This window comes from Moschus berezovskii, chromosome 14 (assembly GCF_049115385.1).
Source record: "Moschus berezovskii isolate FMDL1 chromosome 14, NW_MosBer_1.0, whole genome shotgun sequence".
Taxonomy (NCBI): domain Eukaryota; kingdom Metazoa; phylum Chordata; class Mammalia; order Artiodactyla; family Moschidae; genus Moschus; species Moschus berezovskii.
Window position 1 is genome coordinate 22,769,525 of NC_142473.1, and position 72,089 is coordinate 22,841,613.

Below are 72,089 nucleotides of genomic sequence, written 5' to 3' on the forward strand. Positions count from 1 at the left end.
GCCTTGAGAAATGAAGTGTAACTCAGATTTTATTTCATAAACTGGCAGTCTATTCTCCCCTACTAGACTTAGGTACAGCACATGTAATTTGACTGATTTTAAAATATGGAGAGGGAGGTGGGAGGGGGGTTCAAGATTGGGAACACATGTACACCCAGGACGGATTCATGTCAATGTATGGCAAAACCAATACAATATTGTAAAGTAATTAGCCTCCAATTAAAATTTAAAATAAAATAAAAAAATATAGGAATTCTCTAAGTGTTTAAAGATGATATTATATAAAAAGTCAGATTCCACTTTGTTTCCTGTGATAAAGACTAAAATGTTAGGGGTTTGGAAGTATGCTACGTTTAAAGTTTACTATTGCTTTCTACAAGAAGTACCTTGTCTTAGGCTCTTGTGTAACTTGGTTTGACAGAAGGAATCCATAAGGTTGTCTGATTGTTTGTTTTTTGTGTAGCTTCTGTCGCAAATTTCTCTTCTAAGGTAGAGATTTTTTTGCACTCTTAAAGAGAATTTCGGAGAAGGCAATGGCAAGCCACTCCAGTACTCTTGCCTAGAAAATCCCATGGATGGAGGAGCCTGGTAGGCTGCAGTCTGTGGGGTTGCTACTAGTCGGACACAACTGAGCGACTTTACTTTCACTTTTCCCTTTCACACATTGGAGAAGGAAATGGCATCCCACTCCAGTGTTCTTGCCTGGAGAATCCCAGGGACGGGGGAGCCTGGTGGGCTGCCGTCTATGGGGTCACACAGAGTTGGACACGACTGAAGTGACTTAGCAAAGAGAATTTACTCTTTCCCATTATTTACATAATTTTCAATCTGTCCTATATGAAATGTACAAACACTGAACTTTGTCTATATGTATCCAACATAAAGACTATACTGCAACATAAATATATATAGTAATTATTACTCTTTCTCAAGACATTTCCTGTTTTTTTTTTTTTTTAATAATAAGAGTCAAGGTAGCTTAAGGAAACATTATATCAGTTCAGCTGATCAGTTGTGTCCAACTCTTTGAGACCTCACGTACTGCAGCATGCCAGGTGTCCCTGTTCATCAACAACTCCCGGAACTTGCTCAAAATCACGCCCATCGACATGGTGATGCCATCTAACCATCTCATCCTCTGTCATCCCCTTCTCTTCCTGCCTTCAATCTTGCCCAGGATCAGGGTCTTTGCCAATGAGTCAACTCTTCGCATGAGGTGGCCAAAGTATTGGAGTTTCAGCTTTAGCATCAGTCCTTCCAATGAACATCCAGGATTGATCTCCTTTAGAATGGACTGGTTGGATCTCCTTGCAGTCCCAGGGCCTTTCAAGAGTCTTTTCCAACACCACAGTTCAAAAGCATCAATTCTTAGGCATTCAGCTTTCTTCACAGTACAACTCTCACATCCATACATGACCGTTGGAAAAACCATAACCTTGACCAGAAGGACCTTTGTAGGCAAAGTAATGTCTTTGCTTTTTAATATGCTATCTAGGTTGTCTCACACACTAGTAAAATGATGCTTAAAATTCTCCAAGCCAGGCTTCAGCAATACGTGAACCGTGAATTTCCAGATGTTCAAGCTGGTTTTAGAAGAGGCAGAGGAACCAGAGATAAAATTGCCAACATCTGCTGGATCATCAAAAAAGCAAGAAAGTTCCAGAAAAACATCTATTTCTGCTCTATTGACTACGCCAAAGCCTTTGACTGTGTGGATCACAATAAACTGTGGAAAATTCTGAAAGAGATGGGAATACCAGAGCACCTGACCTGCCTCTTGAGAAACCTATATGGAGGTCAGGAAGCAACAGTTAGAAATGGACATGGAACAACAGACTGGTTCCAAATCGGAAAAGGAGTACGTCAAGGCTATATATTGTCACCCTGCTTATTTAACTTATATGCAGAGTACATCATGAGGAATGCTGGGCTGGAGGAAGCACAAGCTGGAATCAAGATTGCTGGGAGAAATATCAATAACCTCAGATATGCAGATGACACCACCCTTATGGCAGAAAGTGAAGAGGAACTCAAAAGCCTCTTGATGAAAGTGAAAGAGGAGAGTGAAAAAGTTGGCTTAAAGCTCAACATTCAGAAAACTAAGGTCATGACATCCAGTCCCAACACTTCATGGGAAATAGATGGGGAAACAGTGGAAACAGTGTTAGAGTTAATTTTTTTGGGTTCCCAAATCACTGCAGATGGTGATTGCAGCCATGAAATTACAAGACGCCTACTCCTTGAAAGGAAAGTTATGAACAACCTAGACAGCATATTAAAAAATGCTGGACTATAAAGAAAGCTGATTGCCGAAGAATTGATACTTTTGAACTGTGGTGTTGGAGAAGACTTTTGAGAGTCCCTTGGACTGCAAGGAGATCAAACCAGTCCACCCTAAAGGAAATCAGTCCTGGGTGTTCATTGGTAAGACTGATGTTGAAGCTGAAACTCCAGTATTTTGGCCACCTGATGCGAAGAGCTGACTCATTAGAAAAGACCCTGATGCTGGGAAAGATTGAGGACAGGAGGAGAAGGGGACGACAGAGGATGAGATGGTTGGATGGTATCACCGACTTAATGGACATGGGTTTGGGTGGACCCCGGGAGTTGGTGATATACAGGGAGGCCTTGTGTGCTGCGGTTCATGGGGTCACAAAGAGTTGGACATGACCGAGCGACTGAACTGACTGAACTGAACTGATTGGATTATAACTCAACGAAGAAAATATTCATAAGTACATTCTGATATACATAATTGAGTAAAAAATAAAAGGACAATTTTCCTCACAAGGAAACTCCAATTAATATGTTTAGAAAGAATGAGGGATGTAGAAAATCATCAGAAGAGTACCACAGTAATAATTTATGCAGACAAGAGCCACAGATGAATATTAAAATCAGGGTAGAAGAAATATTTTTGAATTAATACTTACTCAGTAGAAAGGAAAAACATTTACTAGTTACAAATAAACTTTCTACAAAACTAGAAAATCTGGGCACATTCCATGTTAACAAAATTATCAAAATTAATATCACCAGTAACAACACATATAGGCAACATGTACTGTATTTTAGGATAAGAAAGACCCATTCTGTCTCTGGTCTTCTTCCCAAACTTGAATAATCTTAGTCTAAACAGGAGAAGCCGTCAGTTCAGTTCAGTTCAGTCACTCAGTTGTGTCCGACTCCCTGCGACCCCATGGACAGCTGCACGCCAGGCCTCCCTTCCATCACCAACTCCAGGACTTAAACTCATGTCCATTGAGTCAGTGATGCCTTCCAACCGTCTCATCCTCTGTCATCCCCTTCTCCTCCCGCCTTCAATCTTGTCCAGCATCAGGGTCTTTTCAAATGAGTCAGTTCTTTGCATCAGGTGGCCAAAGTGTTGGAGTTTCAGCTTCAGCATCAGTCCTTCCAATGAATATTCAGGACTGCTTTCCTTTAGGGTGAACTGGTTGGATCTCCTTGCAGTCCAAGGGACTCTCAAAAGTCTTCTCCAACACCACAGTTCAAAAGCATCAATTCTTCGGCACTCAGCTTTTTTTATAGTCCATATAGTCAACCATAGCTTTGACTAGACGGACTTTCAGACAACTCCAAACTGAAAGACAAACACCTGACCCATCCTAATACTCTCCAGGAGTGTCCAGATCATGACACAGAAATGGAAAACAAACTTACGGATATCAAAAAGGAAATAGGACTAAGGATATATTAGGAACTTGAGATTAACACATACACACCACCACTGTATGTATAAAATAGGTAACCAACAATATCCTGCTGTGTAGCAGAGGGAACTATATTCAATATTTTATAATAACATAAGGGTAAAGAATCTGAAAAGGATGTATATATATATATATATATATATTATAATGTATAAATACATAGACATATAGGTCAATGCGTTTTACACCTGAAACTAATAAGACATTGTAAATCAATTATACATCAATAGTAATAATTAAAGAATGTCAAGGTCATGAAAGACTGAAGAGCAGGCATAGGATTGCAAAGACTAAGGAGACATGATATTGTTCAGTCACTTTATTGTGTCCAACTCTTTGTGACCTCATGGACTGCAGCACGACAGGCTTCCCTGTCCTTCACCATCTCCCAGAACTTGCTCAAACTCATGTACATTGAGTTGGTGATTCCATCCAAGTATCTAATCCTCAGTTATCCCTTTATCTTCTTGCCTTCAATCTTTCCTGGCATCAGGGTTTTTTTTTCCAATGAGTCAGCTCTTCACATCTGGTGGCCAAAGTATCGGAGCTTCAGCTTCAGCATCAGTCCTCCCAGTGAATACTCAGGACTGATTTCCTTTAGAATTGACTGGTTTGATCTCTTTGCAGTCCAAGGGACTCTTAAGAATCTTCTCCAACACCACAGTTCAAAAGCATCAGTTTTTCAGCACTCAGCCTTCCTTATGATCTAGTTCTCACATTAGTATATGTCTACAGGAAAAACCAGAGCTCTGAATATATGGACCTTTGTTGGCAAAGTAATGTCTCTGGAATATGGGGTCTAGAATTGGACAAGAAAAGAAAAATGGCATTAGTGAGAAATTGGTAAAATCTGAATAAAGCCTTGGGTTTTAGTTAATATTGATAGTATTGTATCAAAGTTATTTTCTTAGTTTTGATGATTATGCTATGGTTATATGAAATTAATATGTCAACAAGTTGAAGGGTACATTGGACTTCTCTATTATTTTTGCAACTCTTCTGTAGTCTAAAGCTGTTAAAAAGTAAAAAATTAAAAAACTGGACCTTTTTGGGTACCACTCTACATACTGCCTTTATAGAATTGCTTTTTTGCCAATTGAAACAAGAACAAGGCTGACATGGATACTAGCAAGTGGATAACTTGAAGGAAACATAAATGCCTCAGATGTTTTGAGCTTCAGACCTCAGTAATGAAGCAGCTCTTTCAGATATGGTGTCAAGGAGTAGGCTCTTTGAGTTGTTGGGTAGCCACTCAGGAAAAGAGCAGCAGTTCAATACCTTCAGCAATTTAAACACTTAAAAAATTTTTCCTATAGAAGAATTGATAAATGCTTTAGCACAGACCAGAACTGGTTTCTATTGGTGTTTTACTCCCATATAATATTTTATGGGAGGGGGGAATCTCAGAGATAAGGAGATAAGAGATTATAAGAGAATATTTTGATATTAAACTGTGAAGGAACAGAGTGTGAAAGAACAAAACCATCAACATGGAAAATTTTATAGACCCTTAGTAGAAAGGATAAGGCTTCATAATAAAAATATAGAAATTATTAATTTTTATCAAATTAGTAAGTTTTTATTGAGCTGTTACTAAATGCCAGGTACTTTTCATGTTATATCTTATTTAAACATAAGCAAAATACTTGAAGTAGATAAAATTATTCCCACTTAACAACTGAGAAAACGAAGATTCAGAGAAATAGGTTGCCCAAAGATGCAAACTTGGCAGTCTTGCTTGCAGATGGAGGAGCATCCTGAGAACATCAAGTTCACTCACTAAATTAGTTGAAGGGAACATTTGGAACTGTGCCAGTGTGTACAATACAGACAGCTTGACGTGTGCAGATTCAGAATGTTCAACTTAACTGATAAAGTATTAATCTCTAAAATATACAAATAGCTCCTGCAGCTCAATTCCAGAAAAATAAATGACCCAATCAAAAAATGGGCCAAAGAACTAAAAAGACATTTCTCCAAAGAAGACATAAAGATGGCTTACAAACACATGAAAAAATGCTCAACATCCCTCATAATCAGAGAAATGCAAATCAAAACCACAATGAGATACCATTTCACACCAGTCAGAATGGCTGCTATCCAAAAGTCTACATGCAATAAATGCTGGATAGGGTGTGGAGAAAAGGGAACCCTCCTACACTGTTGGTGGGAATGCAGACTAGTACAGCCACTATGGAGAACAGTGTGGAGATTCCTTAAAAAACTGGAAATAGAGCTGCCATATGATCCAGCAATCGCACTCCTGGGCATACACACCGAGGAAACCAGAATTGAAAGAGACACATGTACTCCAATGTTCATTGCAGCACTGTTTATAATAGCCAGGACATGGAAGCAACCTAGATGTCCATCTTCAGACGAATGGATAAGAAAGCTGTGGTAAATATACACAATGGAGTATTACTCAGCCATTAAAAAGAATGCATTTGAATCAGTTCTAATGAGGTGGATGAAACTGGAGCCTATTATACAGAGTGAAGTAAGCCAGAAAGAAAAACACAAATACAGTATACTAACGCGTATATATGGAATTTAGAAAGATGGAAATGATAACCCTGTATACAAGACAGCAAAAAAGACACAGATGTATAGAACAGTCTTTGGGACTCTGTGGGAGAGGGTGAGGGTGGGATGATTTGGGAGAATGTCATTGAAACACGTATGTTGTCATATGTGAAATGAATCACCAGTTCTGGGTCGATACATGTTACAGGATGCTCGGGGCTGGTGTGCGGGGATGACCCAGAGGGAGGATAAAGGGAGGAGGGAGGTGGGAGGGGGGTTCAGGAAGGGGAACTCATGTATGAGTTCATGTTAATGTATGGGAAAACCAACCAATATAATATTGTAAAATAATTAGCCTCCAATAAAAAAAAAAGAAAAAAAAAAAGTAAAAAAAATAAATTATATAATCAGAAAAAAAATAAATAAAGTGGGCAGCTAGAATAATAACCCAGACTCATCCAAATCAGAACCTAGTGATGTTTGTATGATATCAGATGAATTTTGTGAGGGTTCAGATGAAGAGATGAAATTCACTAGACCTGGACAAGTAGGTAGAATTTGGATGGCCAAAGAAGAGGCAGAGATGTAGTCATAAAGGAAGCTGACTAAATATCTTAATGGTCCCTTGATTATTTGAAGACTTTTCAGTCCTCTTCTACTATTTTTTGTTGTTGATTATGGATATCTCTTCAAAGAAATTCATATGATGACCACCTTCAAGTTCAACTGATTAAAAATAGCTCCTCTTTGCTGGTAACTTTTCCCTAAATTGTTAGGAATTTGTCTCCTCCATTAAGAAATGACTTGGAATAGTACTGATGTGCTTGAAAAATGCGAAATATATACTCTCTTATACCCTCTACCAGATAGCCCTGGCCTAAGTCCCTCTTTCTTCTAAAATATTTTGGATTCTGGAAGAGGATGGGATTCCCTATAGGGTCCTCCATTAAGGGTTCCTCTTTTGAGTCTCAGCTTTGCTAGGACTTAGGTATATTTTCATAAAGAGGATCCATGGGCAGATCAAAGCTAGATCCCTGTCAACCTTCTTGCTTATCACATCTCCAGCTCCTCTCCTTCATTACAGAGAACTGTTTAGAACTCAGGGGCACCAAGAAGAGCCCAGAACACTTACTGTTGAACAACCAATTTTATTTTAAAAATTTTAAAAATATAAAAAATTACTTTATTCTCATAAACTGGGCAATTTATGTGTGGAGCAGAGTGCCCTGAATTCCAATTTGGATGAAAAATTAGGGCAGATTAACAGAATACTTAAAGTTGTCTTTTATGCAATAGACATTAAATAGAAATTAAAAAATTTTATTTAATTCTTTCCAATGTAATTCTATAGTTCTTTCATCTCTTCCATAAGTTTCTAGGCAAGAGATTGATTTAATCAACAAGCACTTGTTAAGCAACTGCAACACCTCTTTCAAGCATTGTGTTAGGGGATAGAACTACAAAAAAAGAGTATTATACCTACTCTCAGAAATCTCATAATCCAGTGAAAGAAGCTAGCTATAAGTACTTACAATATAATTTCATAATGCTAGGATGAATGCATAATAAAGATTTGGGGAGCAAAAAGGGGAATGAGCACCTTTGGGGGTGAGAGGTGGTTGACCAAATGTCAAGTGGATTCATGGTAAACAATAGCCTAGAGGTTGGACTATGTATGACTTTCTGGGAGCTCAAGGTTTGTTTTAGTCTGTTTGGGTGCAAAGTAACAAACTACTGTAGACTAGTCAGTTTATAAACAACAGAAATTTATTTCTCACACTTCTGGAGCCTGGGAATTCCAAGATCAAGACACCAGCAGATTCAGTGTCTAGTGTGGGCCTGCTTGCTGGTTCATCTTCTGTCTTCTCAAATTTTGGAAGGAGTGAGGGAGCTTTCTTTTATAAAGTCACTAATCTCATACATAAGGGCTTTACCATCAAGACCTAATCACTCACCAAAGATCTTACATTCAAATATATTATGTTGGGGGCTAGAATTTTAGTACATGCACTTCGAGATGGCACAAACATTCAGACCATAGCAAGATTCTAGTAGGAGTGTTTTCTAAAGTCATTATTGACTAAGTAAAATAACTCTGGATGAAAGCAATTGCAAAAAAAATTATTTTAAGCTAGCCCTATGAATTTTCCACAATCCACAGTTTGTTGTGATACACACAGTCAAAGGCTTTAGCATGGTCAATGAAGCAAAGCAAATATTTTTCTGGAACTACCTTGCTTTCTCCATCAAATGTTGGCAATTTGATCTCTGAATCCTCTGCTCCTTCAAAACAAAGCCAACTGTGGAAAATTCTAAAATAGAAGAGAACATCAGACCAACTTATCTGCCTCCGGAGAGAACTGTATGCAGGTCAGGAAGCAACAGTTAGAACTGGACATGAAACAACTGACTAGTTCAAAACTGGGAAAGAAGTATAACAAGGCTGTTTATTGTCACCCTGATTATTTAACGTCCATGCAGAGTACATCATACGAAATGCTGGGTTGGATGAATCATAAGCTGGAATCAAGATTGAAGGGAGAAATATCAACAACCTCAGATACGCAAATGATACCACTCTAATGGCAGAAAGTGAAGAGGAACTAAAGAGCCTCTTGATGAGAATGAAAAAAGAGAGTGAAAAAGCTGGCTTGACATTCAACATTCAAGAAACTAAGATCATGGCATCTAGACCCTTTACTTCATGGCAAATAGAAAGGGAAAATGTGGAATTAGTGGGAATTTCTTGGGCTCCAAAATCACTGCTGATGATGACTGCAGCGTGAAATTTAAAGACACTTACACCACTAGTCAGTAGTGACACTAGAGGTAAATAACCTGCTTGCCAATACAGGAGACGTAAGAGACAGGGGTTCAGTCCCTGGGTTGGGAAGATCCCCTGAAGAAGGAAATGGAAACCCATTCCAGTATTCTTGCTTGGAGAATCCCATGGATAGAGTAGCTTGACAAGCTACAGTCCATGGGATCCTACAGAGTCGAACATGACCTAAGCAACTTAGCACATGCATGCATTCCTTGGAATGATAAATGTCCTCTTCCAGTCCTGTGGCCACTGCTGAGTTTTCCAAATTTGTTAGCATATTGTTGCAGCACTTTAACAGCATTATCTTTTAAGATTTGAAATAGCTCAGCTGAAATTCTATCACCTCCACTAGCCTTGTTCATAGTAATACTTCCTAAAGCCCACTTGACTTCACACTCCAGGATGTCTGGCTCTAGGTGAGTGATCACACCATCATGTTTGTCTGTGTCATTAAGACATTTTTTGTACAGATTTTTTGTGTATTCTTTCCAACTCTTCATAATCTCTTCTGCTTCTGTTAGTTCCTTGCCATTTATGTCATTTATTGTGCATATTTTTGCATGAAATGTTCCCTTGCTATCTCCAATTTTCTTGAAGAGATCTCTAGTCTTTTCCATTCTATTGCTTTCCTCTATTCTATGCATTGTTCACTTAAGAAGGCTTTCTTATCTTTCCTTGCTGTTCTCTAGAACTCTGCATTCACTTGAGCATATCTTTCCGTTTCTCCTTTGCCTTTCATTCTCTTTTCTCACCTATTTGTAATGTCTCTTCATACAACAACTTTGCCTTCTTGCATTTCTTTCTTTGGGATGGTTTTGTTCACTGCCTCCTGTACAATGTTACAAACCTCCATCTATAGTTCTTCAAGCACTCTGTCTACAAGATCTAATCCCTTGAATCTATTCATCACCTCCACTGTATAATCAAAGGGGATTTGATTTAGGTTATATAGGTCATACCTGAATGGATTGGAAAAGGTCAGTTTTCATTCCAGTCCCAAAGAAAGGCAATGACAGAGAATGTTCAAATTACTGGACAATTGCACTAATTTCACATGCTAGCAAGATTAGTCTCAAAATCCTTCAAATTTGGCTTTAGCAGTATGTGAAGGGAGAAATTCCAGATATACAAGCTGGATTTAGAAAAAGCAGAGGAACCAGAGATCAAATTACCAACATCTGCTGGGTCATAGAAAAAGCAAGGGGATTAAAAAAAAAAACAACATCCACTTCACTGAGTACACTAAAGCCTTTGACTGTGTGGATCATAAGCTCGGGGCTGGTGAACTGGGATGAACCAGAGGGATGGGATGGGGAGGGAGTTGGGAGGGGGGTTCAAGATGAGGAACACATGTACACCCGGGGCAGATTCATGTCAATGTATGGCTAAACCGATACAATAATGTAAAGTAACTAGCCTCCAATTAAAATAAATAAATTAATAAAAAATAAACTGTGGAAAATTCTTAAAGATATGGGAATATCAGACCATATTACCTGTCTCCTGAGAAACTTGTATGCAGGTCAAGAAGCAACAGCTAGACCCAGACATGAAACAACGACTGGTTCAAAATTGGGAAAAGAGTACGTCAAGGCTGTATATTGTCACCCTGATTATTTAACTTATATGCAGAGTACATCATGCAAAATGCTGGGCTGGATGACTGGAATCAAGATTGCCAGGAGAAATATCAACAGCCTCAGATATACAGATCATACTACTTTAATGGCAGAAAGGGAAGAGGAACTAAAGAGCCCCTTGATGAAGGTGAAAGAAGAGAGTGAAAACGCTGGCTTAAAACTCAGCATTCAAAAAACTAAGACCAGGGCATCCAGTCCCATCACTTCATGGCAAAAGTATAGGGTAAAATGGAAGTAGAGACAGACATCTTTTTTTCTGGGCTCCAAAATCACTGCAGATGGTGACTGCCATGAAATTTAAAGATGCTTGCTCCTTGGAAGAAAAATTATCACAAACGTAGACAGCATATTAAAAAGCAGAGACATTGCTTTGCCAACAAAGATCTGTATAGTCTAAGTTATGGTTTTTCTAGTAGTCATAAATGAATGTGAGAGTTGGACCACAAAAAGGCTGAGCACCAAGGAAATGATGGTTTTGAACTGTGGGGTTGGAGAAGATTCTTGAGAGTCTCTTGGACTGCAAGGATATCAAACCAGTTAATTCTACAGGAAACCAACCTTGACCATTCATTGGAAGGACTGACGCTAAGGCTGAAGCTCCAATACTTTGACCCACTTAATGGGAAGAGCAGACTCTTTGGAAAAGAATCTGATGCTGGGAAAGGTCAAAGGCAAAAGGGAAATGGGGTTGTAGGGGATGAGGTGGCTAGATAGCACCACTGATTCAGTGGATACTCTCTTCCTGGGGACAGTGGAGGACGGAGGAAAATGGCATGCTACAGTCCTTGGGCTGTAAAAAGTCAGACATGATTTAGCAACTGGACAACAACAAAATCTATTAAGACAAGAATGAATCCTAAAGCAACTCTGAAAAATTCTAGGGCAATTAGGATGCTACTCGGTTTTGTTTAGATAGAGAAAATTTTGATACATTGATTAGATGTGGGTAATGGGTGAATCTAACTGATGCTGGCTTAATCACTTCTATTTTCAGTATCCTCTTGAGACCTTCTGGGTGACACATCTTTAAATGTGAAATCTCAAAGGACAGAGATATATTCTTCCTGAGCTTGCTTCAAAAGGTACCTTTTAAGTATATTTTAATTATAAGAATACTAAACAGCATGAATAATAACTTACTCCTAAGGGCAGGTAGTGGCAAATTATTGCTAATAAACTGATTGCTTTTGTTGCTCATTCTCATACATCTGCTCTATGCTCTCCATGGTGTACAAGCAGGTTGTATTACACTGAATTAAATTCATTAAACATTTATTAAGAACTTATTGTGCACCAGACATATGGTCTATGGATACAAAAAAGATCTGGAAAACTTGACTGCAAGAAGAAATACTGTTGGTTTTATTCAAACTTTCTGTTACCACAAAATCAAGGGATTTTGATAATTCACCTACTCAGACGACAGAGAAAAATGTAGATTTCTGACTATTACGTGTAACTAGTTGAAACAAATTATTATCTTAAAACTGCTACCAGAATTTTTCTTTTAGAGATATACCTTGATAAACTGAACAAAAGGTGAGACACTGAAGTGGTAGTTTAGTAGGAGGTAAATCAACACAATAAGTAAAAAGTTATCATTAGATATGAAGAGAATGTTGGAATGAGGACGCCCAGAAGGTAGAAGCAACATGATAGATATAGTGCCCCAAGATGGTTTATAACAGGAATGTGTAGCATTGAATTTTAAGTTTTTGTGTTGTGGTGAAGTTAACTGTCTTTATGTGCCTCTCACAAACCCTCAGTGAACTCCGTTACATACACACACACACACAAAGGCTCTGTGTGTGTGTGTGTGTGTGTTTGGAAGAAAGAGATAGAGACAGGGAGAGAAAGACAGGGAGAGAGAGAGAGATGATGATGATTGAAATGTTGATTGAGAAGATTCTTAGTAGCTGGAGATAGCAAGACACCCTCCACAAGGATAAGATCCACAAAGGAATGGAATAGTTAACCCTTTTACCATTTTGATCTGGCTCATTTGAGAATTCCCATGATTGCAGCCATGAAATTAAAAGATGCTTACTCCTTGGACAAAAAGTTATGACCAACGTAGACAGGAGAGTCGGACACGACTGAGTGACTGAACTGAACTGAATGTAGACAGCATATTAAAAAGCAAAGACATTACTTTGTCAACAAAGGTCCGTCTAGTCAAGGCTATGGTTTTTCCAGTGGTCATGTATGGATGTGAGTTGGACTGTAAAGAAAGCTGAGCACCGAAGAATTGATGCTTTTGAACTGTGGTGTTGGAGAAGACTCTTGAGAGTCCCTTGGGCTTCAAGGAGATCCAACCAATCCATTCTAAAGGAGATCAGTCCTGGGTGTTCATTGGAAGGACTGGTGTTGAAGCTGAAACTCCGATACTTTGGCCACCTGGTGCGAAGAGCTGACTCATTTGAAAAGGCCCTGATGCTGGGAAAGATTGAAGGCAGGAGGAGAAGGGGATGACAGAGGATGAGATGGTTGGATGGCATCACCGACTCAATGGACATGGGTTTGGGTGGACTCCGGGAGTTGGTATTGGACAGGGAGGCCTGGCATGCTGCAGTTCATGGGGTCAAAAAAGTCAGACACGACTGAGCGACTGAACTGAACTGATGGATATTTTCCTCCTACTATTGAAGATTCTTATTTCTGGATGAAGTTTGACCTCCCCAGTTTTTGACACTAGGACAGTGTTGAACCTAGCTTTTTACTGATTCCTCAGCATTATTTGTTGTTTCAAATCTCCTTGGGGATAAGATTTTCAGATAAAATATAGGATGCTGATTTAGATTTGAATTTCAGATAAACAATGAATAATTGTTTAGTGTAAATATGTCCCATGCAATATTTGGTATATATTTGCACTGTGCTGTGCTTAGTTGCTCAGCTGTGTCCGAGTGTTTGTGACCCCATGGACTGTAGCCCACCAGGCGCCTCTATCCTTGGGGATTCTCCAGGCAAATATACTGGAGTGGGTTGCCGTGCCCTCCTCCAGGGGATCTTCCCAATCTAGCAGGCAGATTCTTTACCATCTGAGCCACCAGGGAAGCCCATATACTTCCACTAAGTTTGTGTAAAATCTTAATTTAACTGGGCATCCTGTGTTTTTATTTGCTACTTAGAGAGAAAAGTCACTTGGGACTGAGATGCTAAAATTCACTTTATAGGACATCTGCAGGATACATGGAAATATAAGCCTGTCTCATGCTGGGAAGAGAGCATGAAGCCGTTGCAGTATATCACCCTGGCAAGAATTAAACTCCTTTTCTAGCACTTTTCTTTTCAAAACACGTGCCAAAGTAATTTTCTAGATTGAAGTAATGAATTCCAGATCTTTTAATACCATGTACTGTAATTAGCTGGATAATAGCCTGTAATTATTTAGGGAAAGTGAGCCCATGTATAAATTATTAGAGCTGTAAAATATGCTCTTTCAGTGGAGGAACTTTTGGCCTTTTCTAATCAGCTGTGGCATTCAGAATCCTCTGGTGAGGATTTGGCCCTCTGGGTTGGGCCGTCAGTTTCCCGTTTCAGCTATCCTCCTAGACCTCTCTCACTTCCTTTAGAGAGATTGTGCAGAGATGCTGGATGTGCTGTGTCGGTAGATGGCACAGAGTTCAGACTAGATATAGAGAAAGCTGTAAGTTCTATGAAGCAGAAGGCCAGGGAGGCATTTCCACAGTAGTTAGGGGTGCAGATACCCATGGATATATAGCCTGAACACTGGGAACCAGTCAGGTGAAAAGTGGAAGATAATGTGTATGACATGTTCTTTGGCACAAATCACCTCCCGTGGATATCACCGATGGGACACACTTTCTTCACAAAGTACCTCCATCCAAGTACAGTGCTCCTCAGAACTGTGAAATTAGTAAAAGTTTATCATTAGAATTCATTAGCACTTTTCCTCCCTCAGGACCTTTTCATTCCTATGATGCCCTCTATCTGCTTAATCACTAACAGCTTACTTATCACTCTCTAAAGAACTTGAAATTTGAAAAAAGAAATCTGGTGAGGACACTTTTTTGAGCTTTTATCCAAGAAGCAAGTCTCTAATAGTGAAACTTCAAATACTGCAGAGACTTTTGGAATATATTCTAGGAAGTAGAAAGTTTCTGGTGGTCTTTGGTTTTTAATCACATGAAAAATTGATATAAGGCAAGCCATGTCCCGATCTTGGTGGGTGTTGGATATCTTGGAAAAAATATGAGGAGGCCCAGTGTAGTGACAAATTGTCCTAGCACTTCAGCCTCTGAGTAGCCATCAAGGTGGATTCTCAGTCCTCTGACTGACGGTCAAACATCCAGGAATTTGAGAAGTTTTCAAATCTTGGAGCTAACATATTTTTGTATGCTTACTATAAGAGGATTATTATAAAAGGAATTAATTTCAATAATGCTTCTATTTACAGAATACCAAGTATGTTCTGGGTAACTTACATGTCTTTTCATTCCTGCGGCATTACAAGAATATCACTGGGCTCATTTTGCATTTGCAGAGTGACACTCACTGAGGTTGATGATTTGCCTCAATCAGTGAGTGGTACAGTCAGAATTAACCCAGGCTTGTCTCCATCCACTTTATTTGTGTACTCTCATCAGTCATACATTGTTTTGTTAAGGGTGACCCTGGAGTGGTACATGACAAAAATCTGCTGCTGCTTAAATTTTAGAGCTTGAAGGGATCTTAGAGATTATCTAGTACAAATTCTTCCATTTTGGAAGTTAAGAATCTGGGCTGGGGCTTCTAAGTGACTTGTATAACATCCCTCAATTGAGTAGAGGCAAAGTTGAAATCAGAACCCATGTTTTCTATCAGTACTGCTTCTATTTAACCATCTCGTGACTCTGTACACATGTTTCAGTCACAAGACAGATTTTGGTCAAGATTCAGCTACTGGTGTATTCTGTAAGGAGTGTTTCCACCAGTGGGCCTGTTTTTGAGATGTTTCAAGGTGTCAGGAATCAGGTATGCCTTATTTTCCCTTTTTATCTTTCAACCCTTTACCAGGAATGATGAGGAACTTGATGATGATGATATCATTTAGGAACTTTTGATTGAATACAAATAAATGAATCTTCCAGTCAATAAATATATAACCAGAGATTAAAACATAAACAATAAAAAAGAACCTTCTCTTTCTTCTATATATCAGTGCCTAGTAATTGAAGGGTCAGTTGTTTAGGTAGAAATACAAACTAACCTTGAAGGCCCCATAGATGTTATTTACTAGTAATTTTTCTTGCTTGCAACTTGATTTCCTTCAGGCTCTGAGTTTTTGTGGATATGTGTTGACTGGTGATATTTTTCACGAATATCATTTTAACTAGGCCACACAACTTTTAGAATAAATAAAGAACAGTTTTATTTCTGCTTTTAAGGCTCTATCAGTACTGTTACTCATAACTCAGTCAAAACTAAGTCCAGCATTTAAAAACTCTAGCAGGAATGCTGAAATAGAAAGTGTTCTCATTCATTCACATCAATATTTAGTTACTGTCTTCCTGCTAAAGTTTGTGCACTGATTAGGAGGCCAGGGAAATGTAAAGTGCAGTTCTTTTCTGCAATGTATTTATAATTGGAAAACATGTCTGAAAATCTACAAAATAAAATGAAACCAAATGACAAATGAGCTGTGTGCTAGGTAAGATCAGAGTAGCAGGTCACTTTGAGCTGATTCAGGCAGCAGAGGCTTCATAAACTAGGCAGAACACAAGCTGGATCTGAAGTTCATTTAGAATATTAAGATGACACTGACATCATCAGTGTGCTTGCCACACTCTGAAGAAAAATTGTATGGTTCAAAATGGCCTTGATGAGTTAGAGAAAAGTCTAGAAACTGAAAATGTCAAGTCCAAGAAGGTAGTGCTGGACTTCCTTGGTGCTCCAGTGGTTTAAGAATCCACCTGCCGATGCAGATCTCACATGGTACAGGGCAACTAAACCCGTGCACCACAATTACTGAAGCCCAGTGGAAGCCCACGCTCTAGAGCCCATGCTCCACAAAAGAAGGCACCGCAATGAGAAGCCCACACACCACAGCTAGAGAGTAGACCCTGCTTGCTGCAGTTAGAGAAAGTCTATTTGCAGCAGCAAAGACAGAGCACAGCCAAAAATAAAAAATCATAAAATGCTAAAAATTTAGAAAATAAGGCAGCACCTATTTCTTTATACAGGGTAGATAGATTGGGAGGGAGTGATTCATTTAGTCTTTCAACAAGTTTTGTTAAGCACCCTCTAGGAGCAGAGAGTGTGGTGGTGAGCAGAAGCAGATACATCCTGATGTAGGTATTGAGAGAAGCAGGTGCTTTTAGGGTTCTGCACATATCTAAGTCTGTTGTTTACATTCTAGGCAATGAAATATTGAAAGGTTGAATTCTAGAGACAGAAAGGTGGGAAGAGAGTGGTTGGTGCTTTTAGACAAAGAAAAGGCACGGGATCATAGTGAGTGGAGGTTAGCTGGCAGTGAGTCAGTAATATGGCATTGTGTTATTATTACTACTGTTGTTATTGTTATTATTATTATTGTTTTAAGAGCAAGCCTAACTTTGGCCTTGAATCCTTGGTGGCTTAGATGGTAAAGAAAGTGCCTGCAATGAAGGAGACTTCAGTTTGAACCCAGAGTGAGGAAGAGCCCCTGGAGAAGGAAACGGCAACCCACTCCAGTATTCTTGCCTGGAGAATTCCACGGACAGAGGAGCCTGGCAGGCTATAGTCCATGGACTCACAAAGAATCAAACACAACTGAGCTACTAATGCTTTCACTTTCATTTTTCAAAGACAAGTCTCATTGAGTAAGCAAGTGGTCACATTATATGAAGGTAAATTATTTTGGTCATGTTCAGCATCCAGAATTTTTCTTTCTCCTATGGATTAAGACCACAGAAAGAAAAGAAAACACAAGGGTCCACTCCTTTCTATCCCAGTCTTTATCTCACTTCCCTTCCACGTTCAGCCCCTCCTTATCCATTTCTTCTCTAAAAAATAATTTAAAATATAGAGACCTCCAAGATGCCCTCTATTAAAAGACCCATAGTCATTCTCCATGCTTTATTCTGTTGTCATTTCAAGCCGTCAGTCCACCCCCCCCGAATTTGGCCAGTACAATACCTTCCATATTAGTGCTTTCCTGAATTCCAGCCTGAGAGCTGGTCTATTCTCAGAGTAACTGCCATCAGTTCAGTTCAGTTCAGTTCAGTCGCTCAGTCGTGTCCGACTCTTTGCGACCCCATGAATCACAGCACGCCAGGCCTCCCTGTCCATCACCAACTCCCGGAGTTCACTCAAACTCATGTCCACAGAGTCCGTGATGCCATCCAGCCATCTCATTCTCCGTCGTCCCCTTCTCCTCCCGCCCCCAACCTTTCCCAGCATCAGAGTCTTTTCCAGTGAGTCAACTCGTCGCATGAGGTGGCCAAAGTATTGCAGTTTCAGCTTTAGCATCAGTCCCTCCAATGAACATCCAGGATTGATCTCCTCCAGAATGGACTGGTTGGATCTTCTTGCAGTATAAGGGACTCTCAAGAGTCTTCTCCAACACCACAGTTCAAAAGCATCGATTCTTCGGCGATCAGCCTTCTTCACAGTCCAACTCTCACATCCATACATGACCACGGGAAAAACCATTGCCTTGACTAGACGGACCTTGGTTGGCAAAGTAATGTCTCTGCTTTTTAATATACTATCAAGGTTGGTCATAACTTTCCTTCCAAGGAGCAAGCGTCTTTTAATTTCATGGCTGCAATCAGCATCTGCAGTGATTTTGGAGCCCAAAAAAATAAAGTCTGACACTGTTTCCACTGTTTTTCCATCTATTTCCCATGAAGTGATGGGACCAGATGCCATGATCTTTGTTTTCTGAATGTTGAGCTTCAAGCCAACCTTTTCACTCTCCTCTTTCACTTTCATCAAGAGGCTTTTGAGTTCCTCTTCACTTTCTGCCATAAGGGTAGTGTCATCTGCATATCTGAGGTTATTGATATTTCTCCCAGCAATCTTGATTCCAGCTTGTGCTTCTTCCAGCCCAGCGTTCCTCATGATGTACTCTGCATATAAGTTAAATAAGCAAGGTGACAATATACAACCTTGACGTACACCTTTTCCTATTTGGAACCAGTCTGTTGTTCCATGTCCAGTTCTAACTGTTGCTTCCTGACCTGCATACAGGTTTCTCAAGAGGCAGGTCAGGTGGTCTGGGATTCCCATCTCTTTCAGAATGTTCCACAGTTTATTGTGATCCACACAGTCAAAGGCTTTGGCATAGTCAATAAAGCAGAAATAGATGTTTTTCTGAAACTCTCTTGCTTTTTCCATGATCCAGAGGATGTTGGCAATTTGATCTCTGGTGCCTCTGCCTTTTCTAAAACCTGCTTGAACATCTGGGAGTTCACGGTTTATATACTGCTGAAGCCTGGCTTGGAGAATTTTGAGCATGACTTTACTAGCGTGTGAGATGAGTGCAATTGTGCGGTAGTTTGAGCATTCTTTGGCATTGCCTTTCTTTGGGATTGGAATGAAGACTGACCTCTTCCAGTCCTGTGGCCACTGCTGAGTTTTCCAAATCTGCTGGCATATTGAGTGCAGCACTTTCACAGCATCATCTTTCAAGACTTGAAATAGCTCAACTGGAATTCCATCACCTCCACTAGCTTTGTTCGTAGTGATGCTTTCTAAGGCCCACTTGACTTCACATTCCAAGATGTCTGGCTCTAGGTCAGTGATCACGTTATCGTGACTATCTTGGTCGTGAAGATCTTTTTTGTACAGTTCTTCTGTGTATTCCTGCCACCTCTTTTTAATATCTTCTGCTTCTGTTAGGTCCATACCATTTCTGTCCTTTATCCAGCCCATCTTTGCATGAAATGTTCCCTTGGAATCTCTAATTTTCTTGAAGAGGTCTCTTGTTTTTCCTATTCTGTTGTTTTCCTCTATTTCTTTGCATTGATCACTGAGGAAGGCTTTCTTATCTCTCCTTGCTATTCTTTGGAACTCTGCATTCAGATGCTTATATCTCTCCTTTTCTCCTTTGCTTTTCGCCTCTCTTCTTTTCACAGCTATTTGTAAGGCCTCCTCAGACAGCCATTTCGCTCTTTTGCATTTCTTTTCCATGGGGATGGTCTTGGTCCCTGTCTCCTGTACAATGTCACGAACCTCCATCCAGAGTTCATCAGGCACTCTATCAATCAGATCTAGTCCCTTAAATCTATTTCTCACTTCCACTGTATAATCATAAGGAATTTGATTGAGGTCATATCTGAATGGTCTAGTGGTTTTCCCTACTTTCTTCAATTTAAGTCTGAACTTCGCAATAAGGAGTTCATGATCTGAGCCACAGTCAGCTCCTGGTCTTGTTTTCACTAACTGTATACAGCTTCTCCATCTTTGGTTGCAAAGAATATAATCAATCTGATTTTGGTGTTGACCATCTGGTGATGTCCATGTGTAGAGTCTTCTCTTGTGTTGTTGGAAGAGGGTGTTTGCTATGACCAGTGCATTCTCTTGACAAAACTCTATTAGCCTTTGCCCTGCTTCATTCCGTGCTCCAAGGCCAAATTTGCCAGTTACTCCAGGTGTTTCTTGACTTCCTACTTTTGCATTCCAGTCCCCTATAATGAAAAGGACATCTTTTTTGGGTGTTAGTTCTAAAAGTTAAAGTTGGAACCTTTTGTCTATGCAGACAGAGGAATTCACAGAACAATTACTGTGGGAAGTGACTGTTCACAATTTTCTGGGAAACAGCTTTGCTGACTTGTGTGCACTGCAAGATAATTTAGCTCTGAAGAACAGGGAATAATAACCAACTCCTTTCTTGAGGACCCCTGTAATAAGGGAAAGCACAGCCACAGCAGCTGACTACACGAGTTCAGAAAATGCCACCCCTACGGGCAGTTTTTAATCATTGAGAAGCTGATGTATAAGCCTTGCCAGTGTGCTGATTTCCACTCTTTTCCTTTTCACTGTAGGCACACAGAGCTCATCCTTCCCTTTACCTGTGCAGTTGAGAGTTTGGGAGGGATTCTGTCAGACATTCAGCCCACTTCCCTCCCACTTTTATGGCTAATGCATTTTAGGTGCAGGCTCATACCTTTGAGCTAATTCATAATAATGGATGAAAATTAGTTACTAGAAGGCTGAAAAAAGGAATTTCTCCAGAGTAAGTTTTTTTCCCTGTGATAAATAGCAACATTTTTTACGAGTTATACTTAAATTTTAAAAATAATAAAATATTTTGATCTTTGAAAAATCTGTTACCTTTATCCAGAGAGTTGATGCCCTGTAGATAGGGAATTGAAGTACATCACTTAGAAGGCCAGCTTTGTCTCTAATGACCTCTGTGACCTCAAGTAAGTCTTCCTAATGATGAGTAGGGGTTAGTTTCCTCATCTCTATGTAGCTGCTGGGGTGGCCCTTGGCTCAGCTTAAGCATAGATTGGGCTGGGTGTCCTAGTAGCCCAAGCTCATCTTTCACTGAGCATATTCTCATGAAATAACAGTCACAAGAGCTTCTCTCCCTTCTTCATCAGAAGAGAAAAGGACATTTCTGTGAAGGTACAAGGGCAACACAAGAAAAAAATAAGATAGTGAAAGGGCAGACAATTTGGGTTCATTCTGAGCCCCCAGAGCAAGAGAAGTTATAAGCAGAAGCTGAAGATATTTTGGGGAAGGTCATGATGAGATTCTAAGCATAGGTGAAGCTCTTTTGAGGCTCAGTTGGTGCAATACAACCCAAAAGTAGACAGAGGGTCATTCTCTTCCATCAGCCAACAGCTCAGAAGTGAGGAGAATTCCAGTTAAAGCCTTTCCAGGTTTGGTAAAATTGATTTTCCTATAAGAGAGGTAGTAGGGAAAGTGGGACTGAGAAGAGATCTTTAGCCCTATACATCCGGAACTGAGTATTTCAAAAGATGCTACTTTCCAAGGAAAAACTTAGACTATATCAACCCTGGCTAGACTCCCTGGCTACAGTGTAACTCATACAGTCTCAAGGTTTGGCATGCCACCAGAGAAATAAACTTTTGTAGTGGGAAAAATGGTGAGGAAATTGACAGCCTCTTGTATTAATAAAAAGAATGAAGTCAGAAAATGGACAGTTTCCTTGGAGGGTTCTTTTTCAGCCTTATTAAAAACCTTTGAACTTTGACTGAAACATGCCTTCTGAGAGGTAGGCTCTAGAAAGAAATAAAATAAGGATGTTGATAGTTTTCATAGCTCTTTGCTGGAGTTCGTCCAACTGCTCTGGCAGAATGCTGTGATGGAGAACTTGGTTATTTTTAACAATTATTCAAATATGGGAAGTTGTAGGACAGTGCAAGTTTCTTAAGCCTGACAAACTGGAATAGAATGAACAAATGAACACTTTACTTATTTGTGTTACTATTCTTACAGAAAGTCATTGCTCATTCATTTTCAAAATATGTTGCACAGATCCCTGCATTTTCCTCAGTGTCTACTTAGAGGACCCCCGCTGCAGTGGAATGAGAAAGTGCAAAAATGTGATGGGTGGGGAGGGAGGCCAAGGGTTGGGATTCCTAGTCTCCTACCTACACTTCAACTATAGTGGCTTGGCTCTGAATATTGGGCCACTGCTCATGACTTTGTTTAAACAAAGCACTCTTTGGCTGAACCATGGCCATTGTAATAGAGGCTGTGGCTAGAAGGAAGTAGTTAGTTCAAAACTCATTGCCAGAGAAGTCTTAATGCAGGATTTGGTGCAGGTTCAGGCTACAGTGGCAACCTGAAAAGTTTTTATGGTTCTCTGGGCTTCTCATGGGCTTCAAGAGAAGAGGAGGAACTCTTACCCAATTGAAATAGTTACTAAGACCCTTGCCAGGGTCAAGGAGACAGTGCAATCAATGATTTCATATTTTAGAATATTGCCCAAATAGACTGCAAAGGCCACTAAGACTGTAGGGAGCATATTTCCACTCTGGAGTGTGACTGTTTTCTGAAACAAGAGCCAGGGACTTCGAAGCAGAAATCCTATTATTGTTGAACAGAGGATGGCCATTTCCTGGAAGATTTCAAGTTTAGAGGTACCTTAATTAGTGATCCAGAAACAAAATGTGGTTGAAAGCACAGGAACTGTATGCTATGATTTTTCTTCCTACCCCATCATCCCCCAGTTCCCAGTGCATATTCTTGAACTGTTTCATATAGTTGAGGACTGATTAATCTCTTGAAGAAAAGAGATTGAACCCTTTTCCAAACTCTTCAAACTTTGAGCTTGAACTCAAAGTTGCTCAGGCTCCAAACCTGGAATTCCTTGACTCTCACATCTCACATTTAATCTATCAGCTAGTTTTGTTGGGGTTCATCCTCAGTATCGATTCAGAATTCCATTTCTCACCACTTCCCTAACTACCACCTTGGTGTCAGTCTTCTTTTCCTGTTATCTGGATTCCTGTGGTAGTTTCCTAATGTTCATCTCCTCTCCCACCATCTATTCTCAGTGGAGAAGTCAGAGTTATTCTATTAAGATGTGAGGAATGTAGGTCATTGTACTTCCTGTTTAAAATTGCATCTCACTCATAGTAAAAGTCAGTGTCTTCATAAAGGCCTACAGGGCCCCTCTACTTAATATATGTGCTTGCGTTCTAAATTGCTTCAGTTGTTACTGACTCTGTGCAATCCTATAGACTGTTGCCTGCCAGGTTCCTCTTTCTATAAGATTCTCCAGGCAAGAATACTGGAGTGGGTTGCCATTTCCCACTCCAGGGGATCTTCCTGACCCAGGTATTGAACCTGTGTCTCCCATATCTCCTAAATTGCAAGTGTATCCTTTACTACTGAGCCACTGGGGAAGCCCCTTACTTAATATGATCCTCCATTATTTCTGTGAACTCATATCCCATTCACTCCAGACATACTGGCCTTCTTGCTGTTTCTTTTAAAAAATTATTTATTTATTTATTTATGGCTGCACTGGGTCTTCATTGCTGTACAGGCTCTTCTCTGTGGTGAGCATGGGTTGCTTTCTAGGTGTGGTGCATGGGCTTCTCATTGTGGTGGTTTCTCTTGTTGCAGAGCACAGGCTCTAGGGCATGCAGGCTTTGGTAGTTGCAGCACAGGGGCTCAGTAATTGTGGCTCGTGGGCTTCGGAGCACAGGCTCAATAGCATACAGGCTTAGTTACTCTGAGGCATGTGGGATCTTCCTGGATCAAGGATCAAACCCGTGTCTCCTGCATTGGCAAGTGGATTCTTTACCAATGAGTCACCAGGGAAGCCCTGGTACAGATATCTCTTCAAGATCCTGAGTTCATTCCCTCTGGATATAGTTCCAGAATTGAAATTACTGGATTATAAAGTAGTTTTACTTTTAACTTTTTGAGGACCCTGCATACTGTTTTCCATGATGATTATAACAATTTATATTCCTACCAACAATGTACAAAGGTTCCCTTTTCTCCATATCTTCACCAATACATTTATCCATTTTCTTTCTGATGTCAACTTAAAAAAATTGCACAACATGAAATGTGCAAGTCAAGTTTTGTTTGGGGCAAAATGAGAACTGCAGCTCTGGAGACAGCACCTCAGAGAGCTCTGAGAAACTGGTCCAAAGATGCAAGGAGAAAAGTCAGTATATATGTGATTTTGGTGAAGGGGGAAGATCTGCAATCAAGCACATAGTTTTTTTAGAAAGTTTCTACTACTCTCATGAAGCTTTCTGCTAGTTGAGAGGTCACAGTTGTCACCATGAAGGATATTAGTGCTTTTCTAAATATGAGGAGATACAAGAATTGGGTTCATAAAACTGGCTCCTGACACTATCTAACCATCTCAAGACCTATCTTTCCAGTTTTTTCCTCTGAGCACAAAGTGCTTCATTTCTTCTCTCCACCCTGAATTCCTTTCAGGGGGTCTTGAAGGTCAGTAGCTACAGGAACATATGATTTAATCCTTGCAGATGTAAATGGTAAATGACAATTTGTAGTTGACACTGATAATAGCATTTTAAGAGGTATGAGATGATATAATATTGTGGCTTTGATTTGTATTTCCCGAAAACAAAGATCATGACATCTGGTCCCATCACTTCATGGGAAATAGATGGAAAAACAGTGGAAACAGTGTCAGACTTTATTTTTTTGGGCTCCAAAATCACTGCAGATGCTGATTGCAGCCATGAAATTAAAAGACGCTTGCTCCTTGGAAAGAAAGTTATGACCAACCTTGATAGTATATTAAAAAGCAGAGACATTACTTTGCCAACCAAGGTCCATCTAGTCAAGGCAATGGTTTTTCCCGTGGTCATGTATGGATGTGAGAGTTGGACTGTGAAGAAGGCTGATCGCCGAAGAATCGATTCTTTTGAACTGTGGTGTTGGAGAAGACTGTTGAGAGTCAAGACTCTTGAGAGTCCCTTATACTGCAAGGAGATCCAACCAGTCCATTCTGGAGGAGATCAATCCTGGATGTTCATTGGAGGGACTGATGCTAAAGCTGAAACTGCAATACTTTGGCCACCTCATGCGACGAGTTGACTCACTGGAAAAGACTCTGATGCTGGGAAAGGTTGGGGGCGGGAGGAGAAGGGGACGACGGAGAATGAGATGGCTGGATGGCATCACCGACTCTGTGGACATGAGTTTAAGTGAACTTCGGGAGTTGGTGATGGATAGGGAGGCCTGGTGTGCTGTGATTCATGGGGTCGCGGAGAGTCGGACACGACTGAGCGACTGATCTGATCTGATCTGAGTGGAGCACCGGAGAAGGCAATGGCAAGCCACTCCAGTACTCTTGCCTAGAAAATCGCATGGACAGAGGAGCCTGGTGGGCTGCAGTCCATGGGGTTGCTACTAGTCGGACACGACTGAGCGACTTCACTTTCACACATTGGAGAAGGAAATGGCAACCCATTCCAGTGTTCTTGCCTGGAGAATCCCAGGGATGGCGGAGCCTGGTGGGCTGCCGTCTATGGGGTCGCACAGAGTCGGACAAGACTGAAGCGACTTAGCAGCAGCAGCAGCAGCAGTGGAGCACCTTTTCATATACATATTGACCATTAGTACATCTTCTTTTGAGAAATGTCTATTCAGATCCTTTGCCTATTTTTTAAAAATTTATTTATTTTAATTGGAGGTTAATTACTTTACATTATTGTATTGGTTTTGCCTATTTTTAAAATTTGGGTTATTAGCTTTTTGCTATTAAGTTGTATGCGTCCCTTATATATTTTGAATATTAACCGATTATCAGATATATAGTTTGAAAAAATTTTCTCCCATCCCAAAGGTCGCATTTTTGCTCTGTTGGTTGTTTCCTCTGCTGTACAGAGATTTTAATTTGATGCAGTTCTACCTATTTTTCTTCTTGCTATCTATGCTTGTGTTATTGTATCTAAAAATCATCAACATGAGCTAGTCTTTATTTTCTGGAAAGCAAAATAAACTGAGTTTCAAACTATCAGAATTCTCCTTTGAAATCCTATGTCACTCAACAAATATAAAGAGAAACAGTTTGTGGGGAATTAGTGGAGCAGAGGCAGTGCCTACATTCCAGAAGTCAAAACCAGAAGACAGGCACCTAGAGCATTTCTGGGCACAGTTCATGGTCAGGTCCTGCAGTGTTGATTACTATTTCTTCTCGCCTTTCTGATTGAAGCGAGGACACAAACCTTCCTAAAGCATACACTAGTCATCCTCCAAGTCCTAGACAGTTTCTCTGTTCAGTATATACTCTGCTTAGCGACTTCATCAACCCAGCTCTTCCCTAGATCCTTTGTGAAAATGGTTTTTTTATCTGAGCATTGGGTTAGGGATTACAATGACCAAGTTTGTTGTAATGTCATGTGCACGACTATATTGTGTATTGTTACACTGCATTAGAGTATAGTGATGACTCTATTTGAGCCAAGGGACATTTCCTGGAATCTCTGCTGTGATATTTGAGAATATTACTATGCTGTATATGGACTTGCCTCAAGTACTGCACTTAAAAAAGGAAAACAACACAAAACTTCCAATAAATGTAATAATTCCAAAGTGGAACGATGCAATTCTGAATCTTCCTTTCTTTTACTTCTAAACATGTGCCCATAATAATTACTCAGAAGCACTGAAAATATAAATTGTGAGAAAAACCAAGTTTAATTGAATGCAATCTCTTTTGGTGGATATGGGTCAAACCAATCCTCTTAATCTCGTTTCATCAGATTGCAAAGAGGCTCCACTTCTTACTGTATATTTCAGTTCTGATGGTTATGTGGATAAAATACACAAACTGAGATTATGACATGGAAGCAACCTAGATGTCCATCTGCAGACGAATGGATAAGAAAGCTTTGGTACATATACACAATGGAGTATTATTCAGCCATTAAAAAGAATACATTTGAATCAGTTCTAATGAGGTGGATGAAACTGGAGCCTATTATACAGAGTGAAGTAAGCCAGAAAGAAAAACACCAATACAGTATACTAACACATATATATGGAATTTAGAAAGATGCAAATGATAACCCTGTATACGAGACAGCAAAAGAGACACAGGTGTATAGAACAGTCTTTGGGACTCTATGGGAGAGGGTGAGGGTGGGATGATTTGGGAGAATGACATTGAAACACGTATGTTGTCATATGTGAAACGAATCACTAGTTCAGGGTCAATGCATGTTATAGGATGCTCGGGGCTGGCATGCGGGGATGACCCATAGGGAGGATAAAGGGAGGAGGGAGGTGGGAGGGGGGTTCGGGAGGGGGAACTTATGTAAACCCGGGGCAAATTCATATCAATGTATGGCAAAACCAACCAATATAATATTGTAAAATAAAAAAAAAAAAAGAATTTAAGAAGCTCCCAGCATAGTGGCAGAGGCAGTAATGATGTAAAATCCCTGCTGAATGGTTAGCAATACTCATTCTGTGTTACATCTTCTCATATAGGCTTTCTCTTTTGGGCCAGCTGCAGAGGAATGGCTTGGCAGCTGGGTTTTTGGCTGAAGAATTTAGGTTATATGTTTATATTATTTATTGGTGACCTCTGGACCTCAGTAATCAACATCTTCACAACTTTTGCCAGAGAGATTATGCCCCTAAAGGCTCTCAGTAAATGGTGGTGGTTATTCTTCTTTCCTTCGGTATCTCCCTTGCAGGCTGGGCTAGTTTATGTGGCATGGGTGAAAGCACAAATGGGGAACTTTGGGAGAAATAAAAAGCAAGGGGATTTTCAGTGCATTAGGTAAATAACACACAAAGGTGTGCACATGTTCTAAGTGAGCTCTGGCTTTGAGGTCTGAAGACAAACAATGATTGCTTGGTCCTGGAACATGTGACTCAGGGTTGTAGTCCCCATGGTCCATTCTGAACTGAGGGCATAAGGAGTGTCTCGCAGTTTTTGGTTGAGGTATTTCTATTCATTCCTCTGGTCTTCGTCTCCTGGTTTCTGAAGCTAAAGCTTCTGTGGACAGTAAGGTCCTTTGGGTCTTTGCTAGGTGAAGTTGAAGAATCAGATGAGTTCTACCCAGAAAGAAATGAGATTATTTGGGCAAATTTAGTGTCTTTAGGTATGTAGCTTGTGCCTAGATACATGTCAATAAGAGAGGAAAAAAGCATTAATACTGGTGTTTGAGGAAGAAAGGTGGAATTTATATCCTTATATATTGAAACTAGTACCCTGCTGACTCAGATGGTAAAGAATCTTCCTGAAATGTGGGAGACCTGGGTTCGATCCCTGGGTTAGGAAGATCCCCTGGAGAAGGGAATGACTACCCACTCCACTATTATTGCCTGGATAATTCCATGGACAGAAGAGCCTGGCTGGCTACAGTCCATGGAGTTGCAAAAAGTCAGATATGACTATTTTTTTTTTTTTATAATAAAGCTGCTGTTGCTGCTGTCATTTCAGTCACATCTGACTCTGTGCGACTCCATAGATGGCAGCCCACCAGGCTCCCCCGTCCCTGGGATCCTCCAGGCAAGACCACTGGAGTGGGTTGCCATATCCTTCTCCAATGATGAAAGTGAAAAGTGAAAGTGAAGTCGCTCAGTCGTGTCCGACTCTTAGCGACCCCATGGACTGCAGCCTACCAGGCTCCCCCATCCATGGGATTTTCCAGGCGAGAGTACTGGAGTGGGTTGCCATTGCCTTCTCCTGTAATAAAGCTAGTAAGTGGAAATTGTCATCTTGGTCTATTATTCCTGCTTCAGATAGTCTCACTGTCACTTGGATTGATCTAGACCAGAGCAGAATTCCAAACCCGTATCTTGAGGTGGTACGATTCCTTCATTCATTCCCTTGCTCACTCAGTCATCCATCCATCCATTGCATCTATCTTATTATCCATCTATTTATTCAAGAAATAGTCATTCAATACTTATGTGTTGAGCTAGACACTTTTGATACAGAGAAAAGAGTCAGTTTCCTCTTCTCATTGTAACAGGAGAGACACAGACAGATCAGTGATTATAGCATAGCGTGGGTTACTCTATAGGCAAGCACGGTGATGCTGGAGAGGGGTGTCTCATGCTAGCTAAGAAATTAGGCCTTAGCTGAGTTTTAACAGATGAGAAGGGGTTAACTTGTTGAAGAGGGAGGAGAGGGCCTTCTGGGCAGTGGGACAGTGTTCTGCCATCTGGTTGAAGACTCTTTTTCAAAACATTCTTACTCTATCTAACTGGAAGAGACCTAATACTGTCTGGTATCAAGATTCTTGTGTGGTCACTGAATTCACCTGACGACTCTGAACCTTTTTTGCTCTAGCAATTTTTTAATTCTAAGGAAAGTACATGGAAGGCACTGCTCAATTGATTTCAGGGAAGACTGAGATATTGTGGCTTCCAGAGATTCTGCTTTTCTTTTTAAGGAACTCACAATAGCTTCATAATGAAATTGTTCTAATTAAAATAATCTCTGAAAGTGAAAGTTAGTTCCTTAGTTATGTCTGACTCTTTGTTATCCCATGGACTGTAGCCTGCCGGGCTCCTCTGTCCATGGAATTCTCTAGACAAGAGTACTGGAGTGGGTAGCCATTCCCTTCTCCTTTCAACCCAGGGATCAAACTGGGGTCTCCTGCATTGCAGGTGGATTCTTTACCAACTGAGCCACCAGGGAAGCCCAAGAATACTGGAGTGGGTAGCCTCTCCCTCCTCCAGGGGATCTTCCTCACTCGGGAATTGAACCGGAGTCTCCTGCATTGCAGGTAGATTCTTTACCAGTTGAGCTACCACTAACTGATAAAAGCTTGAATAGTCTTTGAGATTTCCTGCTAAGATTTGTAATAAATGGTGAAACCCAAAGTCAAGAGATGACACTTTACAAAGGTGGCTGAAAAAAAAAAGTTAAAGAAATGTTTGACAAAGTGAGTCAAATAATGGCCTGGCACTATTCTTTGAAGTGAAGGCCCAACTTTGATCTTTTCCCACTGAACTGACAGTGATTCACAATATAGAGTGTCTTATCATTTATCCTCCTCTCAAGTATTTATCCATTCCTCCTTTTGTTCAGCTGCAAGCTTTTGTTTTCATTTCTGGCTTTCTCATGATGACTGAGAGGGCTAGAGGTATTATTTAAATACAACATATGCTCTTTCTGACTGTTGGAGAAATTGCCAAAGGTAAAGGGACCTTTTCTAATGTCACATAAAAGTATCTGGGTAACTTTTCCTCTCTTTTTTGACATGAGGAAAAATGGAGGCCTGAGGTTTGAGCACTGCCAAATCCAATCAATCTAGGATCTCAGTGATGGGCAAGTACATGCCTCCTACACCTGAGCCATATGTCTCTTTGAGGTTTGGTGGTAAACACTGAATGACAAGAGGTGGGTGACTTGTGTCCTAATTGATGCCTACTTTAAAAGTTTAGAGGTCCTGATTTTAAACAAAGATATCTGACTTATGACAAGGCTGGAAGAAGCAGTCTTGATCAGAGAAAACTTTTTAACCCTGAGTGAGTCAGAGGTAGCGGATGATATGCATTGTTGTGGCTGGAGAAGGGAATTGAGTCAATAGAGGAGAGAGTTCCAAGCTTACATGGACGTTGAATCCATGACCTTGATTCCATTTCTATGAAACTAAGGCAACTGAAGTTCTCAAGGAGTTTCAAGTGGAAATGGTAAAATAAGGACATTCCATGAAGTATGCGCATGGGTGTCAGATGGATCTGTATTTCAGATCTGGGTCTCCCACTCATAAGCTGCATGGTTCTAGACAAGTTACTTAAACTCTCTGTCCATGTCCTTTTATATAAAGTGGAGAGAATTATTTCAGAATGAATAGCAAAGACTAATTAATATTAAGACAAAAAGAATTGTATAAACATGACTAAAGTGACTGGCACCCAATAAAGGATACCTACAAATAGTAGGAAAAATTAGCCAGAAAGTGAACTACAAGGGTAAGATAGGCCTGAAGCACGCAGACAATGGGAAGCCTCTGTAAGTCAACTGATCACACACTTGACCTCCACACTTCAAAGTCAGTAATAACAGCAATGAAACATAATAACAATGACAATTTGGGTTATAGTAGAATTCTGATATTATGAAATGATGTGATTCTGATTCAGCCATGCTTCAATGCTGCCTGGCATCCATTTCGGGTCTGAGTTTGATGCCTAATTGGTTCTGCCTTCCTTACAAGTCTTGGGATCTGAAACCCTCTTATTAACAATACAAAGGAAGTGAATAAAAAGTGAAAGAGCTAGCTAGTTGGTCTTCAGAACAGGTCTTGGACTCAGTTCACCATCCAACTGTTTATCTGTGGGGGAGCAGAAAAGCTCATGAGAAGACTGCAGGACCATCTCTCTGGGCAGTATATTCACCTAGAAAGGTCTGCCTAGGAAGAGCGGTCACAGAGCACAGAGGGCCCCCCATCCATTAGGAAGACATGAACCAGTGTAGACCCTACAGCTCGTTCATCCCTGGAGGCAAGGAGACGGTAGCTAACATTTACCAAGTGTCCTTAGGCAGTCCTTCCTCATTAAAATATCATGTTCTCAAGTTCCCTGCTGCTGCCACTAAGTCACTTCAGTCGTGTCTGACTCTGTGTGACCCCATAGATGGAAGCCCACCAGGCTCCCCCGTACTTGGGATTCTCCAGGCAAGAACACTGGAGTGGGTTGCCATTTCCTTCTCCAATGTGTGAAAGTGAAAAGTGAAAGTGAAGTTGCTCAGTCGTGTCAGACCCTTAGCGACCCCACGGACTGCAGCCTACCAGGCTCCTCCATCCATGGGATTTTCTAGGCAATAGTACTGGAGTGGCTTGCCATTGCCTTCTCAAGTTCCCTGCTGCTGCTGCTGCTAAGTCACTTCAGTCGTGTCCGACTCTGTGTGACCCCATAGACGGAAGCCCACCAGGCTCCCCCGTCCCTGGGATTCTCCAGGCAAGAACACTGGAGTGCTAGGAAGTACCAAAAAGGAAGAAGTGGCTACTCTTCCCACATAAAATACAAGAGCATGAGGCCATCTTTGTGAAAAGTATCCTAGTTGTTGCAAATTCTGATGTTTTCTTTTTACCTTACCTGTTAAACTTGCATAATGTCTTTAATTGTAATATAACTTGACTCTGTGTTCTCTTTTTGACTCTTAACTTTTTAAACTGCCCAGTTTGGTAGATATTACTTTATTTTTTTGTGTTAGAAATCCATACTAAAGAATTTTCAGTAGTTATATAACTATGTGAATCTTTTTTGAAAAGCTATGAGTTACATTGTCAGGTGAGCATTCGTTTCCCTGTAGAGAAAATAAATTTTATTTACTTGTTAGTAGAGTGAGTTCTGGGTGCCGATATAAGATCTTATTAATGCAAACATAGGCTTGTGAAGCTATGCTAGAATGCACTAGGGTTCAGAGTTAAAACAAGAGAGATCCAGCTGTATCATTTACACTCACAATTCTAGAAAACTCCATCCATGTCTTTTCTAAGGATATAGGATGAAAAAGGCAACTCTTGTCACAACAGAAATACCCATTTTGGATTGGAGTCTCTGATTCTTTTCTGTGCTTTCAAAAGAAGTCTGATGACTAGATGGAAGGGTTTGTAAATAGGAAAGCCCCGTTTTAATATCATTTGTTTCTACTTCTACTATTAGTTCAGTAATTTGGTTCTATTCAGAGAATATTTATTAAGTGATTTCTAAGTCAGGGCTACGGTTTTTCCAGTGGTCATGTGTAGATGTGAGAGTTGGACTATAAAGAAAGCTGAGCACAGAAGAATTGATGTTTTTGAACTGTGGTGTTGGAGAAGACTGTTGAGAGTCCCTTGGACTGCAAGGAGATCCAACCAGTCCATCCTAAAGGAGATCGGTCCTGGGTGTTTATTGGAAGGACTGATATTGAAGCTGAAACACCAATATTTTGGCCATCTGATGCAAAGAGCTGACTCATTTGAAAAGACCCTGATGCTGGGAAAGATTGAGGGCAGGAGGAGAAGGGGATGACAGAGAATGAGGTGGTTAGGTGGCATCACCGACTCAATGGACATGAGTTTGGGTGAACTCCAGGAGTTGGTGATGGACAGGGAGGCCTGGCGTGCTGCGGTTCATGGGGTCACAAAGAGTCGAACTTGACTGAGTGACTGAACTGAACTGAATATGCTTGGAATATTCTGAATGCTTTGGAGAGTGTTTTTTTTTTTTTTTTAAATCACAGGACTTAATTTTTCCTCTCAAGGAGATTATAATTTACTGGGAATATCTGCCATAAACATCTTGTATTCATGAACAAAACAGAGAAATTAAGTACTTAACCACAGAAGAAATTAAAAAATCATTTTGAAGAATATGCATATTAGGAATTCAGTTTTTAGCTATAGTATTTATTATTACACACATTGTCACAGTTGGTTGTGAGATTTATTGCAGGTAATTTATCAGTAATAATAACTGAAGACCTAAAATTTGTGAGTTATTTATTTAGTATATAATTAAGGTGGATTAAATGTAATTTCTTTTTTTTTTGCTTTAAAAAATTTTTTAATTATGAAAATATGATAAATTTTAGAAGACTTGGAAAATGCAGTTACGTATAGTTCCCTGTATATTGCATTTTTTTAGATAGATAAGATTTTTAGTTAGAATTTCAATATCAAACTCTCAGAAATTAATAGAATGCACCTATGGAGAAGTAGAAGAATATAGTAGACCTGAAAAGCATAATGAATCAATTAAACATATTAAGATTTATGCAATTTTTACACAACAGTAGGATACAAATTCTACTCAAGTTCCCATCGACTGTAAACTAGGAGACACTGGAACATATCCAGACATAAGTGACTTAAATTCCATTTCCCAAAGCACCGGTAACCTTTGTCCCTTTTTATATGTCATTGGCCATTTCACTTCTGTGACTTTCTTATTCATCTTCATCTATTTTCATATTGGACTGTTTGACTTTTTGTTGGAGATTTGGAGTAATTCTCACTATACAATAATGACAAACACTTTTTTTGTTACAAGTGTTTGCAGGATAGATTTGTGGAAAATTGTTTAGAACTATATGTGTGATTTAATAATACTATCTACTATGATACCATAAACATGGCAATTATGTTGAGAGGCAGTATAGAAAATTCTATGGTACATTTTTCCTATTGTTCCCCAAGCATCAATTTATTTTTAAATATTTTGAATAAATTATGCCTTAGACTGATGAATGTTTGTTATATGACTTAGACGGTGATCCTTTTGGTCAATAAGACCCATTTCCTCACCTGGGCCACCTTGATTATAAACTGCTTTCCTGATGTGCTGTTTTCAAAAGTGACTTCAGATTGCTTTCATTTGATTTACCAATTTTCCATAAACTTTATGTAATTTTTTTATTCTGCCCATCGTTATCTGATTATGTCAGTCAGAGGAGGTCTAGGTTTATCATTCTACTGTCTGTGTACACCATGTGAAACACTGTTATTACATATTCAATAATTTTTTAGTAAAACTTCTGATTTAAAGTAATAAATTTCAATATTTACCCATTTACTTTTATATAATTTTCATCAGCTTTCATCTTGGCATGACATTTTCTAAATCTTAAACAGTTAAAAAATTCCTTGTACACAAATTTTGAAAGGAGATGCTGAACAGTGAAAAGCCATTTTGTCACAGGAAGATAGGAGCCTTTTCATAACTCCTTCCTGTTGAAATAAGCTGGAAGAATTCCACCTATGGGGCATTCCTGGTTTGGGACCCAAATACAGCTATTCCGTTTTCCTCTTCTTCCCTGTTATAGCAAACTTTCGGCAGCAAAACAGAAAACATTTTGTAATGACAAATACAGCAGTTGCCACACAGGCCAGCAGGAACCCGATCACATCCAGAGAGTGGTACTGGAATCAGGTGAGGTTGTGGGTGGCAGGTCGCAGGTACTTGGCTCCTTTGTGGCATATGACAAATTCGATCCAGAAGACTGCTCGGTCAAGGGGCTTTATAGGCTGATCATGTTGAATGGTTGATAACCACATAGCATTCCATTTATACGAAGGATTGTTAATGACTTACTTCAGTGCATTGAGAAAATCTGTTTTTGACATTGTTTCCAAGTCCAATCTGACAGCTGCTTCCTTGGCCTTCACTCGGTTGATGTTATCAGGTTTATCAGCAAACAAAGGAAGGCCCACCATAGGGACCCCGTGGTAGATGGCCTCATAAATGCCGTTGGTTCCGCCATGAGTTATAAAGGGCTTGGTTTTTGGATGACCAAGAAGGTCATTCTTGGGGACCCACTTATACAGCTGAGTATTGGGTCCTAAGGTATCTGGTTTCTTGCCATCATGTCTCCATATAACCTTTTGTGGAATCTGGGCAAGAGCTGATGCAATCATATTGGCTCTTTCTTCTGTCATGTTAGCGACCATTGACCCCAAAGTAAACACCACAATACCATTTTCTCCAGAGCTCTGCACAAACTCTTCCATTTCCTTAGGCAGACGTTTGGCAGGTTTGCAGTGGAGGCCTCCAATAAATTCAACATTTGGTAGTAGTGGGCAAGGATATTAAAAATCCCAGTAGGATCGAAAGAGCCAAAATTCAGCTTTCTCCATTGTCTCTAATAATGTAGTCGGTCTTCTAGTACTTCACTGTAAAACTGGTCCCACTTCTTCTCATTAAACATCTTGGACAAGGGGTATCTCCTCAAGGCCGCCCCTCCTGACCTTGAACGTGGAGTAGCTCCTCTTGGCCCTCCTGCGCCCGTGCAGCCACCGCCTCTTGGAAGTGGGATAGCTCCTCACGGCCGCCAGCCCTGACCTCAGGCGTGGGGTAGCTCTTCTCAACCACACTTCTGTGCGTGGTCGGTTAAACATCACTTGTTTGGATGCTGAAATATTTTCTTGAAGAGAAAATCAGAGAAGTTGAAGCTTACAAGCTGTAATTATAATAGTGTTTTTTGTTTAGGAGTTCTGGCCTTGCAAGCACTCAAATTCCAATTCCCTCACTTTGACCTAACATCATTCAGACTCCTTGGTTTGCCATGAGGATTCATGGAGAGAATTCCTGAGCAGTGTGCTCACCTTACCAGGAGGCAACCACCAGATAAATGTCAGCTAGTGGCATTATTAAATATGTATAGTGCTGAGTATGCAGCTATTACTCTAAGAGACCAGAAAAGAGAGCCACAGTGCTGGCTTCAGTAAAGAAGGAAGGCCTAAGAACAGGATGCCTGCAAGAATGGTGCAGGTTAAGAAGACGCATTCATTGTACTTTCACTGCTCTAGTGCCAGTCCACATGCTCTGCCTCATTTCCTATTTTGTCCATTACTGACCAGCCAATCCTGAATTTTCTATTTGATGTCCTTGGAGTTTGACTGATCCTTACATGATTAGATTTTTTGGCTCTGGGAAGGTGTGTCATCCCTTGATTCTTTTCTTCTTTTTCTTATACAAACAAGTTCCTATATATCAATTATATTCCTCCATCAGTGCAGACTGGCCCTTCCCAAGCCAGGATCCTCACCCTACGTTGGACCTTTGTCCTATTCCTCAAGCTATTTCTTTGTTCTTAGTCAACCCAACTGCATTTCTATCTGTAATTTTTCAAATCATCACTTCCTTTAAGACAACTACTTAGACTCATTTAAAAATTTTTTATAAGTATCTTAAAAGCAAAAAGTGAAGAGTAATAAGAAGCTCCACAGATACATTAATTTTCAATAATTTTGAAGATTCTGCCCTATTTGTTTACTGGTGGCTTAGACAGTAAAAAATGCCTACAATGCAGGAGACTCAGGTTCACTCCCTGGGCCAGGAAGAGACTGTAAAGAATCTGCCTGCAATGCAGGAGACCCAGGTTCAACCCAGGAGACCAGGTTCCTGGTTTGAGAAGATCCCTTGAAGAAGGGAATGGCAACCACTCCAATATTCTTGCCTGGATAATTCCATGGACAGAGGAACCTGGTGGGCTGCAGTCCACAGGGTCACAAAGAGTCAGACATGACTGAGCGATTAACACTTTTACTTTCAGATGGTAAATAGTCTGCCTGCAATGCAGGAGACACAGGCTTGATCCCTGGGCCAGAAAGATTCCCTGCAGAAGTGAATGGCAACCCATTTCAGTAATCTTGCATGGAGAACTCCATGGACAGAGGAGTGTGGTTGGTTACGGTCCATGGGGCCTCAAAGAGTTGGAAACACGACTGAGAAACCAACACATTTACTTTTCATCCTTTTTTGATTTTTCTGTGTTGAATTATTTTTACTATTTTAAAACTTGAAATATAAGAGTATGACTGGGAAGCTGGACAACAGAGCCAATTCTAAGACCATGATTGTCTGAAAAGAAAAACTTTAGCCACAAACCCACCATACCCCTCTCTGACTTGAGTGAGTATCCATCCTAACACCTAGACACAGCTCCACCCAACTTCCTGCAGGCTTCTGTGCTAGAAAACTCATGACAAACAGTGAAACAGGACCACAGCTCTGCCCATCGGCAGACAGGATGCCTAAAATATTACTAAGATCACAGATACCCCAAAACACACCCTCTGATATGGCCCTATCGGTTAGAGGGAAAAGACTCAGCTCCACCCATCAGAGCAGAGGCACCATCAGGAAACCTACACAAACCTCTGAACCTACTCACTCACCAGGGGTCAGACAACAGAAGCAAGAGGAACTATGACCCTGCAACCTACAGAAAGGAGACCATAAATATAGTAAGTTAGAGAAAATAAGATTACAGAGAAATATGTGCAGACGAAGGAGCAAGGTAAAAAATGAGGTCAAATAAATGAATAGGAAGTAGGCAATCTACCTGAAAGAGCATTCAGAATAATGATAGTAAAGATGATCCAAAATCTTGGAAACAGAGTGAACGCACTGATGGGGAAAATACAAGAAATGTTAAAAAAGACTTAGAAGAACTAAAGAACAAGCCAAGAGTGATGAACAATACAATAAATGAAGTGAAAAATATGCTGGAAAGAATCAATAGCAGAATAACTGAGTCAGAAGAACAGATAAGTGAGTTAGAAGACAGAATGGTGGAAATAACTGCTGAAGAGCAGAATAAAGAAAAAAGAATCAAAAGAAATGAGGAAAATTTCAGAGACCTCTGGGATGACATTAAATGCAACAACACTTGAATTATAGGGTCATAGAAGAAGATAAGGGCCTGAGAAAATATTTCAAAAGATTATAAATAAAAATCTCCCTAACATGGGAAAGGAAATAGCCACCCAAATCCGGGAACCAGAGAGAGTCTCATATAGGATAAACTTAAGGAGAAACACAATGAGACACATGTTTGTCAAACTAACAAAAACTGAATACAAAGGAAAAATATTAAAAGCAGCAAGGGAAAAGGAATAAATAGATGGTAGTCACCATCTGCAATGATTTTGGAGCCTAAGAAAATAAAATCTGCCACTGTTCACACTTTTCCCCCATCTGTTTGCCAAGAAGTGATGGGACCTGATGCCATTAACTTAATTTTTTGAATGTTGAGTTTTAAACCAGCTTTTTCACTCTCCTCTTTCACCTTCATCAAGAGGTTCCTTAGTTCTTCTTCCATTTCTGTCAGTAGAGTGTTATCATCTGCATATCTGAGGTTGTTGATGTTTCTCTCAGGAATCTTAATTCCAGCTTGTGATTCATCCAGCCCAGCGTTTTGAATGGTGTACTCTGCACATAAGTTAAATAAACAAGGTAACAATAAACAGCCTTGACGTACTCCTTTCCCAACTTGGAACCAGTCCACTCTTCCATGTCTCGTTCTAACTGTTGCTTCTTGACCTGCATACAAGTTTCTCAGGAGACAGGTAAGGAAGTCTGATACTCCCACCTCTTGAATTTTCACAGTTGTGATCTACACAGTCAAAGGCTTTAGTGTAGTTGATCTCTGGTTCCACTGCCTCTTCAGACCCCAGCTTGTACATGTTGAAGTTCTCAGTTCACATATTGCTGAAGCCTAGCTTGAAGGATTTTGAACATACTCTTGCTAGCATGTGAAATGAGCACATTTGTATGGTAGTTGGAACATTCTTGGATAGTTCCTTCTTTGGGATTGGAATGAAAATTGACTTTTACCAGTCCTGTGGCCATTGCTGAGTTTTCCAAATTTGCTGACATATTGAATGCATCACTTTAACAGCATTATCTTTTAGGATTTGAAATAACTTAGCTGGAATTCCATCACCTCCACTAACTTTATTGCTGGGAATACTTCCTGAGGCCCACTTGACTTTACAATCCAGTTTATCCAGTTCTGGGTCAGTGACTGCACCATAATGGTTATATGGGTCTTAAGACCTTTCTTTTGTATAGTTCTTATGAGTGTTCTTGTCACTTATTCTTAATCTCTTCTAATTCTGTTAGGTCCTAGTCATTTCTGTCCTTTATCATGCCCATTCTTACATGAAACATTCCGATATCTCACATTTTCTTGAAGAGATGTCTAATTTTCCCCATTCTATTGTTTTTCTCTATTTTTTCTCTTATTCATTTAACAAAGCCTTATTACCTCTCCTTGCTATTCTCTGGAACTCTGCATTCACTTGGGTATATATTTCTCTCTTTATCATTTGCCTTTTGCTTCTCTTCTTTCCTCAGCTATTTGTAAATCCTCCTCAGACAAGCATTTTGCTTTCTTGAATATTTCTTTTTCTTTGGGATGGTTTTGGTCACTGCCTTCTGTAAAATGTTATGAATCTTTTCCGATAGTTCTTCAGGCACTCAGTCTATCAAATCTAACCCCTTGAACCAATCTGTTACTCCACTGTATAATCATGAGGGATTTGATTTCTTTCATAACTGAATGGCCTAATCATTTCCCCTACTTTCTTCAACTTAAGCCTGAATTTTGCAATAGGGAGTTCTTTTTTTTTTTTTTGTAGTTAATTTATTTTTTATTGGAGGCAAATTATTTTACAATATTATATTGGTTGGTTTTGCCATACATTGATATGAATTTGCCCCGGGTTTACATAAGTTCCCCCTCCCGAACCCCCCTCCCACCTCCCTCCTCCCTTTATCCTCCCTCTGGGTCATCCCCGCATGCCAGCCCCGAGCATCCTATAACATGCATCGACCCTGAACTGGTGATTCGTTTCACATATGACAACATACGTGTTTCAATGACGTTCTCCCAAATCATCCCACCCTCACCCTCTCCCATAGAGTCCCAAAGACTGTTCTATACATCTGTGTTTCTTTTGCTGTCTCGTATACAGGGTTATCATTTGCATCTTTCTAAATTCCATATATATGTGTTAGTATACTGTATTGGTGTTTTTCTTTCTGGCTTACTTCACTCTGTATAATAGGCTCCAGTTTCATCCACCTCATTAGAACTGATTCAAATGTATTCTTTTTAATGGCTGAATAATACTCCATTGTGTATATGTACCAAAGCTTTCTTATCCATTCGTCTGCAGATGGACATCTAGGTTGCTTCCATGTCCTGGCTATTATAAACAGTGCTGCAATGAACATTGGAGTACACGTGTCTCTTTCAATTCTGGTTTCCTCGCTGTGTATGCCCAGGAGTGCGATTGCTGGATCATATGGCAGCTCTATTTCCAGTTTTTTAAGGAATCTCCACACTGTTCTCCATAGTGGCTGTACTAGTTTGCATTCCCACCAACAGTGTAAGAGGGTTCCTTTCTCTCCACATCCTCTCCAGCATTTATTGCATGTAGACTTTTGGATAGCAGCCATTCTGACTGGTGTGAAATGATATCTCATTGTGGTTTTGATTTGCATCTCTCTGATTATGAGGGATGTTGAGCATTTTTTCATGTGTTTGTTAGCCATCTTTATGTCTTCTTTGGAGAAATTTCTGTTTAGTTCTTTGGCCCATTTTTTGATTGGGTCATTTATTTTTCTGGAATTGAGCTGCAGGAGCTGCTTGTATATTTTGGAGATTAATCCTTTATCAGTTGCTTCATTTGCTATTATTTTCTCCCATTCTGAAGGCTGTCTTTTCACCTTACTTATAGTTTTCTTTGCTGTGCAGAAGCTTTTGATTTTAATTAGGTCCCATTTGTTTATTTTTGCTTTTATTTCCAATATTCTGGGAGGTGGGTCATGGAGGATCCTGCTGTGATTTATGTCGGAGAGTGTTTTGCCTACGTTCTCCTCTAGGAGTTTTATAGTTTCTGGTCTTACATTCAGCTCTCTAATCCATTTTGAGTTTATTTTGGTGTATGGTGTTAGGAAGTGTTCTAGTTTCATTCTTTTACAAATGGCTGACCAGTTTTCCCAGCACCACTTGCCAAAGAGACTGTCTTTTCTCCATTTTATATTCTTGCCTCCTTTGTCAAAGATGAGGTGTCCATAGATGCGTGGATTTATCTCTGGGCTTTCTATTTTGTTCCATTGATCTATATTTCTGTCTTTATGCCAGTACCATACTGTCTTGATGACTGTGGCTTTGTAGTAGAGCCTGAAGTCCGGCAGGTTAATTCCCCCAGTTCCATTTTTCTTCCTCAAGATTGCTTTGGCTATTCGAGGTTTTTTGTATTTCCATGAAAATTGTGAGATTATTTGTTCTAGTTCTGTGAAAAATATTGGTGGCAGCTTGATAGGGATTGCATTGAATGTATAAATTATTTTGGGTAGTATACTCATTTTTACAATATTTATTCTTCCAATCCATGAACATGGTATATTTCTCCATCTATTAGTGTCCTCTTTGATTGCTTTCAGTAGTGTTTTATAGTTTTCTATGTACAAGTCTTTTGTTTCCTTAGGTAGATATATTCCTAAGTATTTAATTCTTTTCGTTGCAACAGTGAATGGAATAGTTTCCTTAATTTCTCTTTCTGTTTTCCCATTATTAGTGTATAGGAATGCAAGGGATTTCTGTGTGTTGATTTTATATCCTGCAACGTTACTGTAATCATTGATTAGCTCTAGTAGTTTTCTGGTAGAGTCTCTAGGGTTTTCTGTGTAGAGGATCATGTCATCAGCGAACAGTGAAAGTTTTACTTCTTCTTTTCCAATTTGTATTCCTTTTATGTCTTTTTCTGCTCTGATTGCTGTAGCCAAAACTTCCAGAACTATGTTGAATCGTAGTGGGGAGAGTGGGCACCCTTGTCTTGTTCCTGACTTTAGGGGAAATGCTTTCAGTTTTTCACCATTGAGGATAATGTTTGCTGTGGTAATAGGGAGTTCTTGATCTGAGTCACAATCAGCTTCAGGTCTCATTTTTACTGACTGCCTTGTGCTCTCCATTTTTGGCTGCAAAGAACATAATCAGTCTGATTTTGGCGTTGACCATCTGGTAATGTCCACGTGCAGAGTTTTCTCTTGAGTTGCTGGAAAAGAGTGTTTGCTATGAACAGTGTGGATGCAGTATCAAAAATGACAGAATGATCTTGGTTCATTTCAAGGCAAACAACTCAAAGTCACAGTAATCCAAATTTATACCCCAACCACTAGTGCCAAAGAAGTTGAAATTGAAAGATTCTATGAAGACCTACAAGACCTTCTAGAGCTAACATCTAAAAAAGATGTTCTTTTCATCATAAGGGATTGGAACGCAAAAGAAGGAAGTAGAGAGATACCTGGAGTGACAGGCAAATTTGGCTTTGGAGCACAAAATGAAGCAGGGCAAAGGGTAACAGGATTTTGCCAAGAGAATGCACTTGTTATAGCAAGCACTCTCTTCCAACAACACAAGAGATGACTCTACACATGGACACCACGAGATGGTGAATACCAAAATCAGATTGATTATATTCTTTTCAGTTGAAGAAGGAGAAGTTCTATTCAGTGAACAAAAATAAGACCTGGAGCTTACTTGTGGCTCAGGTATAAGTTTCCCATTGCAAATTCAGACTTATATTATAGAAAGTAAGGAAAATCACTAGGTCATTCAGGTATGACCTAAATAAAACCCTTTATGGTTATAAGGTAGAAGTGACAAATAGATTCAAGGGATTAGATCTGATAGAACGTCTGAAGAGCTATGAGTGGAGCTTTGTAACATTGTATAGGAAGCAGTGACCAAAACCATTCCAAAGGAAAAAAAATGCAAGGAAGCAGAATTGTTATCTGAGGAGGTCTTAAAAATAGCTTAGAAAAAAGGGAAGGGAAAGCAAAGGAGAAAGGGAAAACTATACCCGACTGAATGCAGAGTTCCAAAGGGGTAGCAAGTGAGATAAGAAAGGCTTCTTAAATGAACAGTACAAAGAAATAGAGGAAAACAATAGAATGAAAAAGATTAGAGATCTCTTCATGAAAGTTAGAGATACCAAAGTTCATGCACGTCAGTTCAGTTCAGTTCAGTCGCTCAGTCGTGTCCGTCTTTGCGAACCCATGAATCACAGCATGCCAGGCCTCCCTGTCCATCACCAACTCCCGGAGTTCACTCAAACTCATGTCCATAGAGTCGGTAATGCCATCCAGCCATCTCATTCTCTGTCATCCCTTTCTCCTCCTGCCCCCAATCCCTCCCAGCATCAGAGTCTTTTCCAGTGAGTCAACTCGTCGCATGAGGTGGCCAAAGTATTGGAGTTTCAGCTTCAGCATCAGTCCTTCCATTGAACACCCAGGATCAATCTCCTTTAGAATGGACTGGTTGGATCTCCTTGCAGTCCAAGGGACTCTCAAGAGTCTTCTCCAGCACCACAGTTTAAAAGCATCAATTCTTCGGTGCTCAGCTTTCTTCACAGTCCAACTCTCACATCCAAACATGACCACTGGAAAAACCATAGCCTTGACTAGACAGACCTTGGTTGGCAAAGTAATGTCTCTGCTTTTTAATATTCTGTCCAGGTCGATCATAACTTTCCTTCCAAGGAGTAAGAGTCTTAATTTCATGGCTGCAATCAGCATCCACCGTGATTTTGGAGCCCCCCAAAATAAAGTCTGACACGGTTTCCACTGTTTTCCCATTTATTTCCCATGAAGTGATGGGACCAGATGCCATGATCTTAGTTTTCTGAATGTTGAGCTTTAAGCCAACTTTTTCACTCTTCTCTTTCACTTTCATCAAGAGGCTTTTGAGTTTCTCTTCACTTTCTGCCGTAAGGGTGGTGTCATCTGCATACCTGAGTTATTGATATTTCTCCCAGCAATCTTGATTCCAGCTTGTGCTTCTTCCAGTAAAGATGGACACAATAAAGTATAGAAGCAATAAGGACATAACAGAAAAAAGAGAGATTAAGAAGTGGTGACAAGAATACACAGAAGAACTCTACAAAAAGATGTTAGTTACCTGGATAATCTCGACTGTGTGGTCACTTGCCTAGAGCCATACATCCTGGGGTGTAACGTCAAATGGGCCTTAAAAAGAATTATTACAAACAAAGCTCATGGAGGTGATGGAATTCCAGCTGAATTATTTTATATCCCTAAAGATGATGCTGTTAAAAGTGCTGCATTCAATGTGTCTGTAAATATGGAAAACTCAACAGTGGCCACAGGACTGGAAAAGGTTGGTTTTCATTCCAATCCCAAAGAAAGGCAATGACAAAGAATGTTCAAACTGCTGCATAATCACGCTCATTTCACATGCAAGGTAATGCTCAAAATCCTTCCAGCTACACTTCAACAGTACATGAGCTGAGAACCTCTAAATATACAAGTTGGGATTTGAAGTGACAGAAGAATGAGATCAAATCCCCAACATCCATTGGGCTATTTACAAAATAAGAGAATTCCAGAAAGACATCTTCTTCTGCTTCATTGACTATGCTAAAGCCTTTGACTGTGTGGATAACAGCAAATTGTGGAAAATTCTTCAAAACTTGGGAATACCAGATCACCTTACCTGCCTCCTGAGAAATCTGTATGCAGGTCAAGAAATAACAGAAACAGACATGGAACAACAGACTGGATCCAAATTGGGAAATAGAACTTGATGGCTGTATGTTGTCACCCTGTTTATTTTACTTATATGCAGAGTACATTAAGTGAAATGCTGAACTGGATGAAGCAAAGTTGGAATCAAGATTGCCAGGAGAAATATAAATAACCTCAGATATGCAGATGACACCACCCTTATGGCAGAAAGTGAAGAGGAAGTAAAGAGCTTCTTGATGAAAGTGAAAGAGGAGAGTGAAAAAGCTGGCTTAAAACTCAACATTCAAGAAACTAAGATCATGGCATCCAGTCTCATCACTTCATGGCAAATAGATGGGCAAACAACAGAAACAGTGACAGACTTTTCTTGGGCTTCAAAATCACTGAAGATGGTGACTGCAGCCATGAAATTAAAAGATGTTTCCTCCTTGGAAGAAAAACTATGACAAAACTAGACAGTGAATTAAAAGCAGAGACATCACTTTTCAACAAAGGCTAAAGTTTTTTCAGTAGTCTTGTACAGATGTGAGAGTTGGACCATAAAGAAGGCTGAATGCCAAAGAATTGATGCTTTTAAACTGTGGTGCTGCAGAAGACTCTTGAAAGTCCCTTTGTTGCAAGGAGATCCAATCAGTCCATCCTAAAGGAAATGAACCCTGGATATTCATTGGCAGGACTGATGCTGAACCTGAAGCTCCAATGCTTCTCAACAGTCCTCTTCAGCACCACAGTTCAAAAGCATCAATTCTTCGGCGATCAGCTTTCTTCACAGTCCAACTCTCACATCCATACACAACCACGGGAAAAACCACAGCCTTGACCAGATGGACCTTGGCTGGCAAAGTAATGTCTCTGCTTTTTAATATGCTATCTAGGTTGGTCATAACTTTCCTTCCAAGGAGTAAGCGTCTTTTAACTTCCTGGCTGCAATCAGCATCTGCAGTGATTTTGGAGCCCCCCAAAATAAAGTCTGACACTGTTTCCACTGTTTCCCCATCTATTTCCCACGAAGTGATGGGACCGGATGCCATGATCTTTGGTTTTTGAATGTTGAGTTTAAGCCAGCTTTTTCACTCTCCTCTTTTATTTTCATCAAGAAGCTCTTAGGTTTTTCTCCACTTTGTACCATAAAGGTCATGTCATCTGCATATCTGAGGTTACTGATATTTCTCCCAGCAATCTTGATTCCAGCTTGTGCTTCATCCAGTCCAGCATTTTGTATGATGTACTCTGCATATAAGTTAAGTAAGCAGCGTGAAAATATACAGCCTTGATGTCCTCCTTTACCAATTTGGAACAAGTCCATTGTTTCATGCTTGTTCTAACTGTTGCTTCTTGACCTGAATACAGATTTCTCAGGAGGCAGGTAGGTGGTCTACTATTCTCATCTGTTGAAGATTTTCCCACAGTTTGTTGTGATCCACACAGTCAAAGGCTTTAGCATAGTCAGTGAAGCAGAAGTAGAGGATTTTCTGGAACACTCTTCCTTTTTTGATGATCCAACAGCTGTTGTCAGTTTGACCTTCGGTTCCTCTGCATTTTCTAAATCCAGATTGAACGTCTGTGATTTCTTGGTTCATGTACTTTTGAAGCCTAGCTTGGGGGATTTTGAGCATTACTTTGCTAGAGTGTGAAATGAGTCCAACTGTGTAGTAGCTTGAACATTCTTTTTTATTGCCCTTCTTTGGGATTGGAATGAAAACTGACCTTTTTCAGTCCTGTGGCAACTGCTGAGTTTTCCAAATTTGCTGGCATATTGAGTGCAGTAATTTAACAGCATCGTCTTTTAGGATTTGAAATAACTCGCCTGGAATTCCATCACCTCCACTAGCTTTGTTCATAGTGATGCTTCATAAGGCCCACTTGACATCTCATTCCAGAATGTCTGGCTCTAGGTGAGTGATCACACCTTCATGGTTATCTGGGTCATGAAGATATTTTTTGTATAGTTCTTCTATGTATTCTTGCCACCTCTTCTTTATATCTTCTGCTTCTGTTAGGTCCATACCATTTCTGTCCTTTATTGTGCACATCTTTGTGTGAAATGTTCCCTTTGTGTCTCTAATTTTCTTGAAGGGATCTCTAGTCTTTCCCATTCTATTGTTTTCCTCTATTTCTTTGATCGCTGAGGAAGGCTTTCTTATCTCTCCTTGCTATTCTTTGGAACTCTGCATTCAGACAGGTATATCTTTCTTTTCTCTTTTGCCTTTAGCTTCTCTTCCTTTCTCAGCTCTTTGTAAGGCCTCCTCAGACAACCATTTGGCTTTTTGTATTTCTTTTTCTTGGGGATAGTCTTGATCACTGCCTCCTGAACAGTGTCATGAACCTCTGTCCACAGTTCTTTTTATTTATTTATTTGAATTGGAGGCTAATTACTTTACAATATTGTGTTGGTTTTGCCATACATTGACATGAATCCACCCCGGGTGTACATATGTTCTCCATCTTGAACACCCCTACCACCTCCCTCCCCATCCCATCCCTCTGGTTCATCCCAGTGCACCAGCCACAAGCATCCTGAATCATGCATCAAACCTGGACTGGCGATTCGTTTCACATATGGTAATATACATGTTTCAATGCCATTCTCCCAAATCATTCCACCCTTGCCCTCTCCCACAGAGTCCAAAAGACTGTTCTATACATCTGTCTCTTTTGCTGTCTCGTATATTCACTTTCACTTTTCACTTTCACACATTGGAGAAGGAAATGGCAACCCACTCCAGTGTTCTTGCCTGGAGAATCCCAGGGACGGGGGAGACTGGTGGGCTTCCATCTATGGGGTCACACGGAGTCGGACACAACTGAAGTGACTTAGCAGCAGCAGCAGCAGCAGCAGCATACAAGGTTATCGTTACCATCTTTCTAAATTCCACGTATATGCGTTAGTATACTGTATTGGTATTTTTCTTTCTGGCATACTTCACTCTGTATAATAGGCTCCAGTTTCATCCACCTCATTAGAACTGATTCAAGCTTTCTTATCCATTCGTCTGCAGATGGACATCTAGGTTGCTTCCATGTCCTTGCTATTATAAACAGTGCTGCAATGAACATTGGAGTACATGTGTCTCTTTCAGTTCTGGTTTCCTTGGTGTGTATGCCCAGGAGTACGATTGCTGGGTCATATGGCAGTTATATTTCCAGATTTTAAGTAATCTCCACACCGTTCTCCATAGTGGCTGTACTAGTTTGCATTCCCACCAACAGTGTAAGAGGGTTCCCTTTTCTCCACACCCTCTCCAGCATTTATTGCATGTAGACTTTTGGATAGCAGCCATTCTGACTGGTGTGAAATGGTACCTCATTGTGGTTTTGATTTGCATTTCTCTGATTATGAGGGATGTTGAGCATTTCTTCATGTGTTTGTTAGCCATCTGTATGTCTTCTTTGGAGAAATGTCTTTTTAGTTCTTTGGCCCATTTTTTGATTGGGTCATTTATTTTTCTGGAATTGAGCTTCAGGAGTTGCATGTATATTTTGGAGATTAATCGTTTATCAGTTGCTTCATTTGCTATTATTTTCTCCCATTCTGAAGGCTGTCTTTTCACCTTGCTTATAGTTTCCTTTCCTGTACAGAAGTTTTTAATTTTAATTAGGTCCCATTTGTTTATTTTTGTTTTTATTTCCAATATTCTGGAAGGTGGGTCATGGAGGATTCTGCTGTGATTTATGTCGGAGAGTGTTTTGCCTATGTTCTAGGAGTTTTATAGTTTCTGGTCTTATATTTAGATCTTTAATCCATTTGAGTTTATTTTTGTGTATGGTGTTAGGGAGTGTTCTAGTTTCATTCTTTTACAAGTGGTTGACCAGTTTTCCCAGCACCACTTGTTAAAGAGATTGTCTTTTCTCCATTGAATGTTCTTGCCTCCTTTGTCAAAGATAAGGTGTCCATAGGTGCATGGATTTATCTCTGGGCTTTTTATTTTGTTCCATCACTCTGTCCATCAGATCTAATCCCAAGAATCTATTTGTCACTTTTTCTGTATTATCTTAAGGGATTTGTTTTAGGTCATACTTGAATGGTCTAGTGGTTTTCCCTACTTTCTTCAATTTAAGTCTGAATTTTGCAGTAAAGAGCTTATATCTGAGCCACATTCAGCTCTCAGTCTTATTTTTGCTGAAGAAGAAGAAGAACTTCTTCATCTTTGGCTACAAAGAATATAATCAATCTGATTTTAGTATTGACCATCTGGTGATTTCCGTGTAGAGCCTTCTCTTATGTTGTTGGAAGAGGGTGTTTGCTATGACCAGTGTGTTCTCATGGCAAAATTTTGTTAGCCTTTGTCCTGCTTAATTTTGTACTCTAAGGCCAAATTTGCCTGTGATTCCAGGTATCTGTTGACTTACTACTTTTGCATTTTAGCCCCCTATGATGAAAAGGACATCTCTTTCAAGTATTAGTTTTAGAAGGTCTTGTAGGTCTTCATAGAACCGTTCAACTTCAGCTTCTTCAGCATTATTGGTTAAGGCATAGTCTTAGATTACTGTGCTTTTGAATGGTTTGCCTTGGTAGCGAACAGAGATCATTCTGTCATTTTTGAGATTGCACCCAAGTACTGCATTTCGGACTCTTTTGTTGACTATGAGGGCTACTCCATTTCTTCTAAGGGATTCTTGCCCACAGTAGTAGATATAATGTCCATTTGAATTAAATTTGCCCATTCCAGTCCATTTTAGTTCATTGATACTTAAAATGTAGATGTTCACTCTTGTCATCTCCTGTTTGACCACTTTCAATTTACCTTGATTCATGGACCTAACATTCCAGGTTCCTAAGCAATATTGTTCTTTAAAGTGTCTGACTTTACTTCCATCACCAGTAACATCCACAACTTGGCACTGTTTTTGCTTTGGCTTTTTCTTTTCATTCTTATCTGGAGTTAGTTCTACATTCTTCTCCAGTAGCATATTGGGCACCTACCGACCTGGGGAGTTTATCTTTCAGTATCATATCTTTTTGCCTTTTCATACTGCTCATGGGGTTCTCAAGGCAAGAATATTGGAGTGGTTTACAATTCCCTTCTCCAGTGGACCACGTTTTGTCAAAACCCTCCACCATGACCCATCCATCATGGATGGCCCTACACAGCATGCCTTATATTTTCATTGAGTTAGACACGGCTATGATTCATGTGATCAATTTGATTAGTTTTCTGTGATTGTGGTTTTCATTCTGTCTGCACTCTGACAGACAAGAAGAAGAGGCTTATGGAAACTTCCTGATGGGAGAGACGGTCTGTGGTGGAAACTGAGTCTTGTTCAGATAGGCAGGGCCTATGCTGTTTACATGTGCCCACTGTGTTTGGTGAGAGAGCTGGAACTGAATTGATCATAGGTCAAGGCTTCCCATAGGGTGTGTTCGCAGCTTTCATGTTGGTGAGAGGTAGGGCTTGAGAGGAATGGGTTAGAGTCAGAGCCAGATGTGAGGTTGGGCTTCTCCTATGCTCAGTATTTTTCAATGCCTTTTCAGGAGTGGGGTTGGGTCCAAGGTGCTGGAGCAGAGGCCCTGAGGCTTGGGTCCAATTTCCTTCCATTCCCTCTAGGTGTGCACTCTTTCCGTTTTTATCATCAGCACCTTCACTCTAGAAGGGAGTAGCTCTGGAAAAATAAGGGCCATAGCTGGCACTCTTTGTGGGCTGGGTGCAAGGTGATGTGGTCCCAGCACTCCAATCACAGTTCCAGGTCACTCCTGATCCACTGCCTTCACAAGTGCCAGCAATGGTTACCCTTGCTCCATTTAGATGCAGTGCCAGGTCAGCATCGGCTTCATTCCCAAAACATGTGCACTATTTTTGGTAGTTGCCACTTTCACCTTTGTGTGGAGCTGTGCAGCTGTTAAAAGGGCTGGAGCAGGTGTTTAGTATGTGCTGGGGTCATGGGAACCAGCCAGTGTCCTGAGAAGTTTCAACTTGTTTCCTCAACCTTGTTCCCAGGAGTAAGCAAGTATGAGCATGCTCTTTATCAATAGACACTAGGTTTCTTACAGAACTCCTGTTTGTACCACTAGTTTTCAAACCATATAAAGGGAACTCAGCTTCCTGTCATTGAATCCCAGGCTGGGGTCCCTGCTATGTGGCTTGAATCACACACTCCACTGGGAGGTCTCTGTGCTTGTGTAATCCCCCTCCTCAACTGTGTCCCCTCCCAGGGGGATGCCTGAATAACCTTCCTACCTAAATCCATGTGGATCTTCCTTTACAGTCTAGTTGTATAAAAGTCTTTCTGTCAGTTTCCAGTTGGTTTTCAGTGAGAATTTTTCCTCATGTAAATATATTTTACATGTGTTCAGTGCTCAGAATCATCTTACTGTACCATCGTGGTCTCCTCCTTCTATTTGCTTCTTTGTGAAAGCTTGATCATTCCATTAATATTGAGTCATTCTACAAGAGCAAGGAATATTTTTTATTTGTTTAGATGGACATTTTAATCTTTCAATAGTTTTTTAAACATTTTTTACATAAATTCTGTATAGTTCTTGCTAAGAGTATGTCTAGATAGTTTATATTTTAACCCAGGGACTTTTCTTCCTTTATACAGTATAACATTTTACTATTTATATAAAATTGAAACTATTGATTTCTATATTTCATTTTGTATCCTGTTAATAGAAGTTCCCAGGTGCAGAATCCTCCTGCCAAACAGAAGATGCAGGTTTGATCCCTGGGTCACAAAGATCCCCTGGAGAAGGAAAAGGTAACCCAATCCACTATTCTTTCCTGGAAGATCCTGTGGACAGAAGACTCTGTCTGATTCCCGAAGAATCAGACATGACTTAGTAACTAAATAACAATATATTGCATTCACTGATTTATGTAATAGTGCTTTTAATTGATTCTCTTGAATTTTCTTAATATAATAATATCTAAAAATAGAGCTAGCTTTATCTTCCAATTGCTTTATTCTGTCTAATATCATTGGCTAATTCTTAAAATATATCAAACAGGAACGGCAATAATAGGCAACTTCGTGTCATTTCTTACATTAATGAGGATGCTATTAAGTGTTTAAGTGACTGTATGTAAAATGTATGTTTAATTGATTTCTATTTTAATAAATGAGTGTATATGTGTGAGTGTATATGTATGATCAAAAATAAATGCTTAATTTTTTCAAAGTTTTCTGACATTACTGGAGATTGTCATATGATTTCTCCCCTGACCTATTGATATGATTAACTGTTATAATGGATTTTCTTATATGAAATCATCTTTATTCCCAGAATGAACTCTGATTGTGATTTATTTTAGTTAAATATGACATTTTTAATATTTTGCTTATAACTTTTACATAGTTTTTGCAAATGAGCTTTCTTATATTAGTTGTTTTAGTTTTTTTATGTCAACAAATATTTTACATTAAAATTGAATAATTTTTTTCCTTCTTTCATGATCTGTAACTATTTAAATAGCAACTAGACTATGTTTTCTTAGTTGTTTAGTAGTGTTCCACAGTGAAACTGTCTGATCCTGGTGCTGTTTTGAAGGGTAGCTTTTTGAAAAACCTTCTAGTTACTTGCATGATAATAATCATACATTTATTTAGAATTTTAATCTCAGCGTTTAATTTTGACTGAGGTTATCCACTTCATCTAGGTTTATAACTGTTTTCATGTAATTATGCCAACATAATTACATAGATTAAAAAATCCTATACTTTGATGGTTATTTTTCCTTTGATATATTTATTTTGTGTAATTTTGCTTCCTAACTCTGTTTACTAAAAAGTATTAACCACTTATTTGTACATTTCATTTATATCTTTCAAAAGACATGATTATTTGTTTATTAATGCTATATTTTTCTGGTTTTCTAACTCATTTATTTCTACTTTTTGTAATACTTTTGCTTTCTTTGGTATTTGTTGTTCTTTTATTCACTTTTGAATTTGAATGTTTAACTCATTTCATTTTTATTGATATGGGTAAGAAAGTGATGAATTTTGGAGTGTTTAGTTTGACTATCACATGGATAGACTATATTGCATTTGACTTATTGTTGCCTTCTGGAAATTCTACAATTAATTTTTATATTTCCTCCTTGACACAAGCTTTAAATGAGTTGTGTGTGTGTGTCTGTGTATGTTTGTTAACTTACATTTTCAAGTAGAAAGACTTTTAAAAGATCCTATTATTAATTTCTAGTTTTATTGTACTTTGGTCAGAATATACTGTTCTGTATTTAAAAAAGAATATTTTAACTTTCTAATATGTTATCTTTGTAAATGTTCCATGGGCATTCTTAGAGAAGGTGCATCCTTCATTATTGGAAAACAAGGCTCAATATATAACCATAAGATGTACCTTACTGGTCATTAAGATCTTCCATATCTTTACTAATTGATTTTGTCCATTTGATCTATCTGGATCTAAAAGAAACCAACATGAGATTAATTTATTTCTGCTAGTCTAGTTGAGCTCATTTACGTTTATTGATATGTTGTTTGTTCAGTCGCTCAGTCGTGTCTGATTCTTTGTGACCCCATGGGCAACATCACGCCAGGCTTCCCTGTCCTTCACAATCCCTTGGAGTTTGCTCAAACTCATGCCTATTGAGTGAATGATGTTATCCAACCATCTCGTCCTCTGTCACCCCCTTCTCCTCCTACCAAATATAACAGTATATATATTTATTGATATAATGGATATTGTTTGGTGTTTTTATTTTAACTTCATGTTTTATTTACTCTCTACTGATGTTTCTTTTGTTATCTGAATGTTTTAACTTTTTAAAAAAACAGAAACATTTCTATCTTTGTTTAATACTTTTAGTCATCTCTTATTTGACCAGTACTGAGGTTAAGTAGTAATCATTTCTTCTTTTCTCTACTGTAACTCTCCTATGTTCCAATTTTAGACATTAGTATCATCTTAATTTTTTTAATAGTCTTAAGTATACTTAGGCCTTACTACTTGGTTTGCAACCTTCAAACCACACAACACATATCAAAGTTAATACCTGCACAATAATCATTAAGTGTGACTTCTGTATATTTTTAGAGCATATACCAGCTCATACTATTATAGTACATTTAGCTTCATCTTTTAATCTTATTTAAGTAGATAAATATATCTAGTGCTCACTCCTAGAACATTTTGTTTAAACCTTTCAATTATTTTGTGGCTATCTGAAGCTTATTCTTGGTAAATTCCTCAGAATAGGTTCAAGGCAATAATATTCTCTAAGTTCAAGCATGTCTGTGACCTTTATTTGAATACAATTTTGGATAGATTTGAAACCTTAATTTTCAGGGTTTTTTTTTTTTTTCCTTTGAGTATGTTAAACGTGCTACAGCTTACTAGTATTAAATACTGTTGTCAAATAATATTTATGTTTTTTCTTTTGGGGGAGGTCAAAGTTAGTAGTTTTGTAGCACTAATTCATATCTTGGGTCTGTGGCAATTTTCTGTTATGAAGTTTTGTTGATAAAGGCTCCTCTAGACTTTCTCCCCTTGGTCATGAATGATCTGATTGGGTTGTACCTTCTACATATACAATAGAGTCTCAGAAACTGTATTCTCACCAATCATGTAGTCTTCCCTACCGCTTATTAGATGGCCTTGTTTCTTAATTTGTCTCTAAACTTCCTGCCTTCAGTTCAGTTCAGTTCAGTCACTCAGTTGTGTCTGACTCTTTGCGACCCCATGAATCACAGCACGCCAGGCCTCCCTGTCCATCACCAACTCCCAGAGTTCACTCAAACTCATGTCCATCGAGTCGGTGATGCCATCCAGCCATCTCATTCTCTGTTGTCCCCATCTCCTCCCAGCCCCTATCCCTCCCAGCATCAGAGTCTTTTCCAGTGAGTCAACTCGTTGCATGAGGTGGCCAGAGTATTGGAGTTTCAGCTTTAGCATCAGCATCTTCCAATGAACACCCAGGATTGATCTCCTTTAGAATGGACTGGTTGGATCTCCTTGCAGTCCAAGGGAGTCTAAACTTCCTACCTACTTGCCCCATTTGCAGATGTATCTATGTCCAAATCTATCCTTATCATCCTTCCTTCAGACTCAGAAGAATGTTCTAGGTATTACCAAAGGCAAGCTTCAGTTCCCTCTCCTCTCGCTACTTCTGGGAGATCACTCTGTCAGCCATCCTTCACTCTTTCCTTTACCATTAGTCTCAGTCTTTCCTGACATCTTCTCCTTATCTCGTAAACATGTTGCTGCTACTGCTAAGTAGCTTCAGTCTTGTCCGACTCTGTGCAATCCCATGGACTGCAGCCTATCAGGCTCCTCTGTCCATGGGATTTTCCAGGCAAGAGTACTGGAGCGGGTTGCCATTCCCTTCTCCGTTGTAAACATGATCATCTTCAAAAACAAATCTTTTTATGACACAGTACAAGATATCATCTAAACTCTCTCCTGCTTATTCCCAAATTAATGACTAGTATTTCCTCACCTTCCAGTTACTGTAACCCTTGCAAACTGCCTTTTGTTTCACCACTGTTTTCAAAATTAATATTGTTATAGTCTTCAGTGAGTTACTATTTGAAGAATCTAATGGATACCTCTGGATTTATCTTATTTGAATTCACTACTATATTGAAACTGCTGATTATGCCTTCCTGTACTCCCTTGTGTGTACCTGTAAATTCTCCCTGGCCATTCCTTCTCCACTTCTTCACTGAAGCCTCTTGTATTCCCCACACTTTAATATTCCTGTTTCTTAGGGCTCCATTTCTAGATCAATTGTTTTCTCTTTATACATTTTCCTTTTGGTGGTCTCATATATTTTCTGAGCTTTACTATTCATAGGCTGGGGACTTCTGAAGTTGTACCTCCTGCCAAATTTTCTCCTCTGAACCTCCAAGTTGTTAACATGTGGGCTAAACATTGCCCAAACATTGCAAAGATTGCTCAAACTCCATTCACCTTAAAAGGAACTTGTCTTCATTCTCTAGGGTTCTGTATCTTGGCAGTGCAGTCATACAAATTAGAAAAACAGGAATCATCCTTGATTATGTTTCTCATCCAATCATTTCCATTTACTCATATACCAAATCCCATAAAATTTACTTCCAAAAATTCTCTTTAAATTTTTCACTTCTTTTTTAAAATTCCTACTCCTAGTTTCTAGTCTTGTCTCCCTCAGTTTCCAACATGATCATGTCCCTGGCCTGCTTTAAATTTTTTGTGGATCCCTGTTGACTTCACAATAAAAATAAAATCTGGCCTATATCTCTCTCAACAGTTTCTTTCTCTACCTCTCCCATACTATAGCAATGTATTTCACCAATACTAAATTGCATTAGCTCTCTGAGCACACTTATCATCTTTTCTTTAGTTGGGTAGCTTCTATTTATTATTAAGGACCAAATTCAGATATTAACTCTTTCAGGTAGACTCTCTGATATCTTGTCATCTGTTTCCTGAAATCTAAACTGGATTAATTTCCCCTCTTCAGTGTTGCTCATCAGCCAGAGCTCATTGATGTCATTTCACTAACACACTATATTGCAATAAACTCTATGTGTTTTTGCCTCTACTCCCCCCACCCAGATCTTTTAGGTTCCCATGGTAGCTCAGGTGGTAAAGAATTCACCTACAGAGATATGGGTTTGATCCCAGAGTTGGGAAGATCCCCTGGAGAAGGAAATGGCTATCCACTCTAGTATTCTTGCCTAGAGAATAACATGGACAGTCAAGCTTGGTGGGCTACAGTCCATGGGGTCACAAAGAGTCAAACATGACTGAGCTGAGTGACTAACACTAACACATGCCACATAGAGTCATTTATTAATAATATACATTCAACTGAACAAAACTTCCCATTTGGATTTAGCACTAAGGATGCAAGCAAGAACTTTGTTGCTACATTTCTCCTGTTTTTATATAATTTATATTATAAGCTAAAATGCTTTGCACATGGCTCATATTTAATAATTATTCTGTGCTAGGTAAAGCTGATGGATTTCCCTGTTCTTAAGAAGCATATTATTTGATGAAATAGTGAGATCAGAGGTAAAATCTTCTAGGCTTAGAATATGAAGAAATGTGTCTTAGAGGAAAAGAACCATGAAGTTGTCGGGATATCTTGTAGATATCACTATTAATAGCCATGACCTTGAAGGACAATCTTTCTCAATCTGTGAAGTGAAATGATGGTCTAGATAAATGCAATGAACGCTTACAGCTCTAATATTTTATTCTAATAGTCCACCTAGCCATTTTCAAGAAGCTATTTCAAATAATGTAGGATAGTTTGAAGTTAGCCTGGTACAATTGGCCAGGCAATGTAAAGAAAACTCAAGACAAAATCTTAGGCATCATATGTCTTCCCTGTAGATACAGATTCATGAACTATTGCCAGATGTTATGACCTTAGTTTCATGCTCATTCTCCTTCACTTTTGTGTCCCCATTCATTCTGTGCCTCCCACCCACAATCTTCCTTTCCCTCTGCCTACTAATTACACCCTTTTCAATCACATCCTACTTCCCCTATTTGTATTTGTCCTTTTTCTGTGTTTCTGTTTACTGGAATTATAATAATTACCATGTTTCCATATTTAATTGTTCCCCAAACATTTCATGTGACTTAAATTTACTTTTATGATGAAAATTTTTAAGCTCATAAGAGCCTGAGGTATGCACCTTTAAAATCCTCAGGACTTCAACAGGGACAAGCACTGTTGGGGTCATAGTGGATCCTTATAAAATCCTTCAGTTCTGTTCAGTCACTCAGTCACATCCAACTCTTTGCGACTCCATGGATTCTGGCACACCAGGCTTCCCTGTCCATCACCAACTCCCGGGGCTTGCTCAAACTCAAGCCATTTGACTTGGTGATGTAATTCAACCATATCATCCTCTGTTGTCCCCTTCTCCTCTGGCTTTCAATCTTTCCCAGCATCAGAGTCTTTTCCAATGAGTCAGTTCTTTTCATCAGGTGGCCAAAGTATTGGAGTTTCAGCTTCAGCATCAGTCTTTCCAATGAACATTCAGAACTGATTATGTTCAGGATTGACTGGTTTGATGGCCTTGCAGTCCAAGAGAATCTCAAGAATCTTCTCCAACACCACAGTTCAACAGTATCAGATCTTCGGAGTTCAGCATCATTTATGGTCCAACTCACCTCCATACATAACTACTGGAAAAACCATAGCTTTGACTAGATGGACCTTTGTTGGTAAAGTAATGTCTCTGTTTTTTTTTTTAATATGATGTCTAGTTTTGTCATAGCTTTTCTTCCAAGAAGCAAAAGTCTCTGAATTTCATGGCTGCACTCACCATCTACAGTGATTTTTGAGCCCAAGAAAATAAAGACTGTTTCCATTGTTTCCCCAGATATTTGCAATGAAGTCATGGGACTGGGTGCCATGATCTTAGCTTTATGAATGTTGAATTCTAAGCCAGATTTTTCACTCTCCTCTTTCATCTTCATCAAGAGGCTCTTTAGTTTCTCTTCACTTTATGCCATAAAGGTGGTGTCATCTGCATATCTAAGGTTATTGATATGTCTCCCTGCAATCTTGATTCCAGCTTGTGTTTTTCATCTAGTCAGGAATTTCACATGATGTACTCTTCACATAAGTTAAATAAACAAGGTGACAATAAACAGCCTTGATGTACTCCTTTCCCAATTTTGAAGCAGTCTGCTGTTCCATGTCCAGTTCTTTCAATTCTTCACCTGCATACAGATTTCTCAGGAGGCAGATGAGGTGGTCTGGTATTCCCATCTCTTGAAGAATTTTCCACAGTTTGTTGTGATCCACACAAAGACTTTATAAAATCCTTAGAGTCTGGTTAATCTGCAATACCAGTGTTAGAAAAGATGGGGACTTTCTTGGTGGTGCAATGGCTAAGACTCCATGCTCCCAGTGCACAGGTTTGATCCCTGGTCAGGTCTGCTCCCCCATGCTGCAACTAAGAGTTCTCATGCTGCAACTAAAAATCTTGCATGCTGCAAGTAAATATTCCACATGCTACAACTAAGACCTAGTGCAGCCAAATAAACAAACAAATAAAATCTGCTTGCTTTTTTTTTTTTTTTAAAGAAAAAGTGAGCTTAACATTGAATGAGAGCAGTTTGCTATTTTGGGGAAATTTTCAGCAGCATTTCCTCTTGAAGAAACTTCAAGTTTCAGACCAAGCAGACCTTCACTGCCTTTAGAAATCTACCATAGACCTTTTTTCGTATAGTTTTTCATTTTCAGGTTGTTAGCACTAATTGATGATGATCTTTTGTTTGTGGATTTGGGACTTGTGATCTTTCTCTCTTGACACCACCCAGAGCTCACCTTTGCTTATTGGATATAGCATATCTTGAAGAAAGCCTGCCACTGTTGCTAAGGCTGCTTCAAACTCAACTGGACAGATTCCTTTGCTCAAAAGGATCTTCTGGAATCATAATAGCTTACTTCAGAGCTCATCTGACTGCAGCTGTTGCTTCTCAGTGGCCCACTGCTTTGCCACACCACTTGAAACTTTGTACCAGGTCATCCATAAATTATTTGCCTGCTCTCCCTAGCAAGCCATGGGCAATTTTGTCTGTGTGACATACTCTACATCTATTGGCAGACGGGTTCACCAAAAGCAACACTTTTGGAGCCTTACCGGGGAGCAGGATGGGAGGTACATTTACTACATCTCAGCTGGGCAGGTGCTGTGGATGACAGATGTGGTGAATGGAGGAGCTCTCTGCTGCAGAAGAGGGCAGGAACTGTCCTGTGGATTTTGACTGAGGGCTCATTCTGCTACCAGGAAACTCTTGACTTCTCAGGTGGGGAACTGGGTGTGTCTCTTTCCCAACTTTATTTAAGCTCTTATTACTACAGGCAATGCCATATTTCCCCAAAGACTCTGTGACAATACTCTATTTGTATATTCACAGGCATTTTATAGAACGTGGCTCTTATTCCTTTTAAGAGCTGGTATTCAATTCAATTCATTCAAATATAACAACTGGGTTTTAAGGGGCTGGATTGCTGGGATTGCACTGTGAAGACAGACATGGCATATGTTCTCCGAGATTATCTTGTGTTCTGGAGCTTTTAAAATTTTATTTTTATATGGAAACTGTACTTTAAGAATTATCTTAAGTTATTGAAACATTAAATCATTAATTAACCTGGAATTGATTTCAATATAAGGTATGAAAGTATATGATTTTTCATCATTTTCTAGGTAGTGATTTACTTGTCCATTTTTTGAATAAATCATCCCTCTGTCTCCATGAGCAATATCCATTTATTACATCAGACTTCTTCCCTTGTGTTCTGATGGCAATTTGTTTTAAGTAAAAAATATTCTTTGTGTTATTTCAATGGCAAAAAACTGTGATTTCCTTACCCTCAAAACAAAAAGATTTTATGCTAAAACAATCCCACACCCCATTGAAATCTATACAGTAGCTTCAATATTTAATATTTAGCTATTATAACCTGACATGGCAAAAGCAAGTTTCATTAATTTCTTTATAAAATGTTTATATACCTGTACTCATTGATCTCTTTGACAGCTATTAGATATTGGTGTAATCTTAAAGTAATGCTCACAGACAAAGCATTCTTATAATCCTCAGTATTTAAGTAACTGAACTTTTAGGTTAAGAAGATCAATAAAATAAATCTAAATGAAGAGCTTGTCACTACTATGTACTGAAGTATTTTAGAGGAAAACCAAATAGAACTTGTACCAACTCTACAAAAGTCTACCTGTGGGCTCTGATTTCACAGCAATTTGTTGCTCAGAGGAATCTTAATTGATCTTCTTAATGCAAGTAAAGTTATGACCAACCTAGATAGTATATTAGAAAGCAGAGACATTACTTTGCCAACAAAGGTCCGTCTAGTCAAGGCTATGGTTTTCCCAGTGGTCATGTATGGATGTGAGAGTTGGACTGTGAAGAAAGCTGAGTGCTGAAGAATTGATGCTTTTGAACTGTGGTGCTGGAGAAGACTCTTGAGAGTCCCTTGGACTTCAAGGAGATACAACCAGTCCATTCTGAGGGAGATCAATCCTGGGTGTTCATTGGAGGGACTGATGCTAAAGCTGAAGCTCCAATACTTTGGCCACCTCATGCGATGAGTTGACTCACTGGAAAAGACTCTGATGCTGGGAGGGATTGGGGGCAGGAGGAGAGGAGGACGACAGAGGATGAGATGGCTGGATGACATCACCAACTCGGTGGACATGAGTTTGAGTGAAGTCCAGGAGTTGGTGATGGACAGAGAGGCCTGGCGTGCTGTGATTCATGGGATCACAAAGAGTCAGACACGACTGAGCGACTGAACTGAACTGAACTAAACTGAACTGAACTGAATGCAAGTAAAGCCTTATAAGCCAAAGCAGTAGTAGTAAATGAAATCCTTCATAAATTTAACTCTTGCCATTTGATTACTTATACCATAAGACATGGCTCTGCTAAATCCAGTACGTATTAGTGTTTACTTCTGTACTCACTATTTTGTTTTATTATTCATCTGTTCCCTTATGTAGCAAAATAATACTTTTCTAATTATTATAAATAGATAGTATGCATTAATAGTCTTCTCTCAATACTTCTATTTTTCTAGAACTTTTTTGTTTTATTCCTAGATATTTATTTTTCCAGATGAACTTTAGAAACACTTTTGTTTAGTTACTAAAAACATCTACTGGGATTGAAGTTTCATAAGACTTATAGCTGCTGCTGCTGCTGCTGCTGCTAAGTCACTTCAGTCGTGTCTGACTCTGTGCGACCCTATGGACTGCAGCCCACCAGGCTCCTCCGTCCATGGGATTTTCCAGGCAAGAGTACTGGAGTGGGGTGCCATTGTCTTCTCCGAAGACTTATAGCTACTTTCTAGTAAATTGATTTCATTTTGATATTGAGTCTTTGTTCTGATGAATGTTTTCACTTTTGAATTAGGTACAAAGGATTTGTTAACTAAATAAGTCACCTGTTATATGCAAATAAATAATACAAATATTTATTAAAGAATTATTTAGCTTACTTTTCACATACTAACATTAAAAGAAAAGAGAAATAGAAAGAGCAAAGAATACATCACCAAATTGGGTTTAACCAGCATTCAGACTTAAGCAGTGCTGGGAAGTCCTGTGTCACAGTACATCTGGAGTCCCAATTGGGAAAGGGTCCCAGGTAGAACGTCCATTCCATGGGTGAGACTTCAAACATTGCAGTTCGGGGTTCCCACTTATAATCACAGGACGGGTGCAAACTGATATCATCATCAATCTGTGACCAAATTGCAAGTCTGGTTTCAAGTTAATGCTGTTTGTTTTGCCTTATAAAACTTGGAATGTTGTTAAACCTGGGCATTGGCTAGCCAGGCCCACTCCAGGGGCTCAACAACCTCAAAGTTTTCCCCCAATTTTATCTGTGGTGTTGAAAGTCTTGCACTCCAGCAGACAGTCACTCCCAGTCACTCACAGTCAGGGCAGTGTCCAGACAGGTTAGAAGCAAGGTCAGAGGTCTGCTCTGCTTTGTTTCTGAAGCCTACACAAGACTATTTAATTTCCCTAACAGTCTTACAGGACAAGAGTAAGTTATGCTCTTTTATTTATTCACATACTCTTTTTGGTATCGTCACAGAATTTAACTTCATATAGTACAATCTCATACAATTCCTGTAAAGTTTGTTTCTAGATCTTTAATTCTTTTAGCTTCTACTTTAACAGGATCTTTCCTAAATGATTTGTTATTTTGAAAATAGATAATTAACTTTTGCATGCTAATTTTGTATTAAATTAGTTGAATTAAGCTATTGTTTTTAATAAAATTTCAATAAATTGTTAAGTTTACCAGTTAAATAAATATATAATTTTAAAATTGACTTACATTAATGGATCAGTGAAGCAAGACAGTGTTTATGTATTAAGATATTTTTCTTTTTATCAGGAGTGGATTTAAGATTGTATCAAATGCCTTCTTTTTGTCTTTGCAGATATTATTTTTCTTCTTTGACTTATTACTATAATGATTTATATCAAGAGATTTCTGATATTGTATATTTCAAATTTTTTTAAGTTAACTCTACTTAGATATGGTAATTTATTCATTAATAGTGTGCCATTTGTTCTATTTAATAATGCTATATTTAGGATTATTGCATTGATATTTCATGAGTTACATTGGCTTATAGATTTTTGTGTATATTTTCAGGGTTTAATATTATACTAGCTCCTCAAAAATTTTCTGAATTGTTTATAGAGTACTGTTAAGATATATGTAAGAGATTAATACAGTCACTCTTGAGAAGCAACATACTTAATGGTTCTCTAATTTAGTGTTTACTATCAATATTTTTTCATTTATCTCCTAGTTGGCTTAAATTCATGAATGAAGGCAAACTGAAAGTGATCAAACAGGAGATGGCAAGAGTGAACATTGACATTTTAGGAATCAGTGAACTAAAATGGACCAGAATGGGAGAATTTAATTCAGATGACCAATATATCTACTTGAGTGCTCATCGGAAGGACTGATGTTGAAGCTGAAACTCCAATATTTTGGCCACCTGATGCAAAGAACTGACTCATTTGAAAAGACCCTGATGCTGGGAAAGATTGAAGGCAGGAGGAGAAGGGGATGACAGAGGATGAGATGGTTGGATGGCATCACTGACTTAATGGAGATGAGTTTGAGTAGACTCCAGGAGTTGGTGATGGATAAGGATGCCTGGTGTGCTGTAGTCCATGGGTTTGCAAAGAGTCCGAAACGACTGAGTGGCTGAACTGAACTGACTGTGGGCAAGAATCCCTTAGAAGAAATGGAGTAGTTCTCATAGTCAACAAAAGAGTCCGAAATGCAGTACTTGGGTGCAATATAAAAAATGACGGAATGATCTCTATTCTTTTCCAAGGCAAACCATTCAATATCACAGTAATCCAAGTCTATGTCCCAACCACTAATACCAAAGAAACTGAAGTTGAGTGGCTCTATGAATACCTATAAGACCTTCTAGAATTAACACCAACAAAAGATGTCCTTTTCATCGTAGGGGACTGGACTATAAAAGTGATAAGTCAAGAGATACCTGGAGTAATAAGCAAGTTTGGCCATGGAGTACAAAATGAAGCAGGGTAAAGGCTAACAGTGACAAGAGAATGCACTGGTCATAGCAAGCACATTCTTCCAACAATACAAGAGAGGACTCTATACGTGGACATCACCAGACTGTCAATACAAAAATCAGATTGACTGTATTCTTTAAAGCTGAAGATGCAGAAGCTCTATATAGTCAGCAAAAACAAGACTGGGAGCTGACTGTGGCTCAGATCATGAACTGCTGCTGCTGCTGCTGCTAAGTCACTTCAGTCGTGTCCGACTCTGTGCGACCCCATAGATGGAAGCCCACCAGGCTCCCCCATCCCTGGGATTCTCCAGGCAAGAGCACTGGAGTGGGTTGCCAGATTATGAACTCCTTATTGCAAAATTCAGACTTAAATGGAAGAAAGTAGGGAAAACTACTAGGCCATTCATGTTTGACCTAAATAAAATCCCTTATGATTATACAGTGGAAGTGACAATTAGATTCAAGGGACTAGATCTGATAGACAGAGTGCCTGAAGAACTATGAACAGAGGATTGTACCATTGTACCAAAGGCAGTGACTTGGCACAATAGGCTTTGATCAAAACTATTCCGAAGAAAAAGAAATGCAAAAGGCAAAATGGTTGTCTGAGGAGGCCTTATAAATAGCTGAGAAAAGAAAATAAATTAAAGGCAAAGGAGAAAAAAGCTATACCTCTCTGATTGTAGAGTACCAAAGAGTAGCAAGGTGAAATAAGAAAACCTTCCTAAGTGAAAAGAAATAGAGGAAAACAATAGAATGGGAAAGACTAGAGTTCTCTTCAAGAAAATTAGAGATACCAATGGAACATTTTATTCAAATATGGGCATAATTAAGCACAGAAATAGTATGGACCTAACAGAAGCAGAATATATCAAGAGGTGGCAAGAATACACAGAAAAACTATACAAAAAAGACCTTAATGATCCAGATAACCACCATGGTGTGATCACTCACCTAGAGCCAGACATCCTGAAGCATGAAGTCAAGTGTTACTTAGGAAGTATCACTATGAACAAAGCTAGTGAAAGTGATGGAATTCTAGGTGAGCTATTTCAAATCCTAAAAAATGATGCTGCAATCAACATGCCAGCAAATTCGGAAAATTCAGCAGTGGCCACAGGACTGGAAAAGGTCGGTTTTCATTCCAATGCCAAAGAAGGCAAAGCCAAAGAATGCTCAGACTACCACACAATTGCACTCATCTCATATGGTAGCAAAGAAATGTTCAAAATTCTCCAAGCTAGGTTTCAGCAGGACTGAGTGAACCGTGTAATTCCAGATGTTCAAGCTGGATTTAGAAAAGGCAGAGAAGCCAGAGGTCAAATTGCCAGCATTTGTTGGATCATAGAAAAAACAAGAGAATTTCAGAAAAACCTCTACTTCTGATTCACTGACTACACTAAAGCCTTTGACTATCTGGATCACAAAAAACTGTGGAAAATTCTTCAAAAGATGGGAATACCAGTCTCCTGAGAAATCTGTAAGTAGATCAAGAATCAACAGTTAGAACTGGACATGGAACAACAGACTGGATCCAAATAGGAAAAGGAGTATGTCAAGGCTGTAGATTGTTACCTAGCTTATTTAACTTATATACAGAGTACATCATGCAAAATGCTGAGATGGATGAAGCAAAAGCTGGAATCAAGATTGCAAGGAGCAATATTAATAACCTCAGATATGCAGATGATGCCATAAACAGAAAGTGAAGAGGAAGTAAAGAGCCTCTTAACGAAGATGAAAGAGGAGAGTGAAAAAGCAGGTTTAAAACTCAACATTCCAAAAACTAGGGTTATGCCAGCTGGTCCCATCACTTCATGGCAAATAGATAGGGAAATAATGGAAACAGTGACAAACTTTATTTTCTTGGGTTCTAAAATCACTGCACATGGTAACTGTAGCCCTGAAATTAAAAGATCCTTGCTCCTGTGAAGAATAGCTATACACCAATATTAAACAGCTGACCTAGGCAGCAATATTAAAAAGCAGAGTCATTATTTTGCTGTCAAATGTCCATATAGTCAAAACTCTGGTTTTTCCAGTAATCATGGGTGTGAGAGTTGAACCAGAAAGAAGGTTGAGCCCCAAATAATTGATGCTTTTGAGCTGTGGTTTTGGAGAAGACCCTTGAGAATCCCTTGCACTACAGGGATATCAAACCAGTCAATCCTAAATGAAATCAATCCTGAATATTCATTGAAAGGACTGATGCTGAAGCTGAAGCTCCAATAATTTGGCCACCTGATGCAAATAACTCATTCATTAGAAAAGACCCTGATGCTGGGAAAGATTGAAGGCAGGAGAAGAGGATGACAGAGGATTAGATAGTTGGATGGCTTCACAGGCTTGAGGGACATGAGTTTGAGCAATCTCTGGGAGTTGGTGATGGACAGAGAAATGCTGTCCACGGGGTCGCAAAGAGTCAGACATGTCTGAGTGACTGAACTGAACTAACTTGGCTTAAATTCAGTTTGGAGTGGGTTTTTGTTCAAGAAAATTAACTTTCCTGCTTTGATTTTTGCACATTTGGCTCTTTTTCTGTTGTCATTATATTTATATTATACTTATATCATGTGGCTGAGACTGCTGGTTATTTATCCAAGTCTATTATGTAGGTGAAGGGGTGTAGTGTAATGGTGCAGTCATATTCACATGTGTGTTGTTAAAAAGTCACTCTGATAATGATCCTGAGAATAGAACAGACTGGTGCTGGATAGAAAGCAGGGTCAAGAGGAGGGATTGTTAATGAGGAAGAGTCAATAAACTCTTGTTATTGGTCAGATGTGAGGGATGAAAGAAAGAAGGGCTGAGAATGAGTGCCAAGTTCTTAGTGTGGGTGGGGCAGAGAGCAAGTTTTATCCACATTCTAATCTACAAGATTGATAACATTTAAACTTTACCAGTATCCATCAATTAGATGACTGTTTCTTTAAAATTTACAAGTGGGTTACCTTCAAGATGGCAGAGGAATAAGATGTGGAGATCACCTTCTTCTCCACAAATACATAAAAAATACATGTCTATGTGGAACAAATCCTACAGAACACCTAATGAACACTGGCAAAAGACCTCAGACTTGCAGAAAGGCAAGCTAATCTCCACATAATGGGGTAGGGAAAAAGAAATAAGGGGGAAAAAAGAGACAAAAGAATTGGGATGGAACCTATGCCTCTGGGACGGAGCTGTGAAGGAGGGAAATTTCTGCACACTAGGAAATCCCCACACTGGTGGAGTTAGGGGGTAGTTTTAGAGCCTCAGAGGACAGCACAGCAACAGTGTGCAGAGGGCAAAGCAGAGAGAATTCTTCACAGAGATCAGTACTGACCAGCACTCTCCAGCCTGAGATGCTTGCCTGCCAGGGTGGGTGGTGGCTGGGTGCTGAGGTTCAAACTTGAGAGATCAGACACCAAGGAGAGGATTGAGGTTGACTGCTGTGAAGAAAATCTGAGAGGGCCAAAACGACATAGCTGATAGAGTCCATGAAGAAACCTCGACTTACCAGGGCAAGAGATCATTATTGTGGGGACATGAGAAGAGGGGAAGGCCAGTCAAGGATCTTCTAACTCTGTGCAGTCACAGATGGCAGGGGACTTCTCCAGAAGGGGTGAGAGTCATGGCTGTTATCTCTGATCCCAGAAGTGGACACAATGGCTGCCGCCATCACCAGCAAACTGAGCTGCACAGGTCACTGCCCACACCTTCCCAGGAGCCTGTGCAGCCTGACACTGCCAGGGGTCCAGGGCCAACTCCCCTGGGAGAATACATGGCTTGCCTCAGGGAGTAGCAACTTCCTGCCAGCTTCAGTCACTGCAGGCACTCCCCAAACATCCCAATTGTGTTTGTCACGTCACTCTCTCTGCCCAGCCTGAGTAAGCAAGTAAGCTCTAGTCAGCTGCTGCTTTTGCTCCATCATGTCTTGGCAGGAAACAGATGGAGGTTGGCCTACAAGCTAAGGCAGGGAGTGTGTGACCAAAGAAGAAGAAGGGAATTCTCTTGTACAGTTATAGGAGCAGCAGATTAAACCCCCACAATTACCTTGGTAAACTGCATCTATGGAATGTACAAATAGAAAATGAACGTTCCCAAATTTGAGATTGTGGACTTTGAGGGCAATTGTGGACTTTGGAATCCAATAAAAACTGGAGTAAGGGAAGATCAGAGTCTAAGTTGGCCCCACGGTGCCCACAGCAGATCCAGAGATTTTCCTAGAAATATTGGAGGATTTCTTGAGTAGGCAGATTGACTGGGGCTCACTGTGGGGGCAAGGACGCTGACAACAGAGGTCACAGGAAAATATTCTTATTACTACTATTCTTGTGATCTATTTTTTCTTTTTTGTTTCATGCTATTGCTGTTCTTTTTTTATTATCCTTTTAATTTTTGCTTTTTCATTTTTACACTTTTGTTTTATTTTAAATTGCTACACAATATTTTCTTTTTATTTTCTTTTATTTTTTTAATTTATTTTATTGGAGGCAAATTACCTTACATTAATATATTGGTTGGTTTTGCCATACATTGACATGAATCTGCCCCGGGTGTACATGTGTTCTCTTTCTTGAACCCCTCTCCCACCTCCCTCTTCCCCATATCCTCCCTCCATGTCATCCCCGTGCACCAGCCCCAAGCATCCTGTATCATGCGTCGAACCTGGACTGGTCACTTATGATAATATACATGCTACAATGCTGTTCTCCCCAATCATCCCACCTTCACCCTCTCCCACAGAGTCCCAAAGACTGTTCTATATGCCTATGTCTCTTTTGCAGTCTCGTATACAGGGTTCAGGTTACCATCTTTCTAAATTCCATATATATACGTTAGTATACTGTATTGATGACGCTTTTATTTTAAAATATATTTTTATTTCATTTTTTCCTCTATCTACTATATTTTTTGTTATGTTGTATTTCCCATGATTTTTTCTTTGTTTTGCACTGTTTTTATATTATTTTAACCACCTTTTGTATTTTGATTTGCTCTTGGTTTTGTGTTTTTGCTAGCTTAGATTTTAGTATTTGTTTTTATTTATGGATTTGTTTGTTAGTTTGATTGCTGTCTTCTCTTTTGTTTCTTCCTTTTTTTCTCTTCTATTTTGTGAGTGTGCACCTGTGTCTTTTTGTGCTTTTTTATCTGTTTAGCTTTGCTTTTAACATTTACATTTAACATAGACAAAACATAAAGGGGTTTATCTGTCCCTTTTTTGTTTTATTTTGTTTTTGTTTTCATTTTTCCTTCTCTTCTGTGCCATGTGGCTTACAGAATATGGGTGATCTAGTCAAAGGTCAAGACTGACCCTCTAAGGTTGGAGAGCTGAGTCCAGGATATCAGACCATAAGAGAGCTCTTGACACCATGGAATATTAAATGGTGAAATCTGTCCAAAAGGCCTGAATCTCAACACTAAGACCTGGCTCCAACTAATGGTCAGTGAGCTCCAATGCTGGACACCTCAGGCCAGAAAAACTAGCCAAATAGGAACACTAACCTGCCCATTAGCACACAGGATGCTTAAAACAATAATAAACTCACAGACATCCCCAAACACACCAGTCTCTGTAGCACTCCCCATCAGATGGAAAAGATCCAGTTCCACTCACCAAAACACAGACACAAGACCACTCCCCCACCATGTGTGCTTAGTTGCTCAGTCATGTCTGACTCTTTGTGACCCCATGGACTGTAGCCTGCCAGGCTTGTCTGTCCATGAGAATTCTCCAGGCAAGAATACTGGAGTGGGTTGCCATGCTCTCTTTCAGGGGATCTTCCCAACCTAGGGATTGAATCTATGTCTCCCATATTGTAGGTGAATTCTTTACTGCCCGAGCCACCAGAGAAGCCAAAAAGGAAGATTCCCCCCACCAGGAAGCCTAAAAAAGATACTTGTCCAACCCCAACCATAGGGGACAGACACCATGATTGAGAGGAATTATGACTCTGCATTCTATGGAAAGGAGATCCCAATCACAGTAAGTTAAACAAAATGAGAAGACAGAGAAATGAAGGAGCAAAACCCACAAATGGTTTTTTACTTTACCAAATGAAGGTAAAGTAAACCAAAAGAAGGTTTTTTACCTTACCAAACAAAGATGAAACACCACAAGAAACAAATGAAGAGGGTATAAGTAGTCTACCTGACAATGAATTCAGAATAATGATAGTAGATAATCCAAAATCTTGGAAATAGAATGGAGGCACAGATAAATAGAATGGAGGCATGGATTGAGAAAATAAAATAAATGTTTAACAAGAACCTAAAAGAAATAATTAATGGAAATCAGTGATGCAAAACACAATAACTGAAATAAAAATACACTAGAGAGAAACATAAGCAGAATAACTCAGGAAGAAGCATAGATAAGTGAGTTGGAAGATAGAATGGTAGAAATAATTGCCACAGAGAAGACTAAAGGAAAAAGAATGAAAAAAAAAATGAGAACAGTCTCAGAGACTTCTGGGCCAAGATTAGGGCACCAACATTTGAATTATAGGGGTCCCTGAAGCAGAAGAGAAAGAGAAAGGGGCTGAGGAAATATTTCAAGAGTTCATAGTCAAAAACTTCCCCAACATGGGATAAGAAATAGCTACTCAAATCCAGGAAGCAGAAAGTCACTTACAGGATAAACTCAAGGAGAAACATCCTGAGACACAGATTAATCAAACTAACAAAAACAAAGAAAAATATTCAAAGCAACAAGGGAAAAGCAACAAATGACATACAAGGGAATCACCTTAAGGTTATTAAATGATTTTTCAGTGGAAAATAGGCAGGCCAGAGGGAGTGGCAGGATATATTTAAAGTGATGAAAGGAAAAACCCATGGTCAAGAATACTCCACCCAGCAAGGATCTCATTCAGGTTAGTTAGAGACATCAAAAGCTTTACAGAGAAGCAAAAGTTAAGAAAATTCATCACCACCATACCAGCTTTTTAACAAATGTTAAAGGAACTTTTCTAGGCAGGAGACAAGTGAAGGTAAACACCTATGAAAATAAACCCCAAACAATAAAGTAAATGGCAATGTGATCATACATATCAATTGTTAGCTTAAATGTAAAGAGATTAAATGCTTTAACCAGAATAAAGAAACTGGTTGAATGGATATAAAAACAAAACTCATATAAGAGACCCACTTCAGACCTAGAGACACATACAGACTGAATGTGAGGGGATGGGAAAAGATATTCCATGCAAATGGAAATCAAAAGAAAGCTGGAGTAGCAGTAGGCCTATCAAACAAAAGAAGACATACAGATGGCTAACAAACACATGAAAAAATGCTCAACATCCCTCATAATCAGAGAAATGCAAATCAAAACCCCAATGAGATACCATTTCACACCAGTCAGAATGGCTGCTATCCAAAAGTCTACATTCAATAAATGCTGGAGAGGGTGTGGAGAGAAGGGAACCCTCTTACACTGTTGGTGGGAATGCAAACTAGTACAGCCACTATGGAGAACAGTGTGGAGATTCCTCAAAAAACTGGAAATAGAACTTCCATATGATCCAGCAATCGCACTCCTGGGCATATACACTGAGGAAACCAGAATTGAAAGAAATACATGTACTGCAATGCTCATTGCAGCACTGTTTATAATAGCGAGGACATGGAAGCAACCTAGATGTCCATCTTCAGACGAATGGATAAGAAAGCTGTGGTACATATACACAATGGAGTATTACTCAGCCATTAAAAAGAATGCATTTGAATCAGTTCTAATGAGGTGGATGAAACTGGAGCCTATTATACAGAGTGAAGTAAGCCAGAAAGAAAAACACAAATACAGTATACTAACTCATATATATGGAATTTAGAAAGATGGTAATGATAATCCTGTATACGAGACAGAAAAAGAGACACAGGTGTATAGAACAGTTTTTGGGACTCTGTGGTGATGGACAGGGAGGCCTGGCGTGCTGTGATTCATGGGGTCGCGGAGAGTCGGACACGACTGAGCGACTGAACTGAACTGAACTGAACTGGGAGAGGGCGAGGGTGGGATGATTTGGGAGAATGGCATTGAAACATGTATTATCATATGTGAAACAAATCGCCAGTCCAGGTTCGACGCATGATACAGGATGCTCAGGGCTGGTGCACAGGGATGACCCAGAGGGAGGATAAGGGGAAGAGGGAGGTGGGAGGGGGATTC

The 72,089-nt window shown here is 39.5% G+C and overlaps 1 pseudogene; it reads right to left on the bottom strand.

The window, feature by feature from the left end:
- Positions 1-34,864: 34,864 nt before the first annotated feature.
- Positions 34,865-35,778, bottom strand: LOC129553758 (UDP-glucuronosyltransferase 2B31 pseudogene; annotated as a pseudogene).
- Between the last annotated feature and the right edge of the window lie 36,311 nt (positions 35,779-72,089).